Source organism: Saccopteryx leptura, chromosome 8 (genome assembly GCF_036850995.1).
Source record: "Saccopteryx leptura isolate mSacLep1 chromosome 8, mSacLep1_pri_phased_curated, whole genome shotgun sequence".
NCBI lineage: Eukaryota > Metazoa > Chordata > Mammalia > Chiroptera > Emballonuridae > Saccopteryx > Saccopteryx leptura.
In genome coordinates, this window is record NC_089510.1 from 41,754,422 (window position 1) to 41,826,510 (window position 72,089).

Below are 72,089 nucleotides of genomic sequence, written 5' to 3' on the forward strand. Positions count from 1 at the left end.
TTCAATGTTTCATATGCATAATTGAAGAATGAATATATTGTTTTAATTTCTATCATGATAAAAAATTTTAATGTTTTTTCTGCTGTGGAGAAACAGACAATTTTTCATAAATAAAATATATTTTAATAATGCTGAAAATGATTAAAATACATATTCCTAATGTTTTATTCCACAGAAAATGGAAAAGAGGATTCTCATTCCATGGTAATTCTCATAGTACATAGACCATATTTTATAGATTTCCAAGTCCTCATAATGCATATTTAGTTGCTTGTAGTCATTAAACATTTCTTGTTTGATAACTACAACACAATTAAATGAATACTATAAAATATACATTTTTAATTAATCATATCTGCAAAATTCTTGAGCATTAGATATCAGATTACAATCTCTATAGAGATATAATGAACTAAAGTCCTTATACATGTCCTCATTCTATTTCTCTCTTATCTCTCTAACATGACAAATGTAAATCTGGTTTATTAAACAGTATAATTCTTATTATCATTTCTACATCATGTTAGCTAACCGGTTGATTAAAAATAAAAGGTTGAAATTTTGCTGATATTAAACTAACAGTATAGGGAAAGGCCCAAACACAGTTTGAGTAAATGTAAATAGATACAACTTGACAAATCAATCAATAATAAAAATGCACAAGCCCTTTGACCTGGAAATTCCACTCAAGGGAATTACTCTAGAAACATACTCAAACAAACACAGAGACATATGCACAAGAAACATTCTGTAGAGTATTGTTTATAATAGCAAAACAAAGAAAATAAAAAAATCTAACTCTCCATTCCTACAATTGTGGTTAATTAAATTACAACACAACCATAGAGTGAAATTTTCTGTAGCCATTAGAAAGAATGAGGTAGGTCTGCTTATGCTGATAAAAGATTCCCAAGATATACTGCAGTATTAGCATTCTATAAGTACACAACAGCATTGCAGCACTTTCTCATTTGTGTATTGTCAAGGACATGTGTATGTATATGTACACAGATGTATACATCTATAGATATGCTGTAGGCACATAGAAATTTTCTGAAAGAATATATAAAAACTGTTAATGACTTCCTTCTGCAAAATTATTTCTTGAGAAAACCAGTTATCTTTATCTACTCTACTGAGCAATTTGATTATTTTATCATGAGCATGTGCTTTCTTTGTGACAATATCAGTTCTTCAGAAAACTAGCTGGTAGCAGCTAATAATCTAAAATTTTAATTGTGTAAAAAAATGAATGCAAATCCTTTGGAATATCTGTGTCTTCTAAGAATCTTTGAAAAGCTCATTTTAAAATAGGTCTTCCTTTCTAGAACTCTAAGTAAATGAAAACAGGAACTCTATTGTAGCTTGGTTCATTTTTCCCAGAGCTAGATTCCAGAAACTTATAAACTGTGGAGATTTGCCCCATCAACTTCACTTGAGAACACCTGAGATGTCTTCCCTCTCTTTGTAGTATCATAGAGTGGGTTGCTCTTTTCCAATTGCTGGTATAGGGCTGCAGTTCATCCTAAAAAAAAATCTCAAAGTTAAAATCAATTCATAAAAGTCAAAAATCATTACAAAAATTACCTATGTTTTTGTAGCAGATGCCCTCAGCATAAGTGTCTATAAATAGCTATTTGTGTCTCTCAGCTTACAGGAACATAGAGCAACACTTTTTTCTGATGTTTCATCAAAAAACATTTATTAATTACATGTCTCAGTGGCCTGACAATAAAGGTTGAATAAAAGTAAGAATAGAGAAGAATAAAGTGGTATAAGATGTATTTCATAGGAGAGGATCAAAAACTTAGTAAGTTATGGTTATATGAGATTAATGAGTAAGATAGGTCTTAAACTTGGGTAAGAGGAAAATAATGATGATATTTAAAAAGAAAAGTCAAGAATTAGAGATGGTTTTATGGGGGAATAAACACCAATTCTGTTTCTCCAAAGACTACAGTTTGAACGAAGGATTTTGTATGATGCAGTTCGTGAAACAAAAATCTGGATTTAGGATGGTATATAAATAATACCTTTTTTTATTTATTTTTATTTTTTTGTATTTTTTTTTCTGAAGCTAGAAATGGGGAGAGACAGACAGACTCCCGCATGCGCCCGACCGGGATCCGCCCGGCACGCCCACCAGGGGGCGACGCTCTGCCCACCAGGGGGCGATGCTCTGCCCCTCCGGGCGTCGCTCTGTTGCGACCAGAGCCACTCTAGCGCCTGGTGCAGAGGCTAAGGAGCCATCCCCAGCACCCGGGCCATCTTTGCTCCAATGGACCCTCGCTGTGGGAGGGGAAGAGAGAGACAGAGAGGAAGGAGAGGGGGAAGGGTGGAGAAGCAGATGGGCACTTCTCCTGTGTGCCCTGGCCGGGAATCAAACCCGGGACTTCTGGCCCTGGCCGGTTGGCTCAGCGGTAGAACGTCGGCCTGGCGTGCGGGGGACCCGGGTTCGATTCCTGGCCAGGGCACATAGGAGAAGCGCCCATTTGCTTCTCCACGCCCCCCCCTTCCTCTCTGTCTCTCTCTTCCCCTCCCACAGCCAAGGCACCATTGGAGCAAAGATGGCCTGGGCGCTGGGGATGGCTCCTTGGCCTCTGCCCCAGCCACTAGAGTGGCTCTGGTCGCGGCAGAGCGACGCCCCTGGTGGGCAGAGCACCGCCCCTGGTGGGCGTGCCGGGTGGATCCTGGTCGGGCGCATGCGGGAGTCTGTCTGACTGTCTCTCCCCGTTTCCAGTTTCAGAAAAATACAAAAAAAAAAAACAAAAAAACCCGGGACATCTGCATGCCAGGCCGACGCTCTACCATTGAGCCAAACGGCCAGGGCCTATAAATAATACTTGATAGAGAAATAACAAACTAAATGCACCATGCTATTAGCATTGCAAACTCAGAAATTTTACTTTTCTACTAAAACACTAATATTGATGTAAATTAAAAATTATGTGGCTAGATGTTCAAACTACATGGCTTAAAATCTGCAAATATTCTTTCAACATTTGGCAAATATTTTTTTAAATATTATCTTACTTCCTCAATAACTGGAGTAGGTTCTGTTTTTTACGAATTACATTTCCTGTAAAAATAAAAAGTTGGAGTAAATATTATTATTTAGATCAAAAATGAGAAAACAAAACAATATGCTATTGACAATTATGGCTCATTTTAATAGAAGCCACAATAGACCAAAATGAACTATCAGAATGGAGTGAGGAATGGTGCTAGTCATTAAAACACCCCAACAAGATAATTCTAGATTTTGAAAAGGGACATGAAATTATGTAACAGGAGCTTGCTGTAACAGAATACATGCAGTAACTCCTCTTTAGTACATTAAATAAATTATGGCAATTCTTTTCCCAAATAGTCAATTAGCATGCACTGTCTCTCCCAAAATCCTGTCCTCAAAGGCCTAATTCACTGTGCTTGCATACCGAGGTAAACTAGCAAAAACTTTATCATTCAGAGTAGTCTAACACATTCAGAATATGGGAGAAATGATCTTAATATCTTCATTTTACTCAGTCAAATCCTATTCCTAATACCTTCCTAGTTCAAAAAAGCTGAAGAAAAAAATATTATTCAATACCTGCAACCAGTGATTTCCAAAAGCCAAATGAATCCCATGATGATCAAGATAATAAATATATGAAGAATGATATAGACAATGAGTAAGATTTTTGGTGTTTTGGCACCTGTATTTATAGACACAAAAATATATGCTTTAATATTATTTAGCACTAAAAATAAATGAGCTATTAAGCCATGAAATAGACATAGAGGAAACTTAAATGCCTATTACGAAATGCAAGAAGCCAATCCCAAAAGGCTACATACTGCATGATTCTAACCATATCTGGAAAAGGCAAAACCATGGAGAAGAAGGGTTGCTAGAGGTCAGGGTGCAGAGAGAAGTGACTGGGTGGAGCATAGAGAAATTTCAGGGCAATGAAACTGCTCTGTATAGAACTGTAATAGTAAATACATGTCCTTCCTACATTTGTTAAAACTTACAGAGTGTATGCCTAAACTAAACCCTAATGTAAACTATTAACTTAGAATGACAATGATGTATTCATGTAGCTTCATCTATTATAACAAAGGTGCCACTGTGGTGTGGGGCATGCAGATAGAGGCCATGCTCTGCATGCTTTGAGGTTGATGTATTTGTATAGGAACTCTGTGATTTACACTCAACTTTGCTCTGAACCTAAAACTAGTCTAAAAAAAACTTATTTAAAAAATAAAGTACATATACATATATAAGCTTCAAGGATGTTTTACAGTACATGAAGTTCATTTCTGTGATTTTATTTTAAATGCTTATGACTCATTAATCATTAAAATAATTGTTATAAAATTGCTTTCTCAGTTAGGACTTGAGGGTTTACAGAAGGACATCATCTTATCTCAGAATATTGTTGCATTAAGGATTCATGAAAGGCAAATTACTATAGCAGAGATGTAATATTTTGATCTCTGTTATAACAATAGCAGTGTTTCTCATTTCCAATATTCAGAAATAAATAGAAAGTTATAAGGGAGGTAGTTGGGAAAATAACACTAATTTTGAAGTCACTTCTTTACTAGGACATTGAAACTGAAATAAATGCATGACATCAACACTGAATTATTTATTAACTGTTGGTAGCAATACAAAACTCAATCTGACAAAAGGACAAGTCAACAAAGGAAGTGCCAGGCAGTGGTTTTAAGACTGTGCTTTTGGTGGTGGGTGAATGTGGTTGGGGTCTGCAGAGGGAGGTGAAGTCAGAGCTGAGCAAGCTGGTTGCAGGTTGATCCCTGGTCAGGGCACATACAAGAATCAACCAATGAATGCATAAATAACTGGAACCATAAATCAATGTTTCTCTCTCTCTCTCTTTCTCTCTCTCTGAAATCAATGATTTTTTTTTAAAGTACACAACTCAAGACAATTTATTACTAGACAGAAGGGAACATTGAATTCTTTTTGTTTTAATTACTAAGGAATAAACCTCATTATAAAATATGGCTTCTTACAACAAATTTCTGCATTATTCTTCTAGATATACCTCTTAGTAAGAGAAGGAGATAACAGAGAGGATGGAGAGAACTTCCTAGAGTGAAATTCTCCGCACATGTCTTTTTTCCTTTGTACTATAATCCCCTGAAAGAATGAAAATATCAATCAAAAAACTAGAATCACTCACCAGGATTTAACTGTATGGACTGACTCCAGTTGCCAGTCTCGTGGGAAACAGAGCAGGACACAAGAGACACATTGCTCTCTGCCCAGCGGCACGTACTCTGGACAGTCACTGTGCCATTGCCCCATTTTTCATGCTCAGAGACACACTCTCCCTCTGGGGTCCAGGAGATCTGGGCAGCCGGCTTCCCTGCAACTGCCTTGCACACCGCAGTTCTATTCTCGCTTTGAATCAGGGTCATCTCAGGGGCCACTGCAGAGAAGTAGGGAAAAACTTGAGTCTTAACACATTTGATATGGAATTTAAAGACATATCTTTCAGTCCCAAATCTCGTCATTTGAAACACCACAATGTACCATGTTCCTTACCTAACAATTGGAGGTTATATGCATAATGGAAGTTCCCATTAGGTGTTACCACTGCACACTCGTAAGACCTATTATGAGTGATGGCCACTGCATCAGTCTGAAGGGAAGAAATCTGGCCAGGTCTGTAGGGCCAGATTATTCTCTCATCAGTACAATTTCCTGCGGTCTCATTTTTATCTCTCCTGTAGGATCTGCTGCAGAGAAGCTTGTCTCCGATGGTTATTTCCCATGTGATTAGCATCACATTTCTCAGCGGGAGAGAAGGGCAAGAAAGCTCAGCCTTTGTATTCACCAATACCTGCAGGGAAATGTTAACTGGACACACACACACACACGCACAAAGAATGATAAAATAAAAGCTCGGTAAGGAACTCAATGTGTTAAATTTTCCACAACATATTACATAAAGTGGTACTAGAACATTACTCTGCTGGTGGTATTATTCCAAAATTATTAGACTTTATTTTTATTTCTTAGACATAAAAAATTAAACATTCACAAAATATATTTAACATATTAAATCTAATTCAAAAAATTAACTCATTCTTTCTGTTTTTTTTTTTTTTTCTTGTTATATTTTTTTTTCTGAAGCTGGAAACGGGGATAGACAGTCAGACAGACTCCCGCATGCGCCCGACTGGGATCCACCCGGCATGCCCACCAGGGGCGACGCTCTGCCCACCAGGGGTCGATGCTCTGCCCCTCCGGGGCATCGCTCTGCCACGACCAGAGCCACTCTATTGCCTGGGGCAGAGGCCAAGGAGCCATCCCCAGCACCCGAGCCATCTTTGCTCCAATGAGCCTTGGCTGCGGGAGGGGAAGAGAGAGACAGAGAGGAAGGAGGGGGGGTGGAGAAGCAAATGGGCGCTTCTCCTATGTGCCCTGGCCGGGAATCGAACCTGGGTCCCCCGCATGCCAGGCCGACGCTCTACCGCTGAGCCAACCAGCCAGGGCCTCATTCTTTCTTATATTATGAGTTATTAGGTAAATAGTTTGTATTACATGTGTAAGACTTTTTTAAGTATTTTGAAATTATTTCAGGAGTTTCAAGAAAACACTTCTTAAGTGAAAGACAAACACAATGAATCTTTTGGTAGGAGACCATTATATTTATTTTATAAGTCATGCTCTTTGGGGTAGAAATGGCATAATTAGTGATGTGGTTGTGTCCTTCTAAGTTTTGATGAGAGAGAACAAACCAGTAATATCAAATCTAAGTGCCTATCTCTATAGGTGGCACTTCAGACAAAAATAAATATGAAAGTAAATGGTATTAAATATAACTAAGATGACGTTCAGGTTGAGCAAGCTGGAAATATTTGGAGAATCAGAAATATAGCAATGTACCAAATTTTCTTCCTTTTTTTTCCTGTTCAGGTAAACACACTCCCAAAGAGTTCAACTTTATACATTTCACACAAACTTTGTTCCCAAACGATCACTGTAATTATGATCATTAAATATACAAGTTCACTCCTTTTATAGATCATTTTAATAATTTTTTCCATTGATTTGAGAGGACATTGGGATACAAGGAAAGAGAGAGAAAAAAGCATCAATTCCCTGTTCTGCCTAGTTATTCTATTTAGTTGTGCACTCATACATTGCTTCTTGTATGTGTCCTGACCAGGGAATGAACCCACAACATCGGTGTGCTGGGACTATGCTTCATCCACTTATCCACCCACCCAGGACCCTTCTGTCCATATTTTAAAGTAAAAATTAAGCCCAGCTACCAACAAGTATTTTCCAACATGGAAAATGTTGTCAATTTCCCCATAAATTGACAAAACTTGTCCATTGCTGGTAGGTGTTTGCTGAGAAGTGACTAGGTCTAGCTATGACAACTCACCTGCAATAGAAGTGTCAGTAATTTCATCACTTTAACATAAGCAGAACCAGCTATAGTGAACAAAATTTTTATGTGAATGAAATGTGCTTGTGCTAAAGTCTGCATTTAATTTCTCTCTTCTTCTCCGTTGATGTCACCTGCCATTTTTGTGATGTACTCAAGCCTTTGAATTTCACTGTCAAATTAAGATCACATAACCAGATGGAGAAAGAGGGAGGATTTTAAAATAGATCTGAGAAGCTGTTAAACCCATGCTCTTTCCACCACTCCATGTGGCATCCCCTAATAGAGCGAAACTCAAACTCGGCAAAGGCTTATAGGTAAGCAAGAACATAAGAACATAGCTTGTGGGAACAACTAGAGTTGGATGTGGGTTAGCATTCATGTGCACAAGGGAAAGGTGCTGCTAAGATAAGAAGAGAAAGAGACTGGTGAGGAGGCAAGTTGTAAAGGACTTCCAATATTCTTGAGCTATATGGCTTTTATGTTTTTGCCTAATATTTATTCACAGGATCTGACTCTTTTATTTTTCTGAAGTGAGAAGCAAGAAGGCAGAAAAACAGACTCCCATGTGCGCCTGACCAGAATCCACCCAGTAAGCCCACTAGGAGGTGATGCTCTGCCCATCTGGGGTATTGCTCCATTGCAACCCAAAACATTCTAATGCCTGAGGTAAAGGCTATGGAGCCAATCTCAGCGCCCAGGCCAACCTTGCTCCAATGGAGTCTTTGCTGCGGGAGGGGAAGAGAGAGACAGAGACAAAGTGGAGGGAGAAGGATGAAGAAGCGGATGGGTGCCTCTCCTCTGTGCCCTGGCCAAGAATCAAACCTGGGACTTCCACACGCTGGGCCAACGCTCTACAACTGAGCCAACTGACCAGGGCCTGACTCTATTTTTTTTTAATTACTAGTTAATCATATAAAAATATGCATTTTAACAGGACCACAGTATCCAGAGAAGTAACTCCAATGATAAGGAATCTAAGCACAGTGGATATTCTATATTTTTCACCTTCCTCCATTCTATAATTTGCACTTAATCACCCTCTCCTGTATAATGACAGTTCTTATGAAATTACTATTATTTCATCCAGTCTTCATCCTCCTTTTTTCTTCTTAATGTCTCTTCTTAATGTCTGTAGTGATCATTTACAATGGCCAGTCACTCCCCGCATTCAGTGATATATAGCACCTAACACAACACTTACACTCCTGTGATCAGCTAGGGTGATTTCTCCTCCTACATCACTGAAGAGATAGAGGGTAGAGTCTCACTTTTGCTCTAGAATCAGCAGTCATAGCCCATCTTTTCTGGATCCTTTGTTTATAAATATCTCCCAGTTTCATTCAGCCTTATACACACAAAGTCTAATAGGATTTGGGGCATTTCCTTTCTTTTCACTACCATTTCCTAGCTTAGTCACCATTATCATGAACTTAGACACTGGAAAAGCCTCCTAACTTCTGTCGTCTGTCTCAAAATTCTCCTGGCTTCAATTCATACCTTACATTACAACCAGGTACATCATTCTATAACACAGATGCGAGTCATTCAACTCTAAGACCCTTCAGAGATTTCTCACTGCCTGAAGAAAACATTAGATGCCTTTGTATTGTCTTTGAAAGCCCTCTTTTTTACATTGACTCACCTTCCAATCCTATCACTCCTGACTTTGCATCCACATTTCATAAAGAAAACACCAAGCGTGATAGCATTTCTCTGTCTTTCCTCACATTTTTCTGTGGTCTGGTATGCCCTGCACAATGCTCTTTGTCTATTATAACACCCCTTTTCCTTTAAGACCCAGTCCATGTGGTCCATCCTCTGGGAAGCCCTCTCTGAGCCTTGGTGCCAACAGCACCCTCCTCCAGACTCCTGGTACATGGAATAGGATAGCTGTGTTTGTGTCTGTGTGCCCCCTGAGCTCCCTGAGGACTCTCTCATAGTCCTGCTCATCTTGCTGAACTTTGTGATTCCTATAAAGCCCAGCACTGTGCCTGATAGAGAAAGCTCTGTAGTTTTCAAATGGAATTCAGCTGCTTTGTGGAAGGAGGAACAGATCATTCAGGGTCCCTCACGCCACAGCATTCAGATCACCATATTCTTCAAGTGGGCGCAAGGCTGGCCCACAGACCAGACTATCTACTATGTTTCCCAGGCAGTTCAACATTCCATCTCTTCACTACTGGCCTCTGGTGATGGGGGGAGTATATTACCTTCTCTAAGAGGTTTTGAGTGGTTCTGGTTTCTGTCCACAGGTAAAACTAGAAAAATATTCAGAGAAAAAGAAATAAAATTAATTTCAGTTACTTAAAAAAACGGAAGCTGCTTTTTTCCCACCAAAATTTATGTACAATATGATAGAAAATTGGTTAACCATACTAAATTACATTAAAAGCCTTGTGGAACAAATTAGAATTATTCCATCATTAAATGGAAAAATATGTTAACATTTGAAAATTATTCATAAGCTATTAATCAATAATTTCCTACTTAAACTTCTGGTCAAGATGGCCACATAGTTAAATGTGATACTAAAATCCTCCCTCCACAACATCAAAATTACAACTAAACTATAGAACAACCATAATTTAGAACCACCTGAAATCTAGCTAACTATAAGTCCTAAAACTAAGGATTTAAAGAAGAAGCCACATTGAGACCAGACGGGCAGAGATGCAGAGTGAGCTGGTCCCAATCTCACTTACGGTGGTTTAACATTGGGAAGACTCTCTCAGCTGTGAAGGTTCCCCTGAGGAGCAATGAATTCCAGCCTCACACCCGGCCTCCAAGCCCAGGATCCCAGAACCAGGAAGAGAAGCCCCCATAATTTCAGTCTGTAAAAACCAACGTGTTTTGTGGCTTAGTGAGAGGGAGGGCTGTGGAAGTCCCAAGCAGCTCCTCTTAAAGGGCCCTCACACAGACTTACTCAAACTTAACCCCTCCGAGCTCCAGCACTGAGGCAGCAGCTTGAAAGGAACCAGGGACACACAGGGAGCGACTGGATTGTCTTACATCAGGATAAGAGCTGGGAGGCAGTTTTCTGCTAGAAAAAAAGTACTGGCAGAGGCCATTGTTCCTTTTCTGAAACCCCTCCCCCCAACAGAGCCGGGAGGTGGGCGCCTTATCTCAGTTTCCATCTGCCTGGTTCACACTATTCACTCTGCCTGGTGATTCCATTTCTAGTGCTCTTTCCATACAAATGCCTTCTCTTGTCACATGCCTCAGACTTTACTCAACTTCTCTGAAACAAGCAGCATCTGGGCTCTGCTTACGCTGTACCTCTTGCTAAGTGGTCCCAGGCCTCGCACTAGCAGAAGCCTCCCTTGGTTCACAGCTTGGCCTCTCCTGAGCAGCTCCCAGCCCAGCAAAGCAGCAGCCATCTGCACTTGCAGCTTGAGCCAGGCGGCCCCGGGCACAGCTCAGGTGATGGCTGACCTTGAACCTGCCAGGAGGCCCCTGAGCCAGTGGGCAGCTTCAGACCATTCCAGGTTACAACCTCACCACCTCCATGAGTGACACTCTCAAGCGGAGGACTCAGTGGGCACCAAAGCCCTACTGAAGTTAGTCCTGCTCTGTAGGGGCGACTCCTGCACAGAGCTCCTCTACTGCAGTCACAGCCAGTCCTCGCAGTAAATCGGCATAGGAGTCAATTCCCCCCAGTGATGCCAACGACGATCAAGGCACAACTACAACAGCACAGTGCACACAGGGGCACACCGGAAGTGCCCAGCTCGGGTGACAGGGGAGGTAATGCCACTAGGCCCTATAAGACACCTACTTCACCAGGCCCCTCTACCAAGTCCAGGAAATGTAGCAGCTCTAACTAACACATAGAAACAAACATAGGAAAGCAGCAAAATGCAGAGAAAAAAACCCACATCCCAGATGAGAAAACAGAAGACACCTCCAGAGAAAACAAAATGGAAGCAAGCAAACTGTCAAATATAGAACTGAAGACAACGGCTATAGACTTGTTGAAGGAACTTAGTGAAGTCCTAAAAAAGAACCAATCAGAAAATGAAGGAGCTACTAACTAAAATGAAGAATAATTTGCAGGAACTCAAATATAGAGCTTCCCAGACAAGAAAAAGCTAAAATGTTTATTATCACCAAACGGGTAGTACATGAAATGTTAACGGTCTACTTGGAAAAGAAGAAGAAAGATTAAAAATATGAATAAAATAGCAATGAATAAATATCTATCAACAATTGAATCTGCAAAACAAAATAAAAATCCCTGACCAGGTGGTGGCGCAGTGGATAGAGCATCGGACTGGGATGCGGAAGACCCAGGTTCGAGACCCTGAGCTCACCAGCTTGAGCCCAAGGTCGCTGGCTCAAGCAAGGGGTTACTCAGTCTGCTGAAGGCCTGCAGTCAAGGCACGTATGAGAAGGCAATCAATGAACAATTAAGGTATTGCAATGCTTCTCATCTCTCCATTCCTGTCTGTCTGCCCCTGTCTATCCCTCTCTCTGACTCTTTCTCTGTCTCTGTAAAAATAATAATAAATAAATAAATAAATAAATAAATAAAATACAGTGTTTGCTTTGCTCTAATTTCTTGCATTAATCACAATTTAAAACAATAAATATCTATTGAGTATTTTATTTTCTTCTGCTTACTTTACCATTTGAAAATAAGCTAAATCTCTACTATCAATTTCAAGTTCTCCCTCAAATTATTTATAAAATTCTTACTCTGTTTTTACCATAACTAGCAACTTCCTTCCTCCCTCCCTCCCTCCCTATCTTCCTTCCTTCCTTCTTTCCTTCCTTCCTTTCTTCCCTCCCTTCCTTTCTTCTTTCCTTCCTTCCTTTCTTCCCTTCCTCCCTCCCTTCCTTCCTTCCTTCCTTCCTTCCTCCCTCCCTCCCTCCCTCCCTCCCTCCTTTCCTTCTTTCCTTCCTTCCTTTCTTCCCTCCCTCCCTTCCTTCCTTCCTTCTTTCTTTCCTTCTTTTCTTCCCTTCCTCCCTTCCTTCCTTCCTTCCTTCCTTCTTTCCTTCCTTCCTTTCTTCCCTCCCTTCCTTCCTTTCTTCCTTCTTTCCTTCCTTCCTTTCTTCCCTCCTTCCTTCCTTCCTTCCTTCCTTCCTTCCTTCCTTCCTTCCTTCCTTCCTTCCTTCCTTCCTTCCTTCTTCTATCCCTTCTTCTCTCCCTCCCTCTCTTCTTTCCGCCCTTACCTCCTTTTTCTACCCTATCTGAAGGATGCAAGTACAGAGGGCCCCCAGTAGGAACCTGAAAAACAGGAAAACAATAGATGGCAGCCATGATAGACAAAGGTTACTTCAGTCGATGAGGGCTTTCTGTTGTGAGCATTTTGGCCTCTACAGCACTGAGACTGTTCTCTGTTTTAAAGGTATAGGTTTTTGTCAATGCAAAGTCAAAAACACAGTATTGATTGATGCCTTTATAAAGATAGTCAAAGGCTTTTTTTCTATTCTTTGGATTTTACTTCATATGCCTCATAGAAATAGTTATTTTAGTGATAAAGCAAATATTTTTCATGCTCTAAACTGTTAAATTGTTGCAATTTCTGTGGATTCTTATTTCTGCAAACTCTTCTGGGAATATTGGCAATTTGGCCACATCAGTCATTATTAGATATAACTAAATAAGTGTCTGGAAACTAACAAGATTATGTTAGAAAAGCCTGGTCTCGAATTAAGTGGTGTCTTCATAATTGACTTAAATGAAGTCTTCAAGCATTTTGGGTTTCAATGATCTCCCAGTGGTCTGAAATATGAAAGAGACCTTCTACTTAATAAGTGTTTTCCAGTGAATGGAGACCATGCAGAAATCAGTATCTTATACGGATACCAAATCCTCCTACAGTCAAGCAAAATCCACCTTCTTCCAGAGACTATCATGAGAAGGAAAATCAATAAATTATCTCTGCAACTTCTCATATCAGAGATAAAACTCAAAAAAGTTGAAATATACTCTTCAGTGGGAAAAATGATTGTTTTTAGAAGACACCAGTAATTATGCTTATTTTCACAAATATTCCTCTGATTATTTTTATAATATTGGATACACTTTTTAAACTTTGTTAATTTTTAATATATGAGTCCTTTTGTTTTATTGTCTCAATTGGCAGCTGGTTGCTATAGAATGCCAATTTTATTTGAAAATAGAATGTGGCTTCATTGAAAATAGAATGTGGCCCTGGCCAGCTGGCTCACTGGTAGAGCACTGGCATGTGGATGACCCAGATTGGATTCCTGGTCAGGACACACAGTAATCTGCTTCTCTACCCCTCCACCTTCCCTTTTCTCTCTCTTTCTCTCTCTCTATTCCCCTCCCACAGCCATGGCTTAATTGATTCGGGGTCATTGGCCCAGGGTGCTGAGGATGGCTCCATGGCCTCAGCATCAGATGTTATAAATAGCTCTGTTTTGAGCATAGCCCCAGACGGGGGTTGCTAAGTGGATCCCAGTGGGGGTGCATGCAAGAGTCTGTTTCTCTACCTTTCTTCCCCTCACTTGGAAAAGAAGGAAAAAAATAAATATTAAAAAGAAAAGGAAAGAAAATAGAATGCATGTGGTTCTGGCCAATGGCTCAGTAGATAAAATATCTGCCCAGTGTACGGAAGTCCTGGGTTTAATCCTCAGTCAGGGCACACATGAAAAGTGACCATTTGCTTCTCTTCCCCTCCCTCTCCCACTTCTCTCTCTCTTCCCTTCTCACAGTGGCTCAGTTGGTCCAAGAGTTGGCATCAGGCACCGAAGATAGCTCAGTTGATTCGAGCATCAGCCCAAGATGGGGTTTCTGCGTGGATCCCTGTTAGGGTACATGAGGGAGTCTGTCTCACTATCTCTCTCTCATTTAAAAAGAAAAAAAAAGAAAGAAAACAGAATGCATCCTTCTTGTTCAGTCTTGCTAGAAGCTTTGTATAGAGTACCAAAGTAGTATAACAAACATTTAAAGCTTCTCGTCCATGCTCCTATGTTCTTTCTTTAATTTCTTCATATGAAACCAAATTTTCTCTTAAATTTAGAAAGATTATAATTTTACAGTATTAACAGTCAAAGTGTAATTTAACTTTTCACAATGTACATATATATAGGTTGAAAGAAATGTGAATTGTTTTTTAAAACATATTTATAGTAAAAAAGTAACTTAATTACTTATTATATTCATTTTCTTGGACTCTCTTAATATATATAACTATAAACTTGGTAGCTTAAAACAACAGAAATTTACTCCTTCGTATTTCTATAAGCCAGAAGTCTGATATTAAAGGATCTTTCCTTGCCTCTTTCAATTTGTGGTCACTGCCAAGAATCCTGTTCTTTAGCTTGTAGATGAATTGTTTTCATTTCTGCCTACATCTTCACGTGACCTTCTTCCCTGTTTCTTCTCTTCTAACGACACTAGCCATTGTATTTAGGGCCTTTTCTAATTCAGGCTGATCACATCTCAAGAGCCTTTACTTAATTATTTCTTCAAAAATTCCTTTTCCAAATATAGTGACATTCACAGGTTCCAGGTGTACCCATCTTTTGCGGGGGGTGGGGGCCATCACACTACATGATGCATTATCAACACTCCTGAAAGTTATAGTTTATATGGTTATTTTACTTATTTTATTCTGTAGTTGACTATAAATATAATTTAATCTGCAATTTTCATAGGTAGTGAATAAATGAGTATAACTAAAAGGATATTTATTAAGTCCAAGAATTTATTTTGAAATCATCGTAATGATTTTTCCATGAAATGCTTAATATAACATATCACAAAAATAACATTTAAAATGCAAAACAAAAAAAGAAAGTTAACTCTAATGGCAAAGAGAAGTTTGGGAGACCATGGAGCTGGCTGGGAGGGGTGGTCCAGAAAATAAATGATTAATATCTGTTAAGACCTTTTTTTGGCCCTGGCCGGTTGGCTCAGTGGTAGAGTGTCGGCCTGGCATGCAGGAGTCCCAGGTTCAATTCCCGGCCAGGGCACACAGGAGAAGCACCCATCTACTTCTCCACTCCTCCCCCTCTCCTTCCTCTCTGTCTCTCTCTTCCCCTCCCGCAGCCGAGGCTCCATTGGAGCAATGTTGGCCCGGGTGCTGAGGATGGCTCTGTGGCCTCTGCCTCAGACGCTAGAATGGCTCTGGTTGCAACAGAGCAACGCCCCAGATGGGCAGAGCATCGCCCCCTGGTGGGTGTGCCGGGTGGATCCCAGTTGGGCACATGCAGAAGTCTGGACTGCTTCCCCATTTCCAACTTCAGAAAAATACAAAAAAAAAAAAGACCTTTTTTTTAAGATTTTAGAATAATAACATGTTTCAAAAACTTAATGAAAAAATTTTTTGAAATTGGTTTGTTTAGTGATAATATTTTTTAAATAGTATTAAATAAGTACTGATGTAATTTCAGAATGAATAATTTCCCTTCAATCTTAAACATAAGCAGTATTTTTTAGACAATGCAATCTATAAATGCATATATGACAATTCAAAATCCTAAAATATAAAAACTATATAAGCACCAAGACTCTAGTATTAGAATTATCATTAAAAGATGAGCATTACCCAAATTGCTGTCCTTCCCCTTTTGCTGTGTTGAGTTGCTTGATGTAACAAGAACGTCCACTCCCGCACTTAAGCATGCTGAAATGGGGTGGAGAGAGAAATATGTATTAGTATTTATGACTCCTAGTGAAAAACTTCATTTACTTCACATTCTTGAAACCATTTTTGGATCATAGTTGCCAACGAAAATAAAAATTATGACAGGCAAGAAAAAGTCTCAAATAAAAATTTTGCTCCAATATGAAATTTTTTTCTCAAGTATTTTTTGTTTGTTTGTTTGCTTTTTAAAAAATTAAGTTTAAGAGGGTGACACTGATCAATAAGAGTACATAGGTTTCAGGCAAACATTTCTATAGCATTTGAACTGTTGATTATATTTGACCTGGTCTTTCTGCCTGTTTGTTGTACTCCTACTTAAGTGCCAGAATGCCTCTCATTACTTCTTGTCTTGATATTCAAATCAAAGTATTTCTTCTCCCAGGCTTTTCTGCATTTAGACTATCCCTGTGAAAGAGAAAGAAAGTGTTTAACTATCGTTACAGACTCTGTAGGAACCAGTGCCTAGGTAGAGAAAGTTTAGAAGTAATGTGTTGATTAGACGTTGGGGTAGAACAAAAAAGGATTTTTCTAAACATTGTTGAAATAAACATTATATAGATCATTATCAATCCTATTCAGATTTTATAAGGCAAACTCTAAGTGGAATTGCTATAAATGTATTTTCAGTAGCAAATACTCGCAAATTATTCGCTAGGCACAGGAACATCATCATAAACAATACCTCTTCTCTCCAAGAGCTTAACGTCCAGACAAGGAGGCAGCTATGTAAAAAATTAGAATGTAAAGTTTTCAGTGAATGATATTGAAAGTGTGCATCACATCCAGAAGTTAAAAAGAAGAGTTGTTTAATCTAAGACTCCCTACAATAGATGATATGTGAGCTGAATCTTAGTAAATGAGGTGTTTTCCAGAAAGATGGAAGGAAAAAGAAAATTGCACACAGAAAGAATGCACCTAGAAGAAGGTATAAAATCGTAAAGGATTTTCAAAGAACTATAAATAATTCTGTCCTGCCACGAGGTGAGAAGCATTGGATGTTGGATAGGAATTGAGGCTGGATATTGTCAGGCTTTACCTGTGGAAGTCACAAAACTCCTAGAAAGTATTCACAATGAAACGATAAACTTCTAATGCATCTGCAGTGAGAATATCTGACCAGCAAACAGAGGCGGATTTAACGACGGGTGCACAGGCACACACCCTGGGCCCCGACTTCTGAAGAGTCCATAAAACCCCAACTTTATACTTTTTTCTAATGACACCAAGTTTGGTTTCATATGTGCAATTTTAACATTAATACTACATAAATTTTTTTATTTATTTAAAATGATGATTAATATGTATTTTTATTTTCTTTGTATCTTTTTTTAAGGGGCTCTATATTTTCTTCTGCACCCAGGGCCTCAACCGACCTAAATCGCTCTGCCAGCAAAAGAAACACTTTATGGTAAAATTTAATGCACAGTGTTTTATGAAGAAATTTTGAAACCAGTGCCCCTATTGGTTGCCATCTTCTTCAATAAAATGTTCTTTTAAAATAATAATTTTGAGCACTTACACTAGGAACAGATTTTTGATAATTTGCATATGTTTTATATTTCAGTCTCTGAATCCTGGCAAGTATTATTACCTTCATTTTACAGGTCAAGAAATGTAGACTCATAGTGATGAAACAATTTGGACAAGGCTATCCAGCTCAAAAGCCGCTGCAGTTGCCCAATAATTCTTACACAGGTCGGTCTTACTACAGTGAATAGAAACAAAGGTTTGGCCTGATCTGTGGTGGCGCAGTGGATAAAGCATCGACCTGGAAATTCTGAGGGCACCGGTTCGAAACCCTGGGCTTGCCTGGTCAAGGCACATATGGGAGTTGATGCTTCCAGATCCTCCCCCACTTCTCTCTCTCTCTAAATGAATAAATAAAAAAAATTTTTAAAAATTAAAAAAAAAAAAGGAAACAAAGGTTTGGATCCTAAAAAATATACTAAGATAGATACATTATCTAATTTAACAGAAATTGAAGGAACTGATGAATCAAGTCCAAGCCATGTTTTTATGGGAACAATGAAAGACAAAAATCTGAAAAAGTACATCAAATGGCAAGTCCATACAATCAGGATTGTAATGGCATGTGGATTCCAGCATATGAATTCTGGATCAGAATGGGGAATAGCAAAGGTGAAAGAATTGAGAAAATTGTCAAAATTCATAGACCAAACTCATCACTGTCTCACTAAATTTTGAACTACTTGAGGACAGAGATTTTCATCTGTGTTGCTCATTCTGCATTATCAATGCTTAGAATGGTTTGCACAGCTCCCTGGCATGTAGCTATCTCAAGCTGGGTTAAAACTAAAGGTAAAAATAACCATATAAACAAACTGGACTAAAAATATGGACAGTTAGCTTATAGAAAAAAGTAAAAATATCTCTTAGTCATATGGGAAAATGTTTAATGCTATTCATGCTAGTAAAAGAAATGCAAATTACAGTTTTCGGTGAATGATATTAGAAGTATGGTAAAAAAAATACCTTTTTTACCTATAACAATGTCAAAATAAAAAAAAATTTAACATCATATTCTATTTGCAAAGCTGTGGTGAGATGGGCATGCCAATAGACTGCTGGTGAGAATGTAAAATGTTATAATTTCAGTGAAGGACAATTTGACAATATAGCAAAATTACATATTTATTTTCCTTTGATCCAACAATAGCACTTCTCAAAATCTCTCCCAAAGCTACATGGGCAACAGTATGAAAAGAATATATACACAAGACTATCATTCAACATTGTAATAAAAAGACTTTTAGAAATAACCCAAATAGCCACCCATAGGGGAATAATTGTTTGAACTATGGTACAACCACAAAATAAAGTATAATGAAACTCTTTAAAAGAATGGATATTTCCATAAACTATTATGAAGTCATCTCCAGGATATATTATTAAGTGAAAGAAGTGGGAAAGATAAAGCATACATAGTATGCTACTGTTAATCTAGGATATGATGGGAGGAATACAAGTGTGTGTGTGTGTGTGTGTGTGTGTGTGTGTGTGTGTGTGTTTTATTTCTTTTCTTGCTTATAATTTTAAAACTGAAAGGATAAAATTAAGACAGAAATAGAAATAAGATGTCTTTGCCTATACCTGATTTTGTAGATTTTACTTTGGAATCATGTAACCAGCTTACATAATTATAAAGCATAATCAAATTATTTATAAACACTAAAACTATTAAGCAAAATGACACAAATGAATCTAACTGAATGTAGCATTAGTTGCAGAACCACATATAAAGGAGCTAGTCAAGTAACTTTTAAAATATTATAATATCACTGCCTGTCTCTAGTGAAATATAAAGTAATGACAAAAATAATTACAAATAAACAAACTATTTTTAATAATCATATTTTGGGTAGTAGTATTTAGCATTTTATTCTCAAACTGTTCTATATGTTTTGAGAGATAAATCAAAGGCATTATTATATTGGCATCATTCAATATTTCAGTGTGGGAGAATAGGTAGATGTAAAAATGAATAATAAGTTTAAGTAGAAACCCTGAGTCCTAAATTTTAATCAAAGGTATCAGTATCAACTCATAATGCATTTTACCTTTTAAAATGCATATTCCCTAGCTACTGTTAATTTTGAGGTAATTCAGTATATTATAGTAGACAATTATTAATATAACTAATTGATATTTTTAGAACTTTCTACCCAACATCTACAAAATACGCATTCTTTGTAAGTGCACATGGTATATTCACCAAGTTTTAACCACATTATAAGTCATAAAACAAGTCTCAAAAACCTTTTAAAAACTGAAATTGTACCATAAATGTCTTATCAAAAAGACTTACGTTGGAAAACAATAACAAAAAGACATTTAAGAAAACCTGAAGTATTTGGAAATTAAACATTTCTTTCCTTTTTGTCTTCTTTTTTTTAATTTTATTTATTCATTTTTAGAGGAGAAAGAGACAGAGAGGGAGAGAGAGGAGAGAGAGAGACAGAGAGGGGGGGGAGCTGGAAGCATCAACTCCCACATGTGCCTTGACCAGGCAAGCCCAGGGTTTCGAACCGGCAACCTCAGCATTTCGAGGTCGATGCTTTATTCACTGCGCCACCACAGGTCAGGCCCCTGTTTGTCTTCTTAAGTGAGAGGAAGGAAAATATTGAGACAGACTCCTGCATGTACCACTACCAGGATCCATTTCACAACCCCTGTCTGGGACTGATGATCAAATCAGCTGAGCTATCCTCAGTGCCTGAGGCTGAGCTCAAACCAGTCAAGCCACTAGCTGCAAGAGGAGGGAAATGACAGTAGGGCGAGGGAGGGAAGAGAAGCAAATGGTCACTTCTCCTGTGTGCCCTAACCCGGATCGAACTTAGAATGTCCATATGCCGGGCCAACACTCTATCCAATCAGCCATGACCAATTAAACATCTTTCTAAGTAAACCTTTGTTCAAAGAAGAAACTTAAAAGGAAGTTAGAGTCTATTTTGAACCAAATGATAGTAAAAATAAAACATACCAAAATTTGTGATTTGCAGCTAAAGTATTGTTTACATTAATAACTTTAAGTGCTATTTTTAAGAATTTCATTAAAATCTACCTAAAGAAGCTAAAACCAAAAGAAAAAAAAGGAAATAGTAAAAGTAAAAGCAGAAATTAAAAAAAAAAAAACAGAAAATGGTCCTGGCCGGTTGGTTCAGTGGTAGAGCATCAGCCTGGTGTACAGGAGTCCTGGGTTCGATTCCTGGCCAGGGCACACAGGAGAAGCACCCATCTGCTTCTCCACCCCTTCCCCTCTCCTTCCTCTCTGTCTCTCTCTTCCCCTCTCGCAGCCAAGGCTTCATTGGAACAAAGATGGCCTGGGCACTGAGGATGGCTCTATGACCTCTGCCTCAAGCGCTAGAATGGCTCTGGTTGCAACAGAGCAATGCCCCAGATGGGCAGAGCATCGCCCCCTGGTGGGCATGCCGGTGGATCCCGGTCAAGCACATGCGGGAGTCTGTCTGACTGCCTCCCCGTTTCCAACTTCAGAAAAATACAAAAAAAACAAAAAAAAACACACACAAAAAAAAACAGAAAATAAGACAAACATTAATGAAATTAAAAGCTAGATCTTCAACATTTATAAACAAATAGCAGACTTGCTAAGAAAAAAAAGAACACAATTCTCTAATTTTAGAAATAAAATAATGGACATTAATATAGATACTACATTTATGAAAAATAACAAAAAATATTAACTATTTTATGGTAATCAACTTCAATAACTTAGATGAAATTGACCAATTTATTGAGAGATGGCCTTCAATGCTCATTTGGGTTTAAACAGATAATCTGAAGAGCTTTATATTTATTAAAGAAATAGAATTTGTGGATAAAAATCTTTCCACAAAATTAGCTTCACTAACAAATTTAAACAAATATTTAAGGGAGAAGTTTTATCAGTTCTACAAACAAATCCCTTCAGAGGATAGACAAGGAGGGAACACTTTTTTCTTTTAGGAGGATAGAATTAACCATATACCAAAAGCAGATAAATACACACACACACACACAAATAGACCAATAACCCTTATATCATGACACAAAAAAATTTTCACAAAACATTTGCAAATAAAATCTAGCACTATATAAGAAGAATTCTATATAAATAAAAATGTAAATGTTTGTTTGTTCAAAATCTTAAATCTCCAAAAGTTCTTCACCGATTGCTTTGAAATTTTGACACAACATTGCATTTGAATACGTGCATTCTTTATCCCAAAATGACAAAGCCTTAGCACTTGCGTCATTCAAAATATCTTTGACATTTCTACCAAGTGGAAGAACTGCTCATTCCGCTTTGAAATTGCCATCGAACATGAAATTTATTGAAACTCCCATGTGCAACATTTCCAAAGCATCTGGCATGGGAAAAGTATTGCAGAAATGCAAATTTATTGTTTGGGATGAATGCACAATGGCGCACAAAAAAACGCTCGAGACTCTTGATCAATCATTGCAAGATTTGCATAGAAACATCAGACCATTTGGGCACACATTAATAGTGCTTGCAGGAGATTTCAGGCAAACATTACCTGTAATTCCTTGATCAACACCAGCAGATGAAGTAAATGCTTGCCTGAAATACTCTACTTTGTGGTGACACCGTGAAGACGTAAAAAGCAACTAAAAATATGTATATCCAGCAGCAAAACGATAGATCAGCTGAGATATTCTAACATCTATTGCTGGAAATTGGGAACTGAAAGGTGCCGATTGATCTGACCTCAGGTCAAATTTCATTGTCGCATCACTTCTGCTATTTAGTGACATCAAAAGAAGATTTGGTTGAAAAAGCATATCCCAATATTCAAACCAATTATAAGAATCACGATTGGCTGAGTGAACAAGCTATCCTTGCAGCCAAGAACAAAGACATCAACTAACTTAACAATATTATTCAGTCTAACATTCAAAGCGAGGCAGTCATATACAAGTCTGTTGACACTGTTGTGGAAACAGATAAAGCAGTTAATTATCCAACAGAATTTTTGAATTCACTCAGTCTGCCAGGGATGCCACCGCATGTACTGCAATTGAAAATCGGCGTGCCAATTATCATGTTGTGAAATATCAACCAGCCAAAGCTTTGCAACAGCACAAGGCTTCCAGTAAAAAAATTAATGAGCAACATCATAGAAGCAACAATCTTGGCAGGACCTTTCAAAGGTGAAGATGTCCTCATTCCTCGCATTCCTATGATTCCAACAGATACGCCATTTCAATTTAATAGATTGCATTCCCGATTCGATTGGCGTTTCAATCACCATCAACAAAGCTCAGGGCCAATCTTTAGAACTGTGCGGTTTAGATCTAGACACGAATTGCTTCTCACATGGACAATTATATGTTGCATGTTCTAGAGTCGGCAAACCAGACAATCTCTATATCTGCACAGACAATGGAACAACAAAAAATATTGTATACCCATGAGCATTGTGAAATTAAACATATTAGAAACATGTGCTTTCTCTTTTCTTTTTTTTTCCATTTAACCAGACTGAGCCACAGCAACACGTGGCCAGGTACAGCAAGTGATCATATAAGATTTCTTTGAGAAATGCAGATTGATTGAACAATCAGGATGTCAATGACATTCACAATATTAGGAGAATAAAGGAAGAAATAAACATAGGATCAATTCAACAAATGTAGAAAAGGACTTAACGCCCTTGCCAGATAGCTTGGTTGGTTAGACCATCGTCCCAAAATGCAGCCTTTGCCAGTTCAATCCTCGATAAGGATGCATACAGGAACAGATTAATGTTCCTGTCTCTCTCTCTCTCTCTCTTCATCCTTTTCTCTCTCTCTAAAATTCATAAAATACACATAGAAAATAAAAGAAAAAAAAGCATTTGACAAAATTTAACATTCATTCATGATTTTTAAAACTAGGAACAGAAAAAAAACTGCCTCAAACTGTTAAAGAACATCTATGAAAATCCTACAGCTAATATCATTCTTAATAATAAAATACTTCCCGTCTGAATTTAGGAACAAAGCAAAAATGTCTGCTCTTAGTACTTCTTTTTAATAATGTGCTAGAGGTCCTAACCATTGCAATAAAGCAAGGAGAAAAAGGCATATAGATCAGAAACAAAGATAAAAAAACTCCATTTTCAGATGATATGATTATTAGGACTCTATAAAACAACTCCCAGAACTAACTGAATATAGCAAGGTCATAGTATAAAGTGCTAATAATATTTTAAAGCAATTACATGTTTATATACTAGCAACAAAAATTGGAAAATAAAGTTTAAAAAAATAAATTTCATTTATTGAATACAATAGTGCAAAAAACCCTTAGGAATAAATTTAACAAAAATTGTGCATGGCCTATACACTGAAAACTACAAAACATTACTGAGCTAAATTAGAGAATATATATATATATATATATATATATATATATATATATATATATATATATATATATATATACACACACACACACACAAATGAAGATAAATATCTTGTGATTGGACAGAACAACTCAATATTGTTAAGATGTTAGTTCTCTTCAAATTGGTATATAGATTCAGAACAATCATAGTCTCCTGGTTGGTGGTGGCACAGTGCTTAGAGTGTCAACCTGTGACACAGAGGTCCCAGGTTTGAAACTCCAAGGTTGTAATTTGAGTGCGTGCTCACCATCTTGAGCATGGGTGCTGGCTTGAGTGTGGGGTCATCAATATGATCCCATGATCTCTGGCTTAAGCCAAAAAGTCTCTGATTTGAAGCCCAAAGTCACTGGCTTGAGCTCATGGTCACTGGTTTGAGCAAGGGGTCATTCAGCTGGAGGCCCCCAGCCAAGAAACATATGAAAAGCATTCAAGGAACAACTAAAAGTGCCGCAACTATGAGTTGATGCTTCTCATCTCTCTCCCTTTCTGTCTCTGTTTCTCTCTGTGTCTCTCTCTCTCTCTCTTAAAAAAAGTCTTAGTCAAAATCTAATAGTCATTTCTTTAAAAATTGAGAGGATGATTCTAAAATTTAACTGGGAATGTGAACTTACAACAGCCAAAGCAATGTTTAAAACACAAATAAGATTGGAAGACTTTACTACCTAATTTCAAGATTTATTCTGAAGGTACAAAAATCAGGGCAGTCTGGCACTGGCTAAAGGATACTCACAGACTTCAATAGAACAAAATAGAGAGCCTAGAAATAGCCTCACACATATATGGTCTATCAGTTTTCAACAAAGATTTTAAGGCAATTTAAGGGGAAAGCAAAGTGTTTTCAACAGGTGATAATGGAATAACTGGATATCCAAATTTAAAAAGAAAAAAGCTTTAATCCTTATTTAACACTATACACAAAAAATTACCTTAAATTGGATTATTGACTCTAATGTAAAAGCTAAGACTATAATACTTCTAATATTTCAGGAAAAAAAACTTAGAATATCATCTCTGTGACTTCAGCATATACAAAAAGATTCTTTAGACTACAGAAACAAACTATGAAGTAAAATTTGATGAAATGGACATCAGAAACATCAGAATATAATACAAATAGCATTAGAATATGCATCCACACCACAAAAACCAAAATACAAAGAAAAGACCCTCAACAGTAAAAAAAAATTTTTTTTCATCTAAGTCGAAATCATCATTAGAAATAAGAATGTTTTGTGATTTTACTACTAATGGAACCTCTTACTCACTCTGAGCACCGGAAGTTTCCTTTCCCGAATCGTTGCTGTCATATGCATGAGCAGGCATATACCACCCACGCAGCATTGTCTAGGCATGACTGTGCAAACCCATACTCCCAAGGCTTCCCCCAGTAAGGGGAAAAAAGGCACTCAGCAAAGCACATGGTTTTCTTGTGATGTTAAACAGATTTCAGCTATTGTAAAATCCTGAGTTATGCTGTGCTCTACTAATTGAAAAAAGTTAAAGATAGGCATTTCTGATATTCCACCATTCCCAATAAAACCCTTTTGATTCAGTAACAGTGTTTAACTGAAATAGAACATAGATTATGCCAGAGGTCCCCAAACTTTTTACACAGGGGGCCAGTTCACTGTCTCTCAGACCGTTGGAAGGCTGGACTATAAAAAAAACTATGAACAAATCCCTATGCACACTGCACATATCTTATTTTAAAATAAAAAAACAAAACGGGAACAAATACAATATTTAAAATAAAGAACAAGTAAATTTAAATCAACAAACTGACCAGTATTTCAATGGGAACTATGCTCCTCTCACTGACCACCAATGAAAGAGGTGCCCCTTCCAGAAGTGCGGCGGGGCTGGATAAATGGCCTCAGAGGGCCGCATGCGGCCCGCGGGCCATAGTTTGGAGACCCCTGGATTATGCCATACTTTAAAAGTTAATATATTTGCTTATATTTATTATTTATAATGCATAAAGATGAGAAATAAAAAAGTTAAAGATTTCCTACCCGTTTATCCATGTTTGGGAGAGATACAAACCAAGGAGTGAGAGTTTGACAAATGAATTCTAAACTTAAAGAATCCTTAGTATGGATATAACTGTAGCATAATATATTGGGATACCCTCTAATAAGATTACCATATAGCTGTAAAAAGAAATAATGTGGAATAGTTTTATTTTTACATTTCTTTTGTATTTCTCTCTAGGACTTGAGACCTATATGCCAGTACTAAAATAATTAGAAGTCAATTCAAGGTTTTATTTAAAATGAATGCAACTTTAAGGCTGAGATCTAAATCACACAGACCTGGAAATTCAAATTATGTTGCTGAAACAACCTTTAGTTAGCTACACTGAGCATAATTGCTTTTTCTAAGTACCAGTGTTGTAAAGTCAACACAGTGCAGAAAACTTTAAATTTCTAGCTTCAGAAAGCTTAAAATATCAACCTTACCATTTTAACTAGAGAAAGTTTGTACTGCATTTTAGTTAGTGAATTTTAGAAACTATTATTTCCTGAAGTTTTTAGAGCTATGAAAGGATTCAAACAAAAAGTTTTAGAAATAAACTGTCTCCTTTTTAAGAAGTACTGAAAATAAGATGAATTATAATCTAGATAAGCTATTATAGTTTGACTTCTGGTGCGGTGTATGTATTGTGACCTGGGAACTAATGGACGTCTATGATAGTCAGAATATTCATGCACTTTGTAACTTTCAAGAAAGGGGCCTGGAGTGACATCAGAGAAATGGCACCGTAAGGAGTGATACCGATAAATCTCCCCAAAAATTCAACGAGATCTTCAACCAGAGACAGAAAAATCTATCCTTGGAGCCTCCAGAAGTTCCACACTAAACGCGAAGGTATGATCGAGCAAATAATTGACTAAACATATAATCAACCCCGAAGGAAATAAGGAAGAAGAAACACTCTGCCTTCCTCACTAACCTAAATAAGGGCTGCTTTCACTGGGAACTGAGAGTATAGGAACTAAGGCAGGCATAGGGTGTGAATAGAACCAGACTGCGGCACAAACGTCCAAACCAGGCTGTGGCACGGACATCCAAGCTGAGGAAAAACTGTGCTTGTGGCAAGCCAGTCAACACAAGCTAACACTTGCACCAAATCCAGACAAAGAAAGGCACTTGGGACAGCCATCCGCCCCGATCTCTTGGTCGGCGGGTGCAGATATTGGGTGAAAGATTCCTCCTAGAGCCCCGGGAGTGGGTGCCCGTGTTACCAGAGAGAGGGGCAGAGTCAGAGGCCTTTCTTTGGGCTGAAACCAGAGTCTCGGGGTCACCCCTGTGCCTGAAAAGCAGCGCCCTGGGAAAGAGTGGGAGTGAAATTCCCTACACTCAAACTTTTCCATGTGGGCGGGGCACTTCACCGGGAGTGAGAGGCGGCTGGCTGGATATCCTGGTTGGCGAGCACAGATAGTGGGCGAGACATTCCTCCTAGAGCCCCGGGAGTGGGTGCCCGTGTTACAGGACAGAGGGGCAGAGTCAGAGGACTTTGTGTGGGCTGAAGCCCCTCCTGATTATGCTAGGGGCTCTGACTGATTGAGCCTTACCCAGAACCCTGTGCTGAGTGGAAATAGAGTGGGGATTTGCCAGCTCTTTGTGCCTCTTCTATCCAGGCAGAGGCAGCAGCAACCCCATAGCTGGATTATCAGGCTACTAATTCAGGAAGGAAAGACTAGGAGAGAGGCTCCGGTAACACGGACTCTCTCATTGGTGGAGCCTGAAAATGCTAATGAGCCTCAACTGCCAACGAGACTGAAGCCCAATATATGACATCGCCATAGAGACTTATCAACTGCAAACCTCTACCTAAGCATGCCACAGAGGCAGAACCCGGGGTACAGAGTCAACGACCAGGAAGAGGGAGAGAAAAGAAAAAGCAAGAAGATAACCTCTCAAAATCAAGAATAATCTGCAGACTTTATAACCTATCCCATTTTATTCTATTTGTTCGTTTGTTTCTCTTATCTTCCTGTCTTGATTATTTTCTACCTCTTGCAATTTGGTCATTTAATTCTCTGCCGGTCTTACTCTCTCTTCTCCTTCAACTACACTACCCATAAGTGTTACATCTCCCATTATCTTTTCTTTCTTCTTTCTTTCTCTCTATGAGGGTTCCACTACAAAACCCTTAAATCTCTCTCTCTCTCTCTCCTTTTCTTCTTTTTTCTTCTTTTTCTGTTTTCCTCTTTCTTTTTTTTTCTCCATCTATATTAGTTTCTTCTGTTCTCCTTTACTTTTCCCCTCATTCAATCCTCAATCACAAACAAATTATTTTATCTGGGACTCAAATTTTTCTTTCTGGCACTTTGGAAGTTTTTTACTTCGCTTTTTAAACTCACTAGCAGTACTACAAACCCTGGCTCTCCATTATATCTAGTTATTGTTCCACTAAATACAATAGTAATTTTTAAATTTTTTCTTCTTTTAACTATTTCCCTTGTATTCCTCTCATCATATCTCTTAGTCAACCATCACCTAAAAGCAAATCATTTTATTCTTGACACAAATTTTTTCCTATTTTGCATATTGTGGTTCCATACCCCCTTTTTGCCACTTAATCACTTCTCCCCAACTCAGGCCCTCCATTATAGGTAGTTTTTGATCTATTTAGCACAGTATAATTCACAGTTAACCACAAGATTTTCTCAAGAAGGAGGGGAGAGGAGAAGAGAAGAAAAAAAAGGGGGGGATAATAATTTTTTTATTCTTTTTTATTTTTTATTTTTATTTTTTAACTTTTTACTCTTTATTAATTCTCATTAATACTATCAACAAAACCACCCTCAGATGCCATTAAGTAAAAGGAAATCAAATACCATAGATATAAGAGACAGAGAGGTAGTACAGATAGATGAGGAAAAAAATCTATGGAGAAAAAATTTAATATACTGGAAACCTTGGAGCTAAATGACAGACAATTTAAAATAGAAATTCTAAAAATACTCAGAGATATACAAGAAAACACAGAAAGGCAATTTAGGGAGCTCAGAAAACAACTCAATGAACAAAAAGAATATATTACCAAGGAAATTGAAACTATAAAAACAAATCAAACAGAGATGAAAAACTCAATTCATGAGCTTAAAAACGAGGTAACAAGCTTAGCTAATAGAACAGGCAAGACAGAAATTAGGATTAGTGACATAGAAGACAAGCAACTTCAGGCACAACAGAGAGAAGAAGAGAGAGACTCAAAAATTAAAAAAAAATGAGAAAGCCCTACAGGAATTGTCTGACTCCATCAAAAAGAATAATATAAGAATAATAGGTATATCAGAGGGAGAAGAGAGAGAAAATGGAATGGAGAACATATTCAAACAAATAATAGATGAGAACTTCCCAAACCTGCGGAAAGAACTAAAACCTCAAATTCAAGAAGCAAACAGAACTCCAAGTTATCTTAACCCGAACAAACCTACTTCAAGGCACATCATAATGAAATTGGCACAAAGCAGCGACAAAGAAAAAATCCTCAAGGCAACCAGGGAAAGAAGAATACAACATATAAAGGAAGGCCCATTAGATTATCATCAGATTTATCAACAGAAACTCTGAAAGCTAGAAGAAAGTGGACCCCAATATTTAAAGTCCTAAAAGAGAGGAACTTTCAGCCAAGAATACTATACCCATCAAAGCTATCCTTCAAATTCAAAGGAGAAATAAAAACATTCACAGATACAGAAAAGATGAGGGAATTTATCATCAGAAAACCCTCTCCAGGAATTACTAAAGGGGGTTTTTCAACCAGATAAAAAGAACAAAACAAAACAAACCCACAATTAAAAGCTCCACCAAGAACACAATAAAACCAAATTTAAACTGTGACAACAACAAAAAAAAGGGGGGAGAGGATGGAGATTAACATTAGCAAAGGACAATGGAGTGCAAAAGTACTCACAAGATAGTGCACTACAATGAACAGGGTAGGAACCCTTTTCAATACTTAATGGTAACCACCATTGAAAAAACCACCACAGAAGCACATGATTTAAAAAAGATAGCAACAGAGGAAAGGTGTATGGAATACAACCAAACAAAAACAAAACATTGAAAAACAAAAGAGAAAAATTAAACAAGACACAAAACTAACAGAAAACAATGTATAAAATGGCAATAGGGAACTCACAAGTGTCAATAATTACACTAAATATAAATGGATTAAACTCACCAATAAAAAGACACAGAGTAGCAAAATGGATTAAAAAAGAAAATCCAACTGTATGCTGCTTACAAGAAACACATCTAAGCAACAAGGATAAAAACAAATTCAAAGTGAAAGGCTGGAAAACAATACTCCAAGCAAATAACATCCAAAAAAAAGCAGGCGTAGCAATACTCATATCTGATAATGCTGACTCAAAGACAGCAAAAGTACTCAAAGACAAAAATGGTCATTTCATACTGATTAAATTAAGGGGAACTGAATCAAGAAGACATAACAATTCTTAATATATATGCACCAAACCAAGGAGCACCAAAATATATAAGACAGCTACTTATTGACCTAAAAACAAAAACTGACAAAAATACAATCCTATTTGGAGACCTCAATAAAACGCTGACGGCTCTAGATCGGTCATTCAAACAGAGAATCAATAAAGATATATTGGCTTTAAACAAATAACTAGAGCACCTGGATATGATAGACATCTACAGGACATTTCATTTCAAAGTGATAGAGTATACATTTTTCTCCAGTGTACATGAAACATTCTCAAGAATTGACCATATATTGGGCCACAAAAACAACATCAGCAAATTCAGATTAATCAAAGTTGTACCAAGCATATTTTGTGATCATAAAGCCTGAAACTAGAATTCAACTGCAAAAGAGAAGAAAAAAACCCCACAAAAATGTGGAAACTAAACAACATACTTTTAAAAAATGAGTGGGTCAAAGAAGAAATAAGCACAGAGATCAAAATTTATATACAGACAAATGAAAATCACAATACGACATATCAGAATCTATGGGATGCAGAGAAAGCTGTGATAAGAGGGAAGTTCATATCACTTCAGGCCTATATGAACAAACAAGAGAGAGCCCAAGTGAACCACTTAACTTCACACCTTAAGGAACTGGAAAAAGAAGAACAAAGACAATCCAAAACCAACCAAAGAAAGGAGATAAAGGAGATAATAAAAATCAGAGCAGAAATAAATGAAAAAGAGAACAGAAAAACTATAGAAAAAATTAATAGAACAAGGAGCTGGTTCTTTGAAAAGATCAACAAAATTGACAAAACCTTGGCAAGACTTACCAAGGGAAAAAAAAAAACTCATATAAACAAAATCCAAAATGAAAGAGGAGAAATCACCACGGACACCGTAGATATACAAAGAATTATTGTAGAATACTATGAAAAACTTTATGCCACTAAATTCAACAATCTAGAAGAAATGGATAAATTGCTATAACAATACAACCTTCCTAGACTGAGTCAAGAAGAAGCAGAAAGCCTAAACAGATCAATTAGTAGAAAAGAAATAGAAAAAACTATTAAAAACCTTCCCAAAAATAAAAGTCCAGGCCCAGACGGTTATACTAGCAAATTCTATCAAACATTCAAAGAAGACTTGGTTCCTATTCTACTCAAAGTCTTCCAAAAAATTGAAGAAGAAGCAATATTTCCAAACACATTTTATGAGGCCAACATAACCCTCATACGGAAACCTGGCCAGGATGACACAAAAAAAGAAAACTACAGACCAATATCTCTAATAAATACTGATGCTAAAATACTAAACAAAATACTAGCAAATTGAATACAACAACATATTAAAAAAATAATACATCACGATCAAGTGGGATTCAACCCAGAATCTCAAGGATGGTTCAATGTACGTAAAACGGTTAACGTAATACACCATATCTACAAAACAAAGAACAAAAACCACATAATATTATCAATAGATGCAGAAAAGGCATTCAATAAAATACAACACAATTTTATGTTTAAGACTCTCAACAAAATGCATATACAAGGAAAATATTTCAACATGATAAAGGCCATATATGTTAACCATCAGCTAGTATCATATTAAATGGCACAAAACTGAAGGCTTTCCCCTTTAAATCAGGAACAAGACAGAGTTGTCCACTCTCTCCACTCTTATTTATTGTGGTGCTAGAGGTTCTAGCCAGAGCAATCAGACAAGACAAAGAAATAAAAGGCATCCATATCAGAAAAGAAAAAGTAAAGGTATCACTTTTTGCAGATGATATAATCCTATACATCGAAAACCCCAAAGATTCTACAAAAAGACTACTAGAAACAATAATCAATACAGTAAGGTCGCAGGATACAAAATTAACATACAAAAGTCCATAGCCTTTCCATATGCCAACAATAAAACATTTGAGAACAAACTCAAAAAAAAATAATCCCCTTCACGATTGCAACAAAAATAAATAAAATACCTAGGAATAAACATAACAAAGAATGTAAAGGACTTATATAATGAAAACTACAAACCATTGTTAAGGGAAATCAAAAAAGATACAATGAGATAGAAGAATATTCCTTGCTCTTGGATAGGAAGAATAAATATAAGCCAGATGGCCATATTACCCAAAGCAATATACAAATTTAATGTAATTCCCATCAAAATTCCAATGACATTTTTTAAAGAAATGGAACAAAAAAACATCAGATTTATATGGAACTATAAAAAAACCCAAATAGTCAAAGCAATCCTAAAGAAAAAGAACAAAGCTGAGGGCATTACAATACCTGACTTCAAACTATATTATAGAGCCATGACAATCAAAACAGCATGGTATTGGCAGAAAAATAGACATTCAGACCCAGGAAAAAATACAAATGGCCAACAGATATATGAAAAGATGCTCAACTTCATTAGTTATTAGAGAAATGCATATCAAAACTGCAATGAGATACCACCTCACACCTGTTAGATTAGCTATTATTAACAAGATAGGTAATAGCAAATGTTGGAGAGGCTGTGGAGAAAAAGGAACCCTCATTCACTGTTGGTGGGAATGTAAAGTAGTACAACCATTATGGAAGAAAGTGTATGGTGGTTCCTCAAAAAACTGAAAATAGAACTACCTTATGACTCAGCAATCCCTCTACTGGGTATATACCCCCAAAACTCAGAAACATTGATACGTAAAGACACATGCAGCCCCATGTTCATTGCAGCATTGTTTACAGTGGCCAGGACATGGAAACAACCAAAAAGACCTTCAATAGAAGACTGGATAAAGAAGATGTGGTACATATATACTATGGAATACAACTCAGCCATAAGAAATGATGACATCGGATCATTTACAACAAAATGGTGGGATCTTGATAACATTATACGGAGTGAAATAAGTAAATCAGAAAAAAACCAAGAACTGTATTAGTCCATACGTAGGTGGGACATAAAAACAAGACTAAGAGACATTGATAAGAGTGTGGTGGTTATGGGGGGGAGGGAGAGGAAAAGGGGAAGGGGGAGGGGCACAAAAAAAACTAGATAGAAGGTAACGGAGGACAATCTGAATTTGGGTGATGGGTATAACATAATTGATTGACAAGATAACCTGGACATGTTTTCTTTGAACATATGTACCCTGATTTATTGATGTCACCCTAGTAAAATTAATTAAAAAAATTTTTTTTAATTAAAAAAAAGAAAGGGGCCTAATTTATAATTTTTCTTCTGCTATATAAGTATAGAGTAGTATAACCATGTAGGAATAATTGAAAGGATCATCTGTTTCTCCCAAATTCTGTTATTTTCTAAAGAAAAAATAGAAATTTTGGTTGGGATAAAGAACACATGTGATCTTTTTCTCTACAAAAGCTAAGCGAAGACTAATGCATTAATTCTATGATAAATATTGGAAGCAAAGAAAATGTTTTCTTTTCTGCTAAGATTATTTCCAGTTTCTCACTGGTACTTTTTATTCATATGCAACTGAGTGGAAACCTAGCACATATATTAGAGGATTCTAAATCATGTTCATTTCAGCACCAGAATTTTTCCAGAGGAAAACATTTAAAATTTTTCCAGAGGAAATGGAGTTAGCAGAAATGATGAAAAAAGTAAAAAGTAAATACAGGTTTTTAAACCAGGGATAGAGGTGATTTTAAGGCAGGAATAAACTTGTGGGGAAAGACTTCAAGTAAGGATAAGAGGCTTTATGACTTGCTGACAAGATGGTGGTCAGGAGGGTTAGGAGTTGTAAAAGAGTGGTATTGGAGCAGAGGGAAGAGTAGAACCAGATTACAAGGAGCCAAGAAGAAGCAAGTGTCAAATGCAGACCTGCTCTTTCTGAAATTTTAAGCTAGAAAGTACTGGTGAGAGAGTAATGGTGGGGTAGGAAGCGATACTGATAAATCTCCCCCAAAACTCAACAAGATCTTCAACCAGAAACAGAAAAACCTATACTTAGAGCCTCCAGATGCTTCACAATACACCCAAAGGTATGGTCGAGTGAAAAATTGGCTAAATATATAACCAAACCCCGAAGGAAATAGGGAGTAAGAAATGCTCCGCCTTCCTCACTAACCTAAACAGGGCGGCTTTCTCTGGTAACTGTGAATATAGAAACTGAGGCGGGCAAAGGGTATGAATAGATCCAGGCCGCAGCACAAACGGCCGAACCAGGCTGTGGCACGGAGATCCAAGCGAGGAAAAACTGATACTGTGGCAACCCGGGCAATACAAGCTAACACTCGCGTCAAACCCAAACAAAGAAAGACAAGCGGGGCGGCCATTTTACCCGGTCTCCTGGTTGGCGTGCGCACAGTTAGTGGGCGAGAGATTCCTTCCAAAGCCCCGAGAGTGGGTGCCCGTGTTGCCCCACGGAGAGGCAGGGTCAGAGGCCTTTCTGTGGGCCGAGGGCAGAGTCTCTGGGCAGCCCCAGCGCCCTGGGAAAGCCATGCACAGGAGGGAGTGAGAACTAATTCCAACGGTGGAGATTTTCCGTGCTGGAGGGGGTTTCACTCAGAGGGAAACGCGGCCGGCCTCATATCCTGGTTTGCGCGCGCAGATAGTGAATGAGAGATTCCTCCGAGTGCCTTGGCAGGGCGCGCCCGTGTTATCACACAGAAGGGCAGAGTCAGGGGCCTTTGTGTGGGCCAAAGAGGAATCTCGGGCCACCCCAGCGCCTTGCAAAAGCCGCGCACGGGGACGGAGTGAGACTCAAATCCAACGCTGCATCTTTTCCCTGCGGTTGGGGGTTTCACTCAGAGCGTGAAACTGCTGGCCGGATATCCTGGTCTATGCGCGCAGCCAGTGAGTGAGAGTTTCCTCCAAGTGCCCCGGAAGTGGGTGCCCGCCTGTGTTACCGGACAGAGTGGCAGACAGAGCCAGAGGTCTTTGAGTGGGCGGAAAGCCCGCCTGATTATGCTAGCAGCTCTGACTGACTGAGCCTTACCCAGAGCCCTGTGCTGAGTGGAAATAGAGTGGGGAGTTGCCAGCTCTTTGAGCCTCTTACTATCCAGGCAGAGGCAGCAGCAACTCCATAGCTGGATTATCAGGCTACTAATTGAGGAAGGAAAGACTAGGAGAAAGGCTCCAGGAACACAGACTCTCTCACTGTCGGAGCGTATAAATGCTAATGAGCCTCGACTGCCAACGAGACTAAAGCACAATACATGACATTGCCATAGAGACTTATCAACTGCAAACCTCTACCTGAGCGTGCCAAAGGGGCAGAACCCGGGGTACAGAGTCACCGACCAGGAAGAGGGAGAGAAAAGAAAAAGCAAGAAGATAACCTCTCAAAATCAAGAATAAGCTGCAGACTTTATAACCTATCCCATTTTATTATATTTGTTCGTTTGTTTCTCTTATCTTCATTCTTGATACCTTTTTTCCTCCTCCAATTTGGCCAATTAACTCTCTGCCAGTCTTACTCTCTCCTCTCCTTGAACTACACTACCCATAAGTGTTACATCTCCCATTATCTTTTCTCTTCTCTTCCTTTCTCTCTATGAGGGTTGCACTCCAAAACCCTTAACTCTCTCTCTCTCTCTCTCTCCTTTCTTTTTTCTTCTTTTAGTGGTTCCCTCTTTTTTTTTCTCTCTCTCTCTCTCTTTCTTTTCTCCCTCTATATTAGTTTCTTCCTTTCTCCTTTACATCTCCTCTCATTCAAACCTCAAAAACAAACAAATTATCTTATCTGGGACTCAAACTTATGTTTGTGGCATTTTGAGGGGTTTTTACTTCACATTTTTTACTCACTAGCAGTGCTCCCATCCCTGGCTCTCCATTTTATCTAGTTCTTGTTCCACTAAATACAGTAGTAATTTTTTAATTTGTCCCCCCATTTTCCGTTTTCCTCTTATTCCTCTCATCATAACTCTTAGACAACCAACACCTAAAAGCAAATCATTTTATTCTTGACCCAAATTTTTTCCTTATTTGCTTTTTGTGGGTCCATACGCTCTTTTTTTTTTCTTTTTTTTTTTTCTTTTCGTTTTTCTTTTTTTTTCTTTTTTTCTTTTTTTTTGCCCCTTTATTATTTTTCCCCAATTCAGGCCCTCCATCACAGGCATTGTTTGTTATAATTCACAGTTCACCACAAGATTTTCTCAAGAAAGAGGGGAGGGGAGAGGAGAGAAAAAAAGGAGGGGGGGAATAATTTCCTTTTTTTAAAATTTTTCTTTTATTTTATTTTTCTTTATTTCATTATTAATTTTTTTTAAAAAAAAGAACTCTTCGATTTTTTTTTTTAACTTTTTATTCTTTATTAAATCTCAATACTATCAACAAAACCACCCTCAGATGCCATTAAGGAAGAGAAAATCAAATATCATGGATACAAAAGAAAGAGAGGTAACACAGCCAGATGAGGAAAAATCTATGGAGAAAAAATTTAATATATTGGAAACCTTGGAGCTAAATGACAGAGAATTCAAGATAGAAATCCTAAAAATCCTATGAGATATACAAGAAAACACAGAAAGGCAATTTAGGGAGCTCAGAAAACAACTCAATGAACACAAAGAATATATGTCCAAGGAAATTGAAACTATAAAAACAAATCAAACAGAGATGAAAAACTCAATTCACGAGCTGAAAAATGAAGTAACAAGCTTAGCTAATAGAACAGGTCAGATAGAAGAGAGGATTAGTGAAATAGAAGACAAGCAACTTGAGGCACAACAGAGAAAAGAAGAAAGAGACTCAAAAATTTTAAAAAATGAGATAGCCCTACAAGAATTATCTGACTCCATCAAAAAGAATAACATAAGAATAATAGGTATATCAGAGGGAGAAGAGAGAGAAAATGGAATGGAGAACATATTCAAACAAATAATAGATGAGAACTTCCCAAGCCTGTGGAAAGAACTAAAGCCTCAAGTTCAAGAAGCAAACAGAACTCCGAGTTTTCTTAACCCCAACAAACCTACTCCAAGGCATATCATAATGAAATTGACACAAACCAACAGCAAAGAAAAAATTCTCAAGGCAGCCAGGGAAAAGAAGAATACAACATATAAAGGAAGGCCCATTAGATTATCATCAGATTTCTCAGCAGAAACTCTACAAGCTAGAAGAGAGTGGACCCCAATATTTAAAGTCCTGAAAGAGAGGAACTTTCAGCCACGAATACTATACCCATCAAAGCTATCCTTCAAATATGAAGGAGAAATAAAAACATTCACAGATACAGAAAAGATGAGGGAATTTATCATCAGAAAACCCCCACTCCAGGAATTACTAAAGGGGGTTCTCCAATCAGATACAAAGAACAAAAAAAAAAAACAGAGCCACAAGTAAAAAGCTCCAAGAAGAACACAATAAAACCAAATTTAAACTGTGACAACAACAAAAAGAAAGAGGGGGAGAAGATGGAGATTAACAGTAGCAAAGGACGATGGAGTGCAAAAGTACTCACAAAATAGTTCGCTACAATGAACAGGGTAGGGACCCTTTTCATTACTCAAAGGTAACCACCATTGAAAAAACCACCACAGAAGCACATGAGATAAAAAAGATAGCAACAGAGGAAAGATGTATGGAATACAACCAAATAAAAACAAAAGATAGAAAAACGAAAGAGAATGATCAAACAAGACACAAAACTAACAGAAAGCAAGATATAAAATGGCAATAGAGAACTCACAGGTATCAATAATTACACTAAATGTAAATGGATTAAACTCACCAATAAAAAGGCAGAGTAGCAGAATGGATTAAAAAAGAAAATCCAACTGTATGCTGCCTACAGGAAACTCATCTAAGTAATAAGGATAAAAACAAATTCAAAGTGAAAGGCTGGAAAACAATACTCCAAGCAAATAACATCCAAAAAAAAGCAGGTGTAGCAATACTCATATCGGATAATGCTGACTACAAGACAGGAAAAGTACTCAGAGACAAAAATGGCCATTTCATAATGGCTAAGGGGACACTGAATCGAGAAGACATAACAATTCTTAATATATATGCACCAAACCAAGGAGCACCAAAATATATAAGACAGCTACTTATTGATCTTAAAACAAAAACTGACAAAAACACAATCATACTTGGAGACCTCAATACACCGCTGACGGCTCTAGATCGGTCATCCAAACAGAGAATCAACAAAGACATAGTGGCCTTAAACAAAACACTAGAGCACCTGGATATGATAGACATCTACAGGACATTTCATCCCAAAGTGAATGAGTATACATTTTTCTCCAGTGTACATGGATCATTCTCAAGAATTGACTATATGTTGGGCCACAAAAACAACATCAGCAAATTCAGAAAAATTGAAGTTGTACCAAGCATATTTTCTGATCATAAAGCCTTGAAACTAGAATTCAACTGCAAAAAAGAGGAAAAAAATCCCACAAAAATGTGGAAACTAAACAACATACTTTTAAAAAATGAATGGGTCAAAGAAGAAATAAGTGCAGAGATCAAAAGATATATACAGACTAATGAAAATGACAATACGACATATCAGAATCTATGGGATGCAGCAAAAGCAGTGATAAGAGGGAAGTTCATATCACTTCAGGCATATATGAACAAACAAGAGAGAGCCCAAGTGAACCACTTAACTTCCCACCTTAAGGAACTAGAAAAAGAAGAACAAAGACAACCCAAAACCAGCCAAGAAAGGAGATAATAAAAATCAGAGCAGAAATAAATGAATTAGAGAACAGAAAAACTATAGAAAAAATTAATAGAACAAGGAGCTGGTTCTTTGAAAAGATCAACAAAATTGACAAACCCTTGGCAAGACTTACCAAGGAAAAAAGAGAAAGAACTCATATAAACAAAATCCAAAATGAAAGAGGAGAAATCACCACGGACACTGTAGATATACAAAGAATTATTGTAGAATACTATGAAAAACTTTATGCCACTAAATTCAACAACCTAGAAGAAATGGATAAATTCCTAGAACAATACAACCTTCCTAGACTGAGTCAAGAAGAAGCAGAAAGCCAAAACAGACCTATCAGTAGAGAAGAAATAGAAAAAACCATTAAAAACCTCCCAAAAATATAAGTCCAGGCCCTGACGGCTATACCAGCGAATTTTATCAAACATTCAAAGAAGACTTGGTTCCTATTCTACTCAAAGTCTTCCAAAAAATTGAAGAAGAAGCAATACTTCCAAACACATTTTATGAGGCCAACATAACCCTCATACCAAAACCAGGCAAGGATGGCACAAAAAAAGAAAACTACAGACCAATATCTCTAATGAATACAGATGCTAAAATACTAAACAAAATACTAGCAAATCGAATACAACAACATATTAAAAAAATAATACATCACGATCAAGTGGGATTCAACCCAGAATCTCAAGGATGGTTCAACATACGTAAAACAGTTAACATAATACACCATATCAACAAAACAAAGAACAAAAACCACATGATCTTATCAATAGACGCAGAAAAAGCTTTCGATAAAATACAACACAATTTTATGTTTAAGACTCTCAATAAAATGGGTATAGAAGGAAAATATCTCAACATGATAAAGGCCATATATGATAAACCATCAGCTAACATCATATTAAATGGCACTAAACTGAAGGCTTTCCCCCTTAAATCAGGAACAAGACAGGGTTGTCCACTCTCTCCACTCTTATTTAATGTGGTACTAGAGGTTCTAGCCAAAGCAATCAGACAAGACAAAGAAATAAAAGGCATCCATATCAGAAAGAAGAAGTAAAGGTATCACTTTTTGCAGATGATATGATCCTATACATCGAAAACCCCAAAGAATCCACAAAAAGACTACTAGAAACAATAATCAATACAGTAAGGTCGCAGGATACAAAATAAACATACAGAAGTCAATAGCCTTTCTATATGCCAACAATGAAACAACTGAGAAGGAACTCAAAAGAATAATCCCCTTCACGATTGCAACAAAAAAAATAAAATACTTAGGAATAAACATAACAAAGAATGTAAAGGACTTATTTAATGAAAACTATAAACCATTCTTAAGGGAAATCAAAAAAGATATAATGAGATGGAAGAATATACCTTGTTCTTGGCTAGGAAGAATAAATATAATCAAGATGGCTATATTACCCAAAGCAATATACAAATTTAATGCAATTCCCATCAAACTTCCAATGACGTTTTTTAAAGAAATAGAGCAAAAAATCATCAGATTTATATGGAACTATAAAAAAACCCAAATAGCCAAAGCAATCCTAAAGAAAAAGAATGAAGCTGGGGGCATTACAATACCTGACTTCAAACTATATTATAGGGCCACGACAATCAAAACAGCATGGTATTGGCAGAAAAATAGACTATCAGACCAATGGAACAGAATAGAATGTCCAGAAATAAAACCACATATATATAGTCAAATAATTTTTGATAAAGGGGCCATCAACACACAATGGAGAAAAGAAAGCCTCTTCAATAAATGGTGCTGGGAAAACTGGAAAGCCACATGTAAAAGAATGAAACTGGACTACAGTCTCTCCCCCTGTACAAAAATTAACTCAAAATGGATCAAAGATCTAAACATAAGACCTGAAACCATTAAGTACAAAGAAGAAGACATAGGTACTCAACTCATGGACCTGGGTTTTAAAGAGCATTTTATGAATTTGACTCCACAGGCAAGAGAAGTGAAGGCAAAAATTAATGAATGGGACTACATCAGACTAAGAAGTTTTTGCTCAGCAAGAGAAACTGATAACAAAATAAACAGAAAGCCAACTAAATGGGAAATGATATTTTCAAACAACAGCTCAGATAAGGGCCTAATATCCAAAATATACAAAGAACTCATAAAACTCAACAACAAACAAACAAACAATCCAACAAAAAAATGGGAAGAGGATATGAATAGACACTTCTCCCAGGAAGAAATACAAATGGCCAACAGATATATGAAAAGATGCTTATCTTCTTTAGCTATTAGAGAAATGCAAATCAAAACAGCAATGAGATACCACCTCACACCTGTTCGATTAGCCGTTATTAGCAAGACAGGTAATAGCAAATGTTGGAGAGGCTGTGGAGAAAAAGGAACCCTCATACACTGTTGGTGGGAATGTAAAGTAGTACAACCATTAAGGAAGAAAGTATGGTGGTTCCTCAAAAAACTGAAAATAGAACTACCTTATGACCCAGCAATCCCTCTACTGGGTATATATCCCAAAAACTCAGAAACATTGATACGTAAAGACACATGCAGCCCCATATTTATTGCAGCATTGTTCACAGTGGCCAGGACATGGAAACAACCAAAAAGCCCATCAATAGATGACTGGATAAAGAAGATGTGGCACATATACACTATGGAACACTACTCAGCCATAAGAAATGATGACATCGGAACATTTACAGCAAAATGGTGGGATCTTGATAACATGATACGAAGCGAAATAAGTAAATCAGAAAAAACCAGGAACTGTATTATTCCATACGTAGGTGGGACATAATAGTGAAACTAAGAGACACTGATAAGAGTGTGGTGGTTACGGGGGGGAGGGGGGAATGGGAGAGGGAAAGGGGGTGGGAAGGGGCACAAAGAAAACAAGATAGAAGGTGACAGAGGACAATCTGACTTTGGGTGGTGGGTATGCAACATAATTGAATGACAAGATAGCCTGGACTTGTTATCTTTGAATATATGTATCCTGATTTATTGATGTCACCCCATTAAAAAAAATAAAATTATTAAAAAAAAAAAAAAAGAAAGAAAGTACTGGTGAATGAGACAATGGCTTTTCCCTTTCATGTCAAACCTGAAAGAGATGGGACAAATCTGGAACCATGAAGACTGACAGTGCATTTGAGAATAGAGCACAGCAAGTGTATTTGCAGATAGAAAGTTATCAGAATGAAAGAAGCTATCTGGTAAAGCAGGACCCCAGGTACTGGAAGAAGATGAGACAAAAACAAAGTGAATGTTTGTTTTTGAAAAGACTGATACTGGCTCTCTGAGAGAGGAGCAGAAAGGAAAAGAGTGGCTACAGACACAACAGATATTTTGAGGGTGGTTTTTGTTTTTGTTTTCTCATTGATTTGAGAGAGAGAGGAAGAGGGAGTAGGAAGGAAGGAGAGAGAAAAAGAAACATCAACTTGTTCCACTCAGTTGTTCCATTTTTCGTTGTGCATTCATTGGTTGCTTCTCTCTTACTGGAAACAAACCCACAAACTCTGTGCGTTGGGTGGACACTTTATCCTTTGAGCCACCCAGACAGGGCAAACCAACAGACATTTTAAAGCAATTCAGTTTGACAAACATTTTCTGAGTGTATACCTAATTAGCATCAGGTAGCTATGCAGAGCTTTGGGAATAGTGGGAGGAATGAGGCAAAGTCTCTGCCCTTAGAAATCTCTTCATCTGGGATTAAGATGTCCATACTGGATGATGGATAAATCTAAAGGCAAGAAACCATGTGCTGAGTAAAAGGAACAACAGGAACAGTTTGGGTGATAAAGACTCAAGGCAGTGTTCTTAACCCTGGCTCCCATTAAAAACATCTGCAAAGATTTGTCAAAGTCCAGATGCCCAGATTCTATAGCCTGCAAAGTTTAATTAAGTAGGCTTGAGCTGGCACCACAGTATAATATTTTAGGTTTTACAGGCAACTCTGTCTGTTAACCTGCTTTAAATTACTGATTTAAAGCAACTCCTGAAAAGGGAGCCAATAAAAGATAAGGTAGAATAATTTTCTGGAGAATAAAAATAATTAGATTTCATTATTTCATATCTACCAATATCTACTACTTGGATTTTTTTTTTAAATTATCAATAGTCAAAATGCATCATATAATGAAATATTCATATATTACCTAATAGGTAAACCTTTGGGGAAAAATAGTATTTAATGATAAATCAACAAAATGGCAAAGACTAAGAAAAATCACTTAATTTAAAGCTACATATGTACACATCTTGTTTGGAAAATATACCTTTAGCAAATCACTGAATGTTCTCAAATGATCCTTTTTTAAAACACTCAAATTTTCCCGTATGTTGATAGGGGGAATAAATCAGATGCTGATTTCTCATTCTAGCTATCCTTTATCTTTTCTTTGCTGCCAACTTTCTAATATTCAGTGGTCTGTGTCCACAGCCTCAAGTTCCTCCCTACACAATCTCTCCTTGATATCAGCAATCTTGTGGCTCCCACACCCTTCCATTCAAACCACAGTTGTGAAGGGGTACAATCAAACTTCTGGTCTTTCTTCATGGCTTGTGCACCTGAATTCCTTGGCATATTCTTATGCTATTAACCATTTCCTCCCCTAAAACCAGTTCCTTCACGACTACCATTATCCTATCCTTTTCATTTTTGTCTCTTCTCTGCAAGCCTGCCTGGTCCCTCAGGCACCTTAGTATAGTGTCCCCTGAAGTCTTACTTGTCTTCACTCTCTTTATGCCTTCTTTCATCATTCTTTCGACCCCCAGAACTACACAATTGATTTCTCCTTGTTTTACCACTTCAGTCACAATTGAACTCCCTCTGCACTTCCAACAGGCTGTTTGGTCATGAATTTTCATCTTCCCAACTCTTCTTGCTGTTTTCTGTTCATGTTCAACTTAAACATCATTACCACAGGAATGTCTTCCTTAGCCCTCAGAATAGATTAGCTATACAATTATATATTTCTATGTCATCCTGTATTTCTCCCTATACATTATGTATTATTTAATTATTTTCAATGATTTATTTTTTTATTTTTGATTATTTTAATGGGTGACATTAATAAATCAGGGTACATATGTTCAAAGAAAACATCTCCAGGTTATCTTGTCATTCAATTATGTTGCATACCCATCACCCAAAGTCAAATTATCCTCCGTAACCTTCTATCTGGTTTTCTTTGTGCCCCTCCCCTCCATCCTCTCCCTCCCTTTTCACCCTCTCCTACCCCCCCATAAACACCACACTCTTATCAATGTCTCTTAGTCTTGTTTTTATGTCCCACCTAAGTATGGAATCATGCAGTTCTTAGTTTTTTCTGATTTACTTATTTCACTCCGTATAATGTTATCAAGATCCCACCATTTTGTTGTAAATGATCCGATGTCATCATTTCTTATGGCTGAGTAGTATTCCATAGTATATATGTACCACATTTTCTTTAGCCAGTCATCTATTGAAGGGCTTTTTGGTTGTTTCCATGTCTTGGCCACTGTAAACAATGCTGCAATGAACATAGGGCTGCAGGTGTCTTTACTTATCAGTGTTTTTGAGTTATGTGGGTATATTCCCAGTAGAGAGAATGCTGGTTATATGCTAGATCTATTTTCAATTTTTTGAGGATCCACCATACTTTCTTCCATAATGTTGTACTACTTTGCATTCTCACCAACAGTGGATGAGAATTTTGTTGCAACCTTTTTCTCAACAGCCTCTCCAACACTTGCTATTACCTGTCTTGTTGATAATAGCTAATCTAACAGGTGTGAGGTGGTATCTCATTGTAATTTTGATTTGCATTTCTCTAATAGCTAATGAAGATGAGTATCTTTTCATATATCTGTTGGCCATTTGTATTTCTTCCTGGGAGAAGTGTCTGTTCATGTCCTCTTCCCATTTTTTTATTGGATTGTTTGTTTTTTTGTTGTTGAGTTTTATGAGTTCTTTTTATATTTTGGATATCAGGCCCTTATCTGAGCTGTTGTTTGAATATATCATCTTCCACTTAGTTGGCTGTCTGTTTATTTTTTTGTTGGTTTCTCTTGCTGTGCAAAAACTTCTTAGTCTGGTGTGGTCCCATTCATTTATCTTTGCTTCACTTCCCTTGCCTTTGGAGTCAAATTCATAAAATGCTCTTTAAAACCAAGGTCTATGAGTTTAGTACCTATGTTTTCTTTTATGTACTTTATTGTTTCAGATCTTATATTAAGGTCTTTGATCCATTTTAAATTAATTCTAGTACAAGGGGACAAACTGTAGTCGAGTTTCATTCTTTTGCATGTGGCCTTCCAATTTTCTCAGCACCATTTGTTGAAGAAGCTTTCTTTTCTCTATTGTATGTTGTTAGCCCCTTTATCAAAAATTATTTGACCATATATATGTGGTTTTATTTCTGGACTTTTTATTCTGTTTCATTGATCTGAGTTTCTGTTTTTCTGCCAATACCATGCTGTTTTGATTGTCATGGCTCTATAATATAATTTAAAGTCAGGTATTATAATGTCTCTAGCTTCATTCTTTTTCCTTAGGATTGCTTTGACTATTTGGGGTTTTTTATAGTTCCATATAAATCTGATAATTTTTTGTTCCATTTCTTTAAAAAATGTCATTGGAATTTTGATGGGAATTGCTTTAAATTTGTATATTGCTTTGGGTAATATGGTCATTTTGATTATATTTATTCTTCCTATCCAAGAACAAGGAATATTTTTCCATTTCATTGTATCCTTTTTTATTTCCCTTAATAATGCTTTGTAGTTTTCATTATATAGGTCCATGACATTCTTAGTTATGTTTATTCCTAGGTATTTTATTTTTTTTGTTGCAACCGTGAAAGATATTTTTTTCTAGTTCATTTTCTAATGTTTCATTGTTGGAATATAGAAAGGCTATGGACTTTTGTATGTTAATTTTGTATTCTGTGACTTTACTGTTTGGGTATATTGTTTCTAGTAATCTTTTTGAGGAGTCTTTGAGGTTTTTGATGTATAGGATCATATCATCTGCAAAAAGTGAAACCTTTACTTTTTCTTTACAATATGAGTGCCTTTTATTTCTTTGTCTTGTCTGATTGCTCTGGCTAGAACTTTTAGCACCACATTAAATAAGAGTGGAGAGAGTGAACAACCCTGTCTTGTTCCTGATTTAAGGGGGAAGTTCCTCAGTTTTATGTCATTTAATATGATGTTAGCTGATGGTTTATCATAAATGTCCTTTATCATGTTGAGATATTTTCCTTCTATACCCATTTTGTTGAGAGTCTTAAACATAAAATTGTGTTGTATTCTATTGAATGCCTTTTCTGCATCTATTGATAAGATTATGTGGTTTTTGTTCTTTGTTTTGTTGATATGGTGTATTACGTTAACTGTTTTACATACATTGAACCATCCTTGAGATTCTGGGATGAATCCCACTTGATCATGATGTATTTTTTTTTTAAATATGTTGTTGTATTCAATTTGCTAGTATTTTGTTTAGTATTTTAGCATCAGTATTTATAAGAGATATTGGTCTGTAGTTTTCTTTTTTTGTGTCATCCTTGCCAGGTTTTGGTATGAGGGTTATGTGCCTCATAAAATGTATTTGAAAGTATTGCTTCTTTAATTTTTTGGAAAACTTTGAGTAGAATAAGAACCAAGTCTTCTTTGAATGTTTGATAGAATTTGCTAGTATAACCATCTGGGCCTGGACTTTTATTTTTGGGAAGGTTTTTAATAGTTTTTCTATTTCCTCTCTGCTTATTGTTCTGTTTAGGCTTTCTGCTTCTTCACGACTAAGTCTAGGAAAGTTGTATTGTTATAGCAATTTATCCATCTCTTCTAGATTGTTGAATTTGGTGGCATATAGTTTTTCATACTATTCTACAATAATTCTTCGTATATCTATGATATCTGTGGTGATTTCTCCTCTTTCATTTTGGATTTTGTTTATATGAGTTCTTTCTCTTTTTTCCTTGGTGAGTCTTGCCAAGGGTTTGTCAATTTTGTTGATCTTTTCAAAGAACCAGCTCCTTGTTCTATGAATTTTTTCTATAGTTTTTCTGTTCTCTATTTCATTTATTTCTGCTCTGATTTTTATTATTTCCTTTCTTCGGCTAGTTTTGGGTTGTCTTTGTTCTTCTTTTTCTAGTTCCTTAAGATATGAAGTTAAGTGGTTTACTTCGGCTCTCTCTTGTTTGTTCATATAGGCCTGAAGTGATATGAACTTCCCTCTTATTACTGCTTTTGCTGCATCCCAGAGATTTTGTTATGTTATATTGTTGTTTTCATCTGTTTGTATGTATCTTTTGATCTCTGCGCTTATTTCTTTTTTGACCCACTCATTTTTTAAAAGTATGTTGTTTAATTTCCACATTTTTGTGGGTTTTATTCCCTCTTTTTTGCAGTTGAATTCTAGTTTCAAGGCTCTATAATCAGAAAATATGTTTGATACAATTTCAGTTTTTCTGAATTTGCTGATGTTATTTTTATGGTCCAACATATGGTCAATTCTTGAGAATGTTTCATATACACCAAAGAAAAACGTGTATTCTGTCACTTTGGGATGAAATGTCCTGTAGATGTCTATCATATCAAATTGCTCTAGTGTTTTGTTTAAGGCCAATATTTTTTTATTGATTTTCTGTTTGGATGAACAGTCTAGAGCCATCAGCGGTATATTGAGGTCTCCAAGTAAGATTGTATTTTTTGTCAGTTTTTGTTTTTAGGTCAGTTAGTAGCTGTCTTATATATTTTGGTGCTCCTTGGTTTTGTGCATATATACTTAGAAGTGTTATGTCTTCTTGATTCAGTTCCCCTTAATCACTATAAAATGACCATTTTTGTCTTTGAGTACTTTTGCTGTCTTTTAGTCAGCATTATTAGATATAAGTATTGCTATACCTGCTTTTTTTTGGATGTTATTTGCTTCGAGTATTGTTTTCCAGTCTTTCACTTTGAATTTGTTTTTATCCTTGTTGCTTAGATGTGTTTCTTGTAGGCAGCATACAGTTGGATTTTTTTTAAATCCATTCTGTTACTCTGTGTCTTTTTATTGGTGAGTTTAATCCATTTACATTTAGTGTAATTATTGACACTTGAGGGTTTCCTATTGCCATTTTATATATTGCTTTCTTTTAGTTTTGTATCTTGTTTGATTCTTCTCTTTTGTTTTTCTATCATTTGTTTTTGTTTGGTTGTATTCCATACTTCTTTTCTCTGTTTCTTCCTTTTTTAAGTCATGTGCTTCTGTGGTGGTTTTTTTCAGGGAGTGGTTACCATTAAGTAATGAAAAGTGTGCCTACCAAGTTTATTGTAGTACACTATCTTATGAGTGCTTCTGCACTTCATTGTTTTTTGCTACTGTTAATCTTCATCCTCTCCCCTTTTTTGTTTTTGTTGTCACAGTTTAAATTTGGTTTTATTGTGTTCTTGGTGGAGCTTTTAATTGTAGTTCTGTTCTGTTTTGTTCTTTGTATCTAGTCAGAAAACCCCCTGTAGTATTTCCTGAAGTGGGGGTTTTCTGATGATAAATTCCCTCATTTTTTCTGTATCTGTGAGTGTTATTATTTCTCCTTTGTATTTGAAGGATAGCTTTGATGGGTATAGTATTCTTGCCTGGAAGTTTCTCTCTTTCTGAATTTTAAATATGGGGTCCATTCTCTTCTCACTTGCAGAGTTTCTACTGAGAAATCCGATAATAATCTAATAGGCCTTCCTTTATATGTTGTATTCTTCTTTTCCCTGGTTGCCTTGAGAATTTTTTCTTTGTCGCTGGTTTGTGCCAATTTCATTATGATGTGCCTTGGTGTAGGTTTGTTCGGGTTAAGATAACTCGGAGTTGTTTGCTTCTTGAATTTGAGGTTTTAGTTCTTTCCACAGGTTTGGGAAGTTCTCATCTATTATTTGTTTGAATATGTTCTCCAATCCATTTTCTCTCTCTTCTCCTTCTGATATACCTATTATTCTTATGTTACTCTTTTTGATGGAATCAGACAATTCTTGTAGGGCTTTCTCATTTTTTTTTAATTTTTGAGTCTCTCTCTTCTTCTCTCTGTTGTGCATTAGTTGCCTGTCTTCTATGTCACTAATCCTCTCTTCTATTTTGCCTGTTCTATTAGCTAAGTTTGTTACCTCATTTTTCAGTTCATGAATTGAGTTTTTCATTTCTGTTTGATTTGTTTTCATAGTTTCAATTTCCTTGGTAATATATTCTTTGTGTTTGTTGAGTTGTTTTTTGAGCTCCTTAAATTGCCTTTCTGTGTTCTTGTATATCTCTGTTTTTAGAATTTCTATTTTAAATTCTCTGTCATTTAGCTCCAAGGTTTCCAATGTATTAAATTTTTTCCATAGATTTTTCCTCATCTATCTGTGCTACATCTCTGTCTTTTGTATCCATGATATTTGATTTCCTTTTCCGTAATGGCATCTGAGTGTGGTTTTGTTAATAACACTAATGAGACTTAATAAAGAATAAAAAGTAAAAAAAGATAATAAAAAGAAATTATTAAAATATATATTATTATTTCTTTTTTTTTCTTTGAGAAAATACCATTAAAAACTGAGAATCATATTATGCTAAATAGAACCAAAACTACCTATAACAGAGGGCCTGAGTTGGATAGAAGTGACAAAGGAGCAAAAAATGAGGTAGGGACCTAAAAAATGCAAAAAAGGAAAAAAATGGATCAAGAATAAAATAATTTCTTGTAAATGATGGTCAAATGAGAGATATAGTGACAAAGATAGGAAGGAAACAAGAAAAAGAAAAAAAATATTATTATATTAAGTGGAACAAAAACTACATAGAATGGAAAGCCAGGGTTGGGGGAATGCTAATGAGTTAAAAAGTGAAGTATAAAGCACATAAAATACCACAAAGAAAAAATTTAAATTCAAAATAAAATAATTTGTTCATGAGTAAGGATCAAATGAGAGGAAAAGTAAAAGAGAAAACAAGAAATTAAGAGAGAAGGAGAAAAAAGACAAATGAATAAAAAGAAGAAAAGAAAAAGAGAAAATTGGGGTTTTGGAGTATAACCCTCATAGAGAGAAAGAAAAAAGAAAAGAAAAAAATGGAAAATGTAACACATATGGGTAATGTAGTTAAAGATGAAGAGAAAAGAAGAAGAAGAGCAGAAGATAAAAGGACCAATGTGGAAGAAGAAAAAAATAAAGATAAGAAAATAAAAGAAACAAAAAAAAGTGGAAAAAATTATAAGGACTGTGGATTATTCTTGATTTTTGAGGTTATCTTCTTCCTTTTTCTTTCTTCTCCCTCTTCCTGGTTAGTGGCACTGTGCCCCAGGCTCTACCCCTGTGTCACGCTTAAGTAGAGATTTGCAGTTGATGTGTCGCTATGGCGGTGTCAAATACTAGGCCTCAGTGTCGTTGGTAGTCAGGGCTTGTTAGCATTTGCAGGCTCCAACAATCGGAGAGTCCGTTTTCCCTGGCCTCTCTCCTACTCTCCTTCCTGAATTAACAGCCTGATGATCCAGCTATGAGGTTGCCCCTGCCACTGCCTGGAGAGTAAAGGCTCAAAGAGCTGGCAAATCCCCACTCTATCCCCACTCAGCGCAGGGCTCTGGGTAAGGATCTGTCAGTCAGAGCCCCCAGCATAATCAGGCAGGGCTGGGAGCCAATTGTTCTCAAGGTGTCTTTCTATGAGCCTCCAGCCGTGTCTAGTATGCCTCAGCACTCTGTGGGACCTCTCTCCCCAGGCTTTTTGCACTTTGTAACCTGTATTGGCTGGGAAGAAGATGCCCTAGTCACTGCCTGCAACAATAGGATGTCTTAAAAGCTGCCAAATCCCTCTTTTTAGTGCATAGCTCTGAGTATGAAAGCTCTGCCAAACAGAGCCACCAGTTTAAGCAGATAGGGGTGAATGTTGACTTCTGTTCAGGCTCCTTCCTAAGGTTCCCCAGGTATATATAGTTAATTTTGCCTTTGCATTCTGTGGGATTGCTCTCTGCAGGCTTTTCCCTTGTTAAAAAGCCTGTAGCCTAGCCTGGCCAACTTCTGCAGTGTTCTCTGAGGTCTGCTCCATAGTAATGTGTTTTTCACCCTGTATCAGCTGGCAAGAAATTGCCCCTGCCACTACGTACAGAGCAAGAGGCACTAAAAAATATCACGTGAGTTGTGTTATAACATCCAAAGCTATTTATTTCATAACCACAGATCTTCTCCTTAATCTTAGTCAGAAGTTATCAAACGTGTCACTGATAACAAGGAGGAATGTGTATCATCAGTGGTTATTGAAATTCTGTCACTGCGCAGACTGATTTTTCAGATACAACATAAAACCAAATGACAACTAAGTTTATTTTGTTAACTAGCACCATTAACTGAAATATTCATGACCTTATTAGGAGGCAGTTTATCTACTGTGGAACTGTTTCATCTCCTTATTTCTATTCTCAACCTATTAGCATCCTTATATCTACCTTCTCCTCTTATTACTCAATTTCAAAAAAGGTTCCCTCTTCTTATTTAAGGCTAAAATCTCTCTTCCCTTCTTTTTTCACATCTTACTCTCTATTATTGAGAGGAGAGACATAATTATTGCTCCTAGGATCCAAATACAAAAATATCTGGTGCTTATTCTACTATTTTTATCTCTATGAGGACCCTCTTTGTGGGATCCTCCACTCTATGAATGATTCACACATCCCAGGTTGTGCTATATTTCCAGGTACTTATAAGAATTCTCTTGCTAGTTTTCCTCTTTCCCTGTACTGAATTTAATATCTTCCTCTGCAAAGAAATGCCCCTTCTCAGCCACCAAAGTCTCACAGCAGAATCAAGAGACTTTCTAAAATGGAAACCCAAGGGTAAGAGCTCTTGAATCTTGTTCCAAAATAAATCTTTTACTAAGTCCCACTTCCACAAAAGGGAACACTGCTGCATCATTAGTCTCTAAACATACTGCTTTAGTATATTATTCTCTTATTCACAAAACTGCTGATGGCTTCTCAATGCCTACTGCACGGTATTCAAGTTCCTTTGTTTAGCTATCTAGAATTTCCAAAATTCAGCCTTATTTCTTCTGATCATATAACACACAATCTCCATTCCTTCAAGTGAGAGTTCTTCCTCTACCCAAACCACCTTGATTTTGTTCTTGCTGCACATCTGCTCTTCCCTGTTGGTATCTCTTCCATTCCCCATCAATTCAAACCTATTATTCGAGGCCCTCCTCACGACCCATCTCCTCCATTAAAGCCTTTGACAACTCCAACCCACTGTAATTTCTCCCATCTTTGGATTTTTACTAGATTCATAGACAAGTTCAGGGCTGACTGATTTAAAATGTTCTTATATATTGTCATTTTAAGTTGAATTCCCTATTTTAGTTTGCTAACAACTTTTAAGCACGGTTCACAGACACACATCCTCTATACATACCCATTGTTCTTAACATTGACTTTTGATTAACTTATTAATGCTTAAGCACAGATGTTTAGAGAAAACACACCTAAAATTACTATAATATGTATATTTGCAACTATCATAAACTAGAAAGGAATTGAGGACTGAAATTAATAAGGGCAAACCCCTTCTTTTTACAATTGCTTTTTCTTTTTCTTTTTTTTTTTTTCTTTTTTTTTTTTTTGTATTTTTATGAAGCTGGAAATGGGGAGAGACAGTCAGACAGACTCCCACATGCGCCCAACCAGGATCCACCTGGCGCGCCCACCAGGGGTGCCTCTCTGCCCACCAGGGGGCGATGCTCTGCCCCTCCGGGGCGTCGCTCTGTTGCGACCAGAGCCACTCTAGCGCCTGGGGCAGAGGCCGAGGAGCCATCCCCAGTGCTCGGGCCATCTTTGCTCCAATGGAACCTCGGCTGCGGGAAGGGAAGAGAGAGACAGAGAGGAAGGAGAGGGGGGAGGGGTGGAGAAGCAGATGGGCGCTTCTCCTGTGTGCCCTGGCCGGGAATCGAACCTGGGACTTCTGCACGCCAGGCCGACGCTCTACCACTGAGCCAAACAGCCAGGGTACAATTGCTTCTTTTTTAATGCCATAAGCTTTCACAATTGCTTTTACTCTGTGGTGCTTCTGCAAATTTACTGAAGCTACCAAATAGCCCTGTCTTGATTTTATCTCCTCTTCCTGTTACTGCCTGCCATATGGAATATAATGATAAATGGTCAAAATTAGCCCAAAGGACAAAAAAAAAAGTTAAGAATTCCTTTTCAGTAACTAATCCATAATCTCAGCATCAGTGACATTTATCAAAGGTAGAATCATATTGATTGAAATAGCAAAATATAATTTTAACACACACATAAACAAAAACCTGGAAGATAATTGGTTAAAATAAGGAGGAAGAAGTGGTGTGGGTTAAAGAGACTTCAAAGAATGGAGACCAGACACAGAGGTACAAGCTGGCTCTGCAGTCGACTACTTAACATGTTTTCATCTTTCCCTTCAGGATTTTCAGAATAAACTTTATCTACCAACTACCTCACTGCTTGAATTTATAAACAAATGAGTAAAGATAAAGTAAATACATTTCTTTAAGTGCTATGTTTTACATTGAAGCCATTAGCTCCCTTGCTTATTTGTGTTTCTCGTATATATTAAAATGAGTTATTTATGCTTGGCAATATTAATAACAAAGCAGTACTAGTAATAAAGACAAATTCATGCTCCAGGTGACTTGCTTCTCATTGTTCTAAATTATTTCATGGTGAATTTTTCATACCAAATCACTGCATGTAATTTGCTTTCCTGTATCTTGATTCCAAACATTTGGATAACTTTATACTAATATAATCATAATTCAGAGCTTTGATATACATAGTGTATCTTATCTGTGTTTAGAAATAGTTTTAAATTTCAAACCTGAAATTATTAAAATTCAAAATTATTCATTATGTTTTAATCTATTGGAGGAATAAAATATTTATTTAATATATAGGTGGCATACACTAAGTGTCAGGTATACAGCATAGTGATTTGACACTTGCACGTCTTACAGTGCGTTCACACACTAAGTATAGTGACTATCTGTCACCATGCAAAGTTATCACACTGTTATTGACTATGTTTTCATCTTGATGGTTTTTCCTTTATCCAAGTGCAACTTGACAAAAATGGCTTCCATGCCGAGTTGAATCTTGCACAAGTTTCTGTCTGAGCTTTCCTCAACGAGATCTCAACTACTGAAAGATCCAGATCACTGGATAATTTTTTTATATTATTTAGAAAATTAACTTTAACACAGTGACATTGGTCAATAAGAGTACATAGATTTCAGGTAAACATTTCTATAGCATTTGAACTGTTGATTTTGTTGTATATCCATCACCCAAAGTCAAATCATTTTCTGTCACCTTATATTTGTCCCTCTTTACACCCTTCCCCACCTGGTCCCCATCCCCCTTACCCACATCCCTCTTCCGCTGGTATTCACTTCACTTGTATCTATGACTGGATCACTTTTTATGAGTAAATATTCCACTGTTTATAACCGATACTAGCTTAACATTTTTTTTTAGTGCTGCAACAGTGGTTCTCTTTAGTGAAAAGTATAATGCCTAAATATTGAAGAACACTGCCTATAAAGTGTTTAGTTATGTTTAGTTATGCTTAAAGATGTGCCCTGGTGTGATTCTGCCATATACTAGTAGTATTGGACAAATGATTTCACCTCTCTAAGCCGAAGTTTCTTTTTTCTTTTTTTTTTTTTGTATTTTTCTGAAGCTGGAAACGGGGAGAGACAGTCAGACAGACTCCCGCATGCATCCCACCAGGATCCACCCGGCACGCCCACCAGGGGCGATGTTCTGCCCACCAGGGGGCGATGCTCCGGGGCGTCGCTCTGCCACGACCAGAGCCACTCTAGCGCCTGGGGCAGAGGCCAAGGGGCCATCCCCAGCGCCCGGGCCATCTTTGCTTCAATGGAGCCTTGGCTGCAGGAGGGGAAGAGAGAGACAGAGAGGAAGGAGGGGGGGTGGAGAAGGAAATGGGCGCTTCTCCTATGTGCCCTGGCCGGGAATCGAACCCGGGTCCCCCGCACGCCAGGCCGACGCTCTACTGCTGAGCCAAACTGGCCAGGGCTAAGCCGAAGTTTCGGCCTTTGTAAAATGGAGAAATGTTTTTGTGCTTATTTCACTGGGCTGCTATGCAGATCAAGGGAGCTAAAGTAAGTAAAAATTCTTCACAGAAAGGTGCAGTAGTATAACATGGTCATTTTGTGTGTGCTCACCAGTAAGATTATCAGGTGAAAAAACACACATTTTGTTGGAAGACAGGCAATATTTTTAAGTCATTCATATAAGAAAAAAATATACCTTTTCTTCTTTCAATTATCAAATTATAAATTTTAAAACAAACTACACTTTTTCTTTGCCACTGCTCCCATTTACTAAAAGTGAAACCTGAAAACACCCTCCTTCATCAACTCCTAGAACCCTCTATAGTGAAACCAGGACAGCCTCACAATAGTCCCACGTTCTCTACAACACCTACAGGAATCTAGACATCAAAGACTGTGTCCTCTAACACAGAGAGCATCTTTTTACAGTCTGCACATCTTAAAAGTAAAGACAAACATATGTCAGAGATGCAGCACCAAACTCTGAGTATATTGTACTGTAAAAAACACATAGTCATAGAAAGTGGTAAAAACCAATCAACTTTCTTAATTTAAGCTGTTAACACTATGGACTTATATGGGTTGGGTTATTATTTGAATTTTTTAAAAAGGAAGAATAAGATAAAGAGAACCCAGATGACTTGGGTTGCTACTAGATATTATTTAATTTATTCTGCCTCATTCAAAAAGGGGGGAGAAGGGGAAATAAGGAAGCAAGGCAAATCATCCAGATGAGAATTCTGTAGTAGGATACAAAGTAAAATAAGTAGGACAAAGAGGTAAACAGGATAACAATGTGAAACAAATCTGGGAGTAGCCCCATCTCCAACACCTTTGACTGCATTATCCTGTATTGCTCCATAAGAAAGGCAAAGAAGGCTAAAGAGACCCGAGACCAGGTTTCTCACCAGTCCTCCTCCCTTCACTTTCTCAATTCAAATTCAGACTTACCAGCCACCAAGATGACAGTCAAGATCAGTGGTAGCTGTAGGTCAGAAGCTCTCCAAGAGCAGGCCATTTCTGTCCTCTTGTTTTCTGCCCTTCACTCAGTCCTCCTCCTCACAGGTAGAAAAAAAGCTGGGGATATGGAGAGCCTGTCTCTTGTTGATTTCTCTGTGCTGAACCCTCTTAGCCCATCAGCAGTGGGATACTCCTTTCTTCCTGGCCCCTTCCTTCAACTCTATGTGTTTCAGACTGATTAGTAACTTGGAACAGAAGAAAGTCTTCTCTGGAACTTGACACAGCAATAGATTTCCTGTATGAAGCACTGAAGCAAAGACGGAGGAAGTGGATTGATTGAGTTATCTTCTAGCTCATTGGTCTTCCTCTCACTTCTGCTGTACACAGATAAACTGTACAACAAGGCACTCAACATGCCCAAGATCAACAGATAGATATGTTTCAACTTAGATTAAAAAGCAGAACAGAATATTTATCTATTTTTGGCCTATCCCTTTAAACTTCCCAGTCATGATAACTTTTAGATCCTTTCTCTAGGTGGAAGAGGTGGGCAGTCTCAGTAATAAAGTCTATAATAAAATATTTTTTCTTGAAAATTCTTACATGAAACTCCTGTCCATAATATTTACAACTCTAGAGGCATCATAAGTTTATTACTTTCTTATTGCTACTGTAACAAATTATCACAAACCCGGTGACTTAAAACAACACAAATGATTCTTGTAATTCTAGAGGTCAGAAGTTCACAATGGATGCTATGGGGCTAAAATCAAAGTGTTGGGAGGGCTATGTTCTTTCTGAGCACATGGAGAGAGTCTGTCCATTGACTTTCCCAGCTTCTAGAAGCCACCAGTATTCCTTCCGTTGAAGCTACATCATTCCCATGCCCTCTTCTGATGTAAGATTCTCTGATTGTAACTCCCCTACTTCCCTCTTATAAAGACCCTTGTGATTATATTGGACCATCCAGATAATCCAGGATAATTTCCCTATCTCAGAATCCTTTTCCCTTGTAAATTTACTTATTTACACATTTCAAAGTTTAAATCCAAGACTCTCGGTAGGGGATGCATTACTCTGTTAGAGCTCAGCCCGTATTTTCACTCATTTTTACTTTTGAACAGCTAGGCTGATCATTTGAACCAAATTATAAACACTCATCTTTTGTTGTCACAGAGCTGTAATTGAGACTTACAAAAAAACAAAAACAATATCATCAACCAAAAACTTCTGCCTTAATGCACTTTTTCATGTGAATTTAGATTATTTTGGGGAAGAAAGAAATCTTCTGTGTGCTAAGAATTTCATACCCCTAGGCAAAACTCTCCAGGAAGGGGAAGAAAATATTGCAAACAGGAAAACGACTAAACTGCTTCTAAGTTAGCAGTTTCATTTTTCCTCTTGCCAAACAGTAACCTATATATATATATATTTAACTATATATATATATATAAACTGTAAGCTATATACATAAACTATATATATATATATATAAACTATATATATATATTCTTCTCCAGCCTTCCTTTCAGTGACTTAATTTTATTAACAGTAAAATGAAGTGCTTGAGGACATGGAATATTTGAAGATATGAGCTATGTGACAATGGTGGACTAGAGCAAAACCAACTTCCCTGCTGTCTAATCTTGTACCAGGTGTTACAGAATCAATGATGAGATGTCATTTGAAACATAACATTCTGATTTCCACCACACTGATGTTAAGCTTAACAGTAGTTAGGAGGATGAGTTTGATAATGGATGGATCCAGCCTTGAGTTTCTGCTGGGCAATTAGTAGTCTGATGACACTAGGCAAGTTTCTTAATCAGCCCAGTAGCCTGTGTTTTCCATTTATGTTATATTTACATGAGCGTTTTCTTATGTCGTCAAAACTTCTTGGTGATTATATATTTTAATGTCTGTGCAATGACAGCCAACACTAAAAGCTCAGAAGGGATACAGGACCTGCTTAATGTCTCAAAGTGACTCAGTGACACAGCAGGGAGTAAAACTCACGTTTCATATTTGCTAGCTTATGTTATTTCCACTCCTCTGGTTTGAAATTTCAGGCAACAACTTTCATAGAAATACTCCCATGCACTCGTCTCAGATCAGACCACAATCTACAATCAGCAGTTTAAGAATCAAATGAGTGGTGTCAAAAACCATAGAATTCTCAAAGTAGATCCAGCAAGATGAGACTTCCTCCCCCCATCCTTTATTGATTCCACTCCAACTGCACTCCCCCAACCTCTCAAGTCCTACCTTTATTTCTTAAGGAAAGTAGGTGTTTGGAAGAATAATAAAGGGATGAAACATTTGTTAGCATAACTACCCACCAAGATACATTATGAAAGTCAATATAATAGGAGAAAAAGATGATATTCTAGTAAGTGCACATTTCTGAAAATTCTAAAGGACTCTGGTTCTCCTTAGCTTTGCCCCTTGGGTACCAGGACCCAAGATAGATGTGTGGAAAGATAGATGGATGGATGGATGGATGGATGGATGGATGGATGGATGGATGGATGGATGGTTGGATGGATGAATGGATGGATGGATAAATAGGTGGATTAATGATGAAAAATAGATTCAATGTCTCATTCCAGAAAAATTTCAAGAAGATTGTCATAGGTTGGGATTCCTAGGAAGCAAACACTTGAAATGGAGTTTACTGTGAAGGATGGCTATTAAGGAGTAACCTTGGATCATTCCTTATAGCAGGCGTCAGGAACCTATGGCTCGTAAGCCAGCTGTGGTTCTTTTGATGGCTGTATCTGGTTCTCAGACAAATATTTAATAAAAAATAATAATGTTAAAAATATAAAACATTTTCATATATTACAATCCATTAATTTCCTACCGCTCATGTTCATGGTTGTGGGTGGCTGGAGCCAATCACAGCTGTCCTCCTGGACAACACCAAATTTTTATTGGATAATGCATAAAGTACACGGATCATTGTGAAGTCAGGAAGTAAACTTCCCTCCTTTTAATCAAGTAGTCAGCTAGCTAATTGCAGAAGCCCTTTTGACGAAAAAGATGGCTAAAAGAAAAAAAAGATGAGGAGTATCGTACTTTTCATCAGTAATGGACAGAGGAATTCGCCTTTGTGGAGAGAGCGGGTTCTACAGTGTGTCTAATATGCAATGATAAAATTGCATTGAAGAAATGGTCAAATATAAGGCGGCACTTTGACACACGCCATACTACATTTACATTGAAATATCCAGTGGGGGACAGCAGGAAAAAAGCATGTCAAGAGCTACTGTGCAGAGTGCAAGCTAGTCAGCAGCAACTCCATGTTTGGACCCAACAAGGTGACTGGGATTTGGCTAGCTTTGCTGGTGCTTTAGCAATTGTGAGAAACGGAAAGCCATTCACAGATGGAGAGTATGCCAAAACATTCATGCTTGATGTTGCCAATGAACTTTTTGACAACTTTTCGGATAAAGACAAGATAATCAAATAAATAAAAGACATGCCTCTGTTGGCATGAACTGTTCACGATCGTACCATCATAATGGCAAATCAAATTGGGGCAACACAAGTGAAGGACATAAATGCAGCACCATTCTTTTCTCTCGCTTTGGATGAGTCAACAGACGTAAGCCATTTATCCCAGTTCAGCGTGATTGCAAGGTATGCTGTTGGTGACACACTACATGAGGAAAATCTTGTTGTTTTGCCTATGAAAGAGACAACAAGAGGGGAGGATTTATTCAAGTCTTTCACTGAGTACGCTTAAGAAAAAAATCTGCGGATGGATAAACTTATTTCAATGTGTACTGATGGTGCTCCGTGCATGGTGGGGAAAAACAGAGGATTCATAGTGCTGCTTCGTAAACATGAAAAGAGACCCATCCTAAGTTTTCACTGCATCCTACATCAGGAGGTGTTTTGTGCTCAGGTGTGTGGTGAGCCGCTTGGTGAGGTGATGTCGCTGGTCATTTGGGTGGTCAACTTTATTGTTGTCCGAGCTTTAAATGATCGCCAGTTTAAAACATTGCTGGATGAAGTTGGGAATAATTATCCTGGTGTGCTTCTGCACAGCAATGAGGTTGTCAAGAGGGAAGGTGCTCAGCTGTTTCGCAGCTTGTCTGAGCGAAATCCGGACTTTTCTTGAAATGGAAAACGTTGAGCATCCTTAGTTAGCTAACACTGAGTAGCTTCTGAAGTTCTACTATCTCGTGGACATGATTGAACATCTGAACCAGCTCAATGTGAAAATGCAAGGCTTTGGAAATACAATCTTATTCCTTCAACAAGCAGTGTTTGCATTTGAAAACAAGCTGGAACTCTTCATCACTGACATTGAAACAGGTCATTTACTACACTTTGAAAAACTGGGAGAGTTTAAAGATGCATTCACAGCAAGTGACCCTGCTCAACATTTTGATCACCAGCAGCTAATGGGCTTTACATCTAATCTCCTGCAGTCATTCAAAGCACTCTTTGGAGAATTTCGTGAGCGCACTCGTTTTTTTAAGTTCATCACCCATCCACACAAGTGTGCAGTGGACAGCGCTGACCTGAGTTACATCCCCGGTGTCTCTGTCAGAGATTTTGAGCTACAAGCTGCTGACCTGAAGGCCTCAGACATGTGGGTGAATAAGTTCAAGTCACTGAATGAAGATTTGGAAAGACTTGCACGATAGCAAGCTGAGTTGGCAAGCAAACACAAGTGGGGAGAAATGAAAAAACTTCAACCCACAGACCAGCTGATTGTCAAAACTTGGAACATGCTTCCTGTCACATAACACACACTGCAGCATGTGACTATTGCTGTACTGACAATGTTTGGTTCTACATATGCATGTGAGCAGTCTTTCTCACATCTAAAGAATGTTAAGACTAACCTATGATCACATTTAACAGATGGAAGTCTCAATGCCTGCATGAAGCTTAACCTCACCACATATCAACCAGAGTACAAAGCCATCAGGAAACCCATGCAGCACCAGAAGTTGCATTAATGGTAAGATGTACTTTATTCATCATTGGTTAGCAACAGCATAACAATGTTATTAAAAAGAATTCAGAGACTTATTGTACTTTAAAAGGGTTGGTCTTACATTTACTTGTATTTAGAGTTAAACATATTGTATGTTAAAATATGTGGCATTCACCTGACCTGTGGTAGCGCAGTGGGTAAAGCGTCAACCTGGAAATGCTGAGGTCACCGGTTCAAAACCCTGGGCTTGCCTGGTCAAGGCACATATGAGAGTTGATGCTTCCAGCTCCTCCCCCCTTCTCTCTCTCTGTCTCTCTCTCCTCTCTCTCCCTCTTTGTCTCTCTCTCTCCCTCTCTTCTCCTCTCTAAAAATGAATAAATAATTTAAAAAATTAAAATACTTAAAAAATAAAATAAAATATGTGGCATTCATGCCTCTCTCAGCCAAAGAGGTTCCCAACACCTGCCTTATAGAATTGAAGAGATAGAAACAAGTGCAGGCAGAAGGAGATGCAAACTTCAGTAAGGTTGGCCCACCATAGGCTCAGCTAACCCCATAGGGAGATCTGCAGTTTGAACTACCCTTTAAGAATGTTCTCCGTTGAGATGAAGTAATGTCTTAATACTCCTGAAGCAATCAGTCATTAGATATAGCTCAAGAAAGGTACATGACCTTGTGTGAGGCAATCCGTAGAAGTCATTCTGAACTGCTGACAACACTACCAACACTGGAACAATAAAATCCTTCATTGAAAGGTGACAGGTGGTACTTCACAGCATCTTCTATATGGATAAATATTGGGAAATCAGCTACTCTAATTCTGGTCCCAAGTACAGTGATATCCCAATCAACCAATTGTTTTTCATTCCCAAGAAATCAAATTAACAATAGAAATATTTTTGAAAATTTAAAGCTGGAGGAGTTCTGCATTAAGATGCATCAGAAAATGGGGACCCCATGCTTCCACTCAAGCGCACATCCTCCTCCTGGAGCCCACCCACACTACACCTTCTTCCTAGATCCCTCAACCTCACTCCACCACCAAAGAAACTGGGTATGACAGAGGGGGAGCCATGCTGGCCAGAGAAGATGCTTTTCCTGTAGCATTAGAAAGGGGAAGGACAGCTGAGAATTCCACCACCCATTTCCTCTCCTTAAACTTATGACCAGCTTCTCTCTCTCTCTCTTTTTCTCTCTTTCTTTCTCTCTCTCACTCCCCCACCTTCTCTCTCTCTCTCTATCTCGTTCTCTCTCTCTCTCTCTCTCTCTCTCTCTCTCACACACACACACACACACACACACACTGAATCTTTGGTGGTGATTTTGTCAACTTCAGTAATAAATGGCAATTCTCTCTTTCTCTCTCTCTCTCTCTCTCACACACACACACACACACATACACACACACAACTTTAAAAGCAGCTGTGTTATTTATACTATGAGTGACAAATTTGAAAGGAGAAGTTTAGAAAAATACAGAAATGAATTGAAAAGAATGAAAAGCAAAGTCACGTACCATATACCTTGGCTAAAAACTAACATCCAAGCAAAGTATTCTGAAAAGAGACACGTACCATATGCTTTCCAAAATGCCTTAATTACTAGAGTCAAGAAAAATTCAAAAAGAAATAGCCAAATAAAATTACATTAAATTAATAAAATGTTTTCTGTGGTAACTTTCTATTAAAAGAATACGAAACATGAAAGTTATATCAGTCATAGAAATTCTCTCCTTTTTCATACAATTTTCTATGGACAATTTTCAGGGAAATGACAAATATTCTGCTGCACTATTATTATTTTATTATATCAGTGGATTAAAATTTTTATTCACAAATTATATATTTGACCATGTTGTATATCTTTTAAAGATGATGTATATTTTTAAGATATAACTCAAAAGTAGTTTAATTTGGTTAAGCTCTAATTAAATTTGGAAGTTTAACAATGTTATAATTTTTTCCTAGTTTTGATGAGAGTAGCTGTTAAGACTATTGTCTTAATAGTTGAGCTTCCTGTGTTCAAACTTAAGTTCTGACTCATAGTTTTTGGTTATTATACATACATATTTTTTTAGGTCCTAGACTATCTGATTCTTTTTTCAAATCTGCTGTCATTTTTTATAATTTCTAGTGTTCCATCAAAATGTTTGCCTTTGTATTTTGTCTTCTTGAACATTAGAAGATCATTTTAAAGTCTATCCAATAATTCCAATATTTAAAGTAGTTGTGACTAAATATTATCTATTGTTTCTATTGGTTCTTTCTATGAAGTCTGGTTTTTCTCTTGTACCAGGCATTGTATTTTGTTTTTCAAATTACAGAAATAATTTGAGGCCTTTATGATTTTATTTTTTTCCAGAGAAGATTTTCATTTATTTCTGCCAGGAATCTGTGAACCTTAGCAATCTGGGATCACTTTAATCCAATCTTAAGGACAGAATTTTTAAGCAGCCAGTTAGCTGGAACCAAGGTTGCTGTCTATGTGAGGAATGGTTTTATTTTCTCCCCTTTCTTCCCACCTCTCCCCACCTTGAGAAATGGTAAGAACACTACTTAGCCTTTCAGCCAGCTCTTCCAGATCAACAACTATCCCCAAGGTTAAAGAAGTTCCAAGTGCCAGCCTCACATGGCCAGGTAATTCTTCATTACCATGACAGTCCTCTGGTATCTAACAGCAGACATTAGTATTAGTATTATTAGTATTTCTAGCCTCTCTACTTGTCTTCAGTGGGAGAATTGGTCCAAGTTTTTATCTGATTTAAAAGTCCCATCCTTTGATTCTTTACTTTTCCTCATCCTTCACAACCCATCAACAAATCTTTCTGGTTCCTCCTTTAAAATACTTCCTAAACTTGACCATTTCACTGCTCTCCACTGTATTGGATTAAAAAAATGTTATGATTTCAAAAGTATGATTTTAAAATAAATCACTAAGTCATTTAACTTGTGGGAAGAAGTAAAAAGATAAACGGATACCAGAAGGTGAAGAACCTTTGAATTTGGTAACTGCTTCTTTTAATAACAATTTTCTTCCATCTGTTCTATTAAAATCCTTATTTATGCCCTGGCTGGTTGGCTCAGTGGTAAAGCGTCGGACTGGCGTGCAGTAGTCCCAGGTTCAATTCCCAGCCAGGGCACACAGGAGAAGCGCCCATCTGCTTCTCCACCCCTCCCCCTCTCTTTCCTCTCTGTCTCTGTCTTCCCCTCCTGCAGCCGAGGCTCCATTGGAGCAAAGTTGGCCCAGGTGCTGAGGATGGTTCCATGGCCTTTCCCTCAGGCGCTAGAGTGGCTCTGGTCACAGCAGAGCAACGCCCCAGATAGGCAGAGCATCGCTCCCTGATGGGCATGCTGGGTGGATCCCGGTCGGGTGCATGCAGGAGTCTGTCTGACTGCCTCCCCGTTTCCAACTTAAGAAAAATACAAAAAAAATAAATCCTTGTTTATGTTGGTAAGACTGATTATGTTAATGAAACATATTAGCTCAGACAGACCATACTTTAAATTTAAGAATTTTAAAAGTCAAAAGTCCAACATTAACCTATTTTTCTTTCAGATAGTGTATGCTGATTAATAGCTTTCAAAATTACGTTTCTGTGACTATTTTCCTATTAGTGATCTTTCTTTCCTGTATGTTTTAATTCTCCTTACTTATTTAACATGCTGCTAATAATTTTGGAGCGGCTTAATATGATGTGAAATTGTGACTAGGGGAAACTTTAAAAGAATAGTGTTATGATTATTTTACCTTTAGTAAAGAGAAAGGGTTGTGAGACGGTTAAAAATGTTTAGATGATCGATGCTCTGTATCGAGAAAAGAAAATAGATAAGATATTTTTATTTAGTGTTTCAATATTTTACTTGGCTGAACATGATATAATCAAACCTGTAAGAAGTGGTGCCTGCTTCTAACAAATTTGTCCTAAGAATAAAAAGCCAATTTTGACTGAACTCCTGTTGATGATGTAGCAACCTTGGGGAGAATGAACCAGAAATGAGCTTGTATCATAATCTGACCTATAAACCCTAATTCTTCAAAAGGAGAACCCCAGAACTAGTGGCAAGAGGAATACTAGCATCCATGCCCCCAGACACTTTGCTTAGAGCAATGGGTGCACAATGCAGCTTGCAGATGATGTTTTACTGAGTTGTACATGTGAAACCTCTATGGTTTTGTAAATTATTGTCACCCCAATTAATTCAATTTTTAAAAAAGTGAATCACTATCTCAGTCCTGGCCAATTGGCTCAGTGGATAGAGCGTCAGCCCAGCATATTGATGTCTTGGATTCCAGAACCACTCAGTGCACACAAGAGAAACACTGTCTACTCTCCCCTTCCCTCTCTGCCTTTTCTCCCTCTTCTCCTCCCACAGCTAGTGGCTCCATTTGTTCAAGAGTTGGCCCAGACATTGAGCATAGCTCAGATGGGTGTTGCCGAGTAAATCCTGGTTGGGGCACATGTGGAAATCTGTCTATCTCTTCTCCTCTCACTTAAAAAACATCACTATTGGAGAACACCTCTCTCCAGATGGAGGACACCAGACCATTAGAATGTCTTGGGAGATACTCTTGGGGGAAGGAATGTGGGAAGCCATGTGAAGAGTAGGCTACTTTTATCTTTGTCCATTGAATATGTATTAAATAATCTCTATTTGATGACATGTGTTTTATGACTGCTTAATTTGGTTTACTAATATAAGAAGATCAGAAAAAGAGAACAATAACTATTACTACTACCCAAAAACTTAGGTTATACTAGGAATTTGTCATCAGGTATTTAACTTAATATTTGTCTTAGGTCTATTTGGAAAGAGATAACAACTTAACTCCTTGACCCTGGGAGATCACTGTTAATGGATAGGACTCAATGATCAGGTTGAAAAGTTCTTTGGAAGTTACATAATGAAATAATTCCTGGGCATTTTTTTTTGCACTATTTACAATCTTTTATTTCACATTTATACTTCCAAAAGATCCTCCTTTATTCAAATGCAAATATTATGGAACATTATTATGTTTTATATTCACCAATTTTTATCTACATAAATGGAAGTATATAAACAAATGACTTTAAAAAGCCATCAAAATAATGCTTCGACAAGCAGAGATTCATGATATAAATTTTGATTTGTATAAAAAAAAATATGACTTAATGATAAAAATATTTTTGAAAATAGTTATTATAAAAGTAATATCTTTTACATATGTGAAATCTAATGAACACGGTGGACTAAGAAACAAAATAGAAACAGAGGCAGGGTCATAGGGAACAGACGGACAGCTGTCAGAAGAAGGGGAAAAAAAGGATGGGATCAAAGAATGTGAAGGGATTAGCCAAAATTATACAAACATAACACATAGATACAGACAACAAAGTAGCAACAGCCAGAGGGGAAGGGGAGTGGAGGGAAGGGGAGGAGGGACAAAGGGAAGGTAATGGAGAGGAAAGAGACCTTGCATGGGGTGTGGTGGGGCATGATGCAGGATGTAGCGGGTGTTATATATTAAGTGGCACACTTGAAACCGTGTCAACACAATAAATTAAAATTAAGCCTGACCTGTGTTGGCACAGTAGATAAAGTGTTGACCTGGAATGCTGACGTTGCCAGTTCTAAACCCTGGGCTCGCTTGGTTAGGGTCCATATGCTAGTTGATGCTTCCTGCTTCTCTCCCCCTTATTTCACTCTCTCTCCACTCACTAAAATAAATAAATAAATTTAAATTTTTTAATTTAAAATAATAAAAATAAATAAAAGTAATATCTTCTAACCCTGGCTGGATTGCTCAGTTGGTTAGAGCATTGTTCTGAAGCATAGAGGTTACCAGTTGGATCCCTGGTCAGGGCACATACAGAAACAGATTTATGTCCCTGTCTTTCTCTCCTTGCTCTCTCTCTCTGATATCAATCAATAAAAAATTGTTTTAAATAATATGTACTTGACAAAAACAGTTTAAATGATATTTATTTTAATTTTTTTATTCATTTTAGGAGGGGGAGAGAAAGAGAGGGAGGCAGATAGAGAGAGAGAAGGGGGGAGGAGCAGGAAACATCAACTCCCATCTGTGCCTTGACCAGGCAAGCCTAGGGTTTTGAACCAGCAACCTCAGCATTCCAGGTTGATGCTTTATCCACTGCGTCACCACAGGTCAGGCATTTTAATTGTTGATTTATTGTGTTAATATGGTTTCAAGTGTCCTACCGAATATAACACTGTAAACTCCCTGCATCATGCCCCATGTCCCATGCAGTCTCTTTTCGTTCCCATTTTCCCTGTTCCCCTACCTCCATCTCCACTTTCCCTCTGGGATTTGCTGCCTTATTACCTTATTTTGTCGCCCTGTACAAAAATTTATTCAAAATGGATCAAAGACCTAAATATAAGATCTGAAACAATAAATTACATAGAAGAAAACATAGGTACTAAACTCATGTATCTTGGCCATAGAGAATAATTTATTAATTTGTCTCCAAAGGCAAGGGAAGTAAAGGCAAAAATAAATGAATGGAACTATATCAAATTAAAAAGCTTCTGCACAGTAAAAGAAACTGACAACAAAACAAATAGGCAGCCAACCAAATGGGAGATGATATTAACAAACAATAGCTCTGATAAGGGGTTAATATCCAGAATAAGTAAAAAACACACAAAGCTCAGCAACAGTCAAGCTAATAATCTAATTTAAAAATGAGAAGACCTGAACAGACACTTCTCTCAAGAAGACATAGAAATGATCAACAGATATATGGAAAAATGTTCATTTTCACTAGCTATTAAAGAAATGCAAATCAAAACTACAATGAGATACCACCTCAAACCTGTTAGACTGGCTATTTTCTACAAGATAGGAAATAAGTGTTGGAGAGGCTGTGGAGAAAAAGGAACCCTCATTCACTCCTGGTGGGAATATAAAGTAGTACAACCATTATGAAAGAAAGTATGGTCATTCTACAAAAAAATAAGAACAGAACTACAACATGACCCAGCAATCTCTCTACTGGATATCTACCCCCCAGAACTCTAAAACATTGGTAAAGACACATGCATCCCCCATGTTCATCACAACATTATTCACAATGGCCAAGACATGGAAGCAACCAAAGTGTCCTTTGATCAAGAATTGGATAAAGAAGATATGGTACATATATACAATGGAATACTACTCAGCCGTAATAAATTAAGACATAGTGTCATTTATGACAACATAGATGGACCTTGAGAGCCTTATACTGAGTAAAATAAGTAAATCAGAAAAAAGCTAAGAACTATATGATTTCACACATAGGTAGGATATAAAACTGAGATTTATGGACATAGATAAAAGTTACCAAGGGGAGGGGTCTGTGAAGGAGGGGTCAGGGGAAGGGAGTACAGAAGGACAAAATAATTTGACTTTGGGTATTGAATACACAACATAATCAATAGTTCAAATGCTGTAAAAATATTTACCTTTTTTTTTTTGTTTGTATTTTTCCGGTTAAAAGCAGGGAAGCAGTCAGACCCCTCATGCACCCAACCAGGATCCACCTGGCATGCCCACCAGGGGACGATGCTCTGCCCTTCTGGGGCATTGCTCCCTTGCTGCTGGAGCCATTCTAGCACCTGAGGCGGAGGTCATGGAGCCATCCTCAGTGTCCGAGCCAACTTTGCTCCAATAGAGCCTTGGCTGCGGGAGAGGAAGGAGAGAGGGAGTGGTGGAGAAGCAGATGGACGCTTCTTCTGTGTGCCCTGGCTGGGAATTGAACCCAGGACTCCTGCACGCCAGGCTGATGCTCTACCGCTGAGCCAACGGGGCCAGGGCTTGAAACCTATGTATTCTTATTGATCAACATCACCCTATTAAATTTAATTTTCTAAAGAAAATTTAATAAAGTGCAGATTAAATATTCTAAGTTTTTTAAAGAATTATTAGACTGTAGCCACTTCCATTGATCTAATTTTTAGCTATCAAAAGCCCAAGCATTAAGAAATGAATCTTAAGTTTAGAATAGTACACTAAATTCAGCAATAACAATTTTTCTTTTATTTCCATTAACAAAAGGAAATCTTCACTACTCAGTCCTACTCCTGCACATGCACAAGGCTATAAATTCTGTCATTTTTATACTTTTCCAGTAAAAGCCAACTATTTAAAAAACACCACCTTTCTTGTTGCCTGTTATTCCACTGTTAGCAATTTCACTTTCTACAAGGCTGCTTTGGCTTGTGGTATAATTGATATTTCAAACAAAATGAAGAATCTAATTCAAAAATGATTTTGGTATCTATCCTCACCATATTGATCACAAAGTCTAAACTGGTATGTTTCAAACATAACTGCTCACAAAATGCATGACAAGTAATAGACTTAGTCATGATCGGAAACAGTAAATTTGCATGTTTTTACCATCAGGAAAAAAATTGTTTAAGGGTAAAAAATAATTTAAGACTGACAAATTTAATAACCACAGAAAAGCTCCTTTTGCCGAAATTTACAAGCACCTTATCTTTCTTTTACTGCAATGGAAATAATTTTTTAAAAGTTTTAAAAATATTATTCCCTTTGAAATTATTTCAAATGATTTACCTCTATACAGTTTTCTAAAGAATAACAAGATAATTATGGAATGTAATTTTAGAAAACAATATTACACATTCTATTGAGACCCATTAAAATATCAATCACCCGAAACAATGTGAAGAAGAGGCAAGAACAACCCTAGTAGGACCCAAGCCCATGCTCCTCTGCATCCCTGTGTCCAGTATCTACGTACCTCTGTCGTTGCCTTCCTTATATTGCCCAAGAGAAAGGCTAAAGGGATGCTAACGGAGATAAAGCCAAAGTGAAGGGCTTACCACAGGAAGATCAACCGGTTATCTGCTAAACCTGTCCTCTGAAGTCAGAACCTAAGCCTAAGAAGACCACTGCAAAGAAGAAAGAGTACTCAAAGGGGAAAAGGGGAAAGCTCATGCTTGCAAGGATGGAAATAACCCTGCAGAAAACAGCCTGAAGCAGACCAGCCACAGAAAGCCAAATGTGCCGAAGATGCCAAGTGAAGTGTGTGCATTTTTGTAGACTGTGTACTTCTGGTGACTGTACATTTTGAAATAGTATTTTTATCAAGTTTTGTTAAAAGAATTTTGTTTTTGCTTTTTGTTAAGCTATGTTGTTAGCACACAGAATATTTTATTGTTTTCTTTGGGGGGGGGGGAATTCTATATTAATATAGATTGTTCCCAAAGCTGGATTGACATGGAAAAATCATCTTTCCCTTCTAATTTTGAGACTTCTTCTTGGTTCCTGGGGGGGAGGGGTCCCTTGATGTTGACACACATTAGCCACCTTGGCACAAATACCTTGTGGTGTGGGAGAAAACTAAAGTTCATTGTTAGGCCCTTTTCTCCCTTTCCACCTTAAGTAGATTTGACTCCCTTAAGCCCAGAGATCTGTTGGGACCTGACCCTCAAATATTGGTTACCAGTGTGTCATGCAATCTGGACTTTCCAATGTCTACATCAAGATGGCATCACTCAAAGGAACAGCAGTTCCTTTTTTAGATTGTGTGTCTACAGATTGATAATTCTGCCATTTTTATTTCATTTCCTGAAAGTCAGGGTCGGCCTATGAAAAGTTATTAAACATACTTAATGTGAAATGCCAACCTTCACTCTAAACTTTCCCTGTTCAGAGCATCAAATGAAGATGTCATTGGGTTTTAGAGGGATTTCTGATTTTGGTAGTCCATTAGTCCATTGAAGAAAAATGTTTGAAAGTTGTATCAGGTTAATGACTGTCGGCCCACGTTCTGCCTGAAATACATGGTTGTTTATGAAAAGTATCTTTAATAAAGCTGTGTTGGATCTAGCAAGAAGCTTTCTGCACTGCGACTGGTTCTGCACCTGTCCCAGGATCCCTTTCCACTTGCTGACATTTTGTTAGATTCCATTTGGGTGGTGGCCAACTTGCTCTCTCCTTTGATTCTGTTGAGGATATATGATGGCTTCTTAGATGCCGGTAACTATACATAGTAAAAGGTCTCCTGTCTCTTTCCGTGAGAAAACCCTTGTTGTGGTCCTCTTACTGCTCAGTCTGAACCACAGATGCTTTACCTCTTCTGAAGGAGGTGTCAGCCTCAAAACCGGGCTCTCATGTGGCTTGAGTTTTGGACCAATTGTTCCCATGGCTTGGACTCACTCACTCTGAGCTGCAGTGCTGAGGCAGCGGCTCAAAAGGCACCAGAGACACACAGGGAGGAACTAAATTGTTAAGCATTAGGTTGAGAGCTGAAAGGACAGTTTTCTCACAGACAAAAGTGACTTTGGGGGATGGGTATGCAACATAATTGAACGACAAGATAACCTGGACTTGTTATCTTTGAATATATGTATCCTGATTTATTGATGTCGCCCCATTAAAAAAATAAAATTATTTTAAAAAAAAGTGCTGGCAGAGGCCACTGTTCCTTTCCTGAGCCCTTCCTCCACAGAGCCAGCAGGCAAGCTCCGTATCTGAGTCTCCATCAACCTGACCATCCAAGAATTAGGTTTTTTGATTCTCTTTTAAAAGATTTACATACTATTTTTATTCTTATAGTGGATAGTTCAACTTAATAGGAATCATATTTATGCATATTTTTCACCATAGAGTTTTAAAGTATATCAATATTGAAATTTTCATTCCACCACAAAAGGAGACAAATACCTAACTTCACTGTCAAGCCACTACGGTCCTGTGCGTCTCCACGCGACACCCACACTATAATGACAGCATCTCGGGCAGTGCGACTCAACATGTGGTCCATGTACAAGCACTGGGCCACAAACCAGTATCAGGTTTGTGTGAGAGAGAAAGATAGAGAACACTTTGTCCCAGTGTAAATCAACTGAATTAATAAGCACACAGCTTACCCTAACTAAATTTTATTTTTCTTAGCCAGATTTCCTCACTAAAAGAAGCAATACATTGACTTACATTCTTTCATAAGCTCTTTATCTCATATAAATAGATAACA

At 37.4% G+C, this 72,089-nt stretch overlaps 1 pseudogene; it reads right to left on the minus strand.

The window, feature by feature from the left end:
• Positions 1-1,391: 1,391 nt before the first annotated feature.
• LOC136379606 (cell surface glycoprotein CD200 receptor 1-like) lies at positions 1,392-56,303 on the minus strand (annotated as a pseudogene).
• Between the last annotated feature and the right edge of the window lie 15,786 nt (positions 56,304-72,089).